This window comes from Staurois parvus, unplaced genomic scaffold (genome assembly GCF_062004578.1).
Source record: "Staurois parvus isolate SC_StPar_1 unplaced genomic scaffold, SC_StPar_1.0 ptg001316l, whole genome shotgun sequence".
Lineage (NCBI taxonomy): Eukaryota > Metazoa > Chordata > Amphibia > Anura > Ranidae > Staurois > Staurois parvus.
The window spans coordinates 4,338,863-4,410,951 of record NW_028319112.1 but is presented as its reverse complement, the minus strand read 5'-3'; positions in this window follow the sequence as shown (position 1 = coordinate 4,410,951).

The following is a 72,089-nucleotide window of genomic DNA, read 5'->3' as shown; positions in this document are numbered from 1 at the left end:
CAGCACCTGGATAATAAAACTTTATATCCTATTTCTCGTAACAAAGTATTCCAACCAAGCATGTTGGATTATAAAGTTGTTATGTCCTCTTTTTCCCCTTTTTTTTTAATGTTCTGGTAGATCGGATGACATGAAATGTGGTGTATAAGGTATTCTCTAGTGGTGCATACTCTGCATGAGGATATAAATGATCTAAATAAATCTACCCAAAATATTAAACATTTTATAAAAGCAGGTCATGAGGATAGAGAAGGGTGGATGGTTAAGGGAGGGGAGGTAAAGGTAGAACACTTAGAATGGGTAAAATAGATGTACAATACCCAGTCTCTCTCTCTGCCCATCCAAAATGTAGTATCACAAAACGAATTAGTATTTCTCCCAATTAGGTGAGAAAGTCACTACTCAGGAGGTATTCTCTTCAGAGGATGAAGAACTCAGGGTTTTGTTGGATCACTTTTAAACTAATCTATTGCTTTTCATCTATAAAATCTATCTATAAAATAATAAAATAAATCTTAATTTTTTTCAGTTGTAACAGATCCTTAATACACCATGACACTGGTTTTGTAAAGAATTCTAGGTTTTGATAAAAAAAAAAAAAAAAAGCACAGCAGTAGTTCTTTCATTTGTGACTATCTCTTTCCATACAACTCCATCTGAACACAGCAGGTAGATGTTCCTCTGATTCAGGAACAAGGCTTTTTCCAGTGAAGTAGACAGGTCTTAGGGTTAAATATTGGCTTTAGTTTGTAGGCGGGTGTCTTTATGTTCTTGATGTATGGTGTATAAAAGGGTTAATGTGTACTGTGGCACGACTTCCCCTTGTGTGTGTCGCTTCCTGTTTTGAAGTGGTATATGAAGGCGGAGGTCAGGACTCACTCTCTTTTGGCCTATGAGAAGTTGGGAGAAGGACCATACATGTCAAATGTAGTTGTTTGATCGAGTTTGGGGCTACCCTGGAGTGGGACCCTGATACAGGACTATGGACTGAATTTATTTGACCATGTTATGGAAAACAATTTTTTAGAATAGTATGGAACACCACAGCACTGCTCAAGCATCACACTTAAAGGAAAAGTATAGCCCAAACTATTTGTATATACTTCTCCTGTAGGTCACAAGAGTGCAGTTTGTTCTGCTCTCCTGTGACCCATTTTCAGCCAACAGCAGACTGAAGTCCACTGTCGGCTGGCGTCACTTTTCAGCTGGTCTAGGCTCTGAAAAGATCCCAACCATATGGCTGGGATCCACTCAGAATCTTGTACCAGCACCTGGCTCAGCTTCTCAGCAATCTGCCGAGAGCCTGAACCAGCCTCTCCTGTACCCTCCACAGCTGAGCGCTCCAATGAGTGCTGGAGGGACAGAGCAGAGAGTCAGAGACTGGCAGTCACGGCTCTCCACTCAGAGCAGAGAGGAGAACTGAGTAATCAGTAGTGTTTTATCACTTAGTTTTCACTGCAGAGGCAGTGGAGGACAGATGCAGCATTGGACCGATGCTGCATCCACCAAGGTGAGCTTATTTTTTTTTTGTTAAGTCCATACTTCTATTTTAAAGGAAAGGAAAGTGGAAAATGTTAACATTGTCTGAACTAGTTCTTTATAAAAGAAGTTGCTGGTTAAGAAAAATCATCTGGTCTAAATTACTGCGAAGATAGAATGAGACTGTACCCCTACAGTGAATGGGAATGGGTAACAGAGAATAAACCTTCATGTTACCTTCTGGGTAATGTAGAGTCAGAAATAAAGGGAGGGTGGAGCAGGAGTCAGTAGTGTCCAGTGATGGAGGTTCTGTCATGGGGCAGACTGGCTGTACGGTTTGCCTTCTAAGCAGCAGGGTGCCTATACAAGGGCCCGCTGCATAACAGACCCCTCCTAGGTAATGGGTCTGGACCACAGTGTGCACAGAATCATGATGAATACAGCAGCTTCCCTCCATGCCTTCAGGCTGAACAAGTAAAGCATGTTGTGTATGTGTGTAAAAGAGCTTGAGGAGAGAATCCAATCTCAACGAGGTATTTCACAAAATGTCTCTGTAGACAGTCCTGGGAAAGGTGTTTCAGGCAATGTTGTCTTTCCAGTGTGGGGCCCAATGAAGTAATTGGGCCTCCAGTCACGAGGGACGCTAACTCACACAAGAAAGTTGTCCTGAATGTAATCATGTAAATTATCCGCATGCAGTTCCCACCTACCTACAGGTTGGTATAGGAACACTATACAGCTTGTTCTTACATTTTTTGCATTTTCAAAGCTTTCTGCAAACTTTAAGCAGCTTTCTTGAAATCTTTGAAGCACCCTTCATCTACAATTTGAGGACGTTAAACCAAGATAAAAACAGGAGTGGTATTAGATTGTTACTAAACCCAGGACCCTGCACTCACTATATCTGGTCTTCCACAGTACACAGAACATGGAAATGCAATTATTTTAGTAAATATAAACTGCTAAATATCTTTTTTCATCAGCAATTAGAGCAGTCTTGTGGCTTCTATCAGTGTTCAGCAGAGCACTGGATAAAGCTTGTAGGAGGAGTTTTCATCTGCTCTAGGAGGATTCAGAAACCCTGACCTTTGTCTGGACAGTGCTGATTGGCCCTGTGCTGATCACATGCACTTTTCCAAGGAAAAAAAAAAAAACCTCTCTGGCAATACACACCAAACTGAGCATGTGCAGAGTGTCTCCACACAATATGTCATATCAGAGGATAAGAGGGGAGCACTGGAAGAAGGGGAGGATCAGAGAAGTCAGGATCAAACAGCATTTTTACACAATGCAGAGGATTTTCCCCTTCCACAGTGAGTATAACAAGCATGCTTTACTGCATATACAGACTGATTTTACTGTTGTGGGTTTAGTAAAACTTTAAACAAGCCACTAGCAGATTGCAGTCGGATTTTAACAAATTTCACATAGTATTGAAGCTTTCCAAAAAAAGTTGACTCAATATAAATCCCGACTCCATTAAATTTTTCCCTTTTTTTTTTAAAAAAAAAAAGAACATACCAGTTCAAAGGACAACCATAGACAATGGTAAAAAATTGCCAAACATTACCAAACTCTACAAAAAGAGTGGTCTCTCTGCCCCTTGTCACCAAGAAAAAATCTGCTAAATGCAGCCACATACAGCAATAGAGAGAAAGGCAGCCTCATGCACACACTTTAAAGAAGAGGGTACAGAATCATGTGTTAGGAGGATGCATGCCCCCAGAAGCAGTGGTAGAAACCTGCTGAATCTGGCTGCATCTGATAACATGACATTTAGGTTAAATTGATTCTAAATGAAGTGGGCTTTCTGATATCTGAACAGATGGAACATTTCCTCGATAGCAATCGCAAATTAGTGATTATTTTGGTTCTGGCTCAGAGCTGAACTTCAAAGAAATGTACAGAGATACTTATTTTGCTCTATTTGGAAGCTCTTCTTACAGTGTGATCTGTGTTTCAGTGTTAATACTCTGATATACAGCCAGCAATGGTGGCATAATAGACAAATTTAACCATTACCCTCCTTGACACTCATGAGATTGCAATAATCTCTGAATGTTCTCTTATCTCCACTCTGCAGACACAACCTCTTCCATCCAAAGATGTCTTGTACAGCTCCATGTCAATATATCTTAGAAAACCATACTCATTCTCAGTTCCTGTGTTTAGTTCACCCAGCTAATAAACATACTTGGGGGGGAAAAAAGCAAATAGTATTACAGAACGCCAGAATAGTCTCAAGAATTGGTGAGAATAAAGGCTGTTCATATACTGTATACTATGTAGGATGAGGGTGTCGCTACCTCTGGGGTACCAAATGGGTTCACAATATTGACTTTTGGAGCCAAAAGACTAATGGACCTTTTGGTTTTCAAATTATTAGGGTCCTTTATCAGTATACTGCACATAAAAACTCACTGCTACATATCAAAAATGCATGTGCATTGATGAGCATTTATTGTGCATTTTCAGGCGTATTGCACTGTGTTACATTGTTTTTTTATGCATCTTGATACGTGTTTTCATGTCCTCCGTTGGGAAGTGACAGGTCACCAAAAGGGTCAAAATTACCAAAAACAATTTATTTTTTGAATCTTTACTTTTTGTTACATTGCATTTACATGCATTCATGTGTGTCTTGCTAAAATGCAGAAAGGTTGTATTGGGTGGCACAGTTGCTTAGTGGTTAGTACATCTGCCTTGCAGTAAATGGGTCATGGGTTCAATTCCCAACCATGGCGTGTCCTGCATGGAGTTTGCATGTTCTCCCTGTGCTTGTGTGGGTTTCCTCCAGGTGCTCCAGTTTCTTCCCACACTCCAAAGACATGCTGGTAGGTTAATTGGATCCTGTCTAAATTGGCCCTAATATATGTATGAATGTGAGTTAGGGACCTTAGATTGTACAAACCTTGAGGGTTAGGGACTGATGGGAATGTTCAATATGTGTAAATTGACAGCGCTATATAAGTACCATAAATAAATATTTTAACGCACATGTACACAACATTGTGGTGTGTGAACGAGGCACATAGAGATGGGCCCTTGTAGTGACCTGCATTGATCCAGTGTGGAAAAGTACAGAGCAGGTCACATGGTGTGAATGAGCCATGAGGATCCATATTTTGCAGGGGCCCCAGAACAATGGTAAAATGAACTAGGGACCCCCTTATTGGGGTAGTATCTCTGGTCTACACCATTAAGTATACTGGGTATGGAAATATTCATTTGGTATCTTGGTGGAAGACTTTGTGCTTTTGGCTCAGATGGTAATCAGAGTCATATACCCAATGAGAGCAAAGCATCAGCTTCACAATTAAAGTAAATTTCCACTCCCCCCCCCCCCATATTTTTTTTAATAACCCCTGCTTACCTGGTGGTGTGTTTAGCCCATTTAAGATACTAATCCCAGTGGATCTAGTGCTGTCCATCTGAGAACCTTTTCTCTTCTGGCAGCGCAATACCATGTTTGACTATGACATCATCAATAGGCTAATGGCTGCTCCAGGTTCAGCTAACACGCCTCTAGATGACACGCCGATAGGCCTGCCCCCTCCTTCTTAATTAAAGGCTCTGCCTCCTGGGATTTATGACGTGCATATCCTAGGGGATAAAGGGAGCACAATGCACATAATTTGCCTAGGACGGGGTCAAACATTTTCTCTAAAAAAGGAAATAAAGGGGGGGAAAAAGCACTATACATGTGGGTAGAGCGGAAGGATCAAGTTATACAAGGTGAAGATCCACTTTAAAGTATGAAGAATTATTGCAGGAGTCTTGATAGTTCACTATGTAGGCAGGTGCCTATTGTATATTGTTTTTTTCATTGTGTTAGATATTGTAATGTGATTTTGGTGTAATATTACTTTAAATAATCTGGCTGATTGCTGCAGGAGGCTAGTAAATGTAAAGAGCAGCCTCAGCCTACACATATCCACCAAACCACTCTAAGGGTATGTGGTATGGTTGAGACATGTAGGCTAAAGTCACTCTATCGTTTATTCACCTAGGCTGGTTAGGAGTAGTGGCTATCCCTTCCTCTTTACATTTACTAGTCCCCTGGATTGGTATTAGGACAAGCCTGCACCCCATGTTCTAGGACACAGGGATACTTTCACCTCTACTTTGAGCGGCACTAAAGCAATCAAACTGATTGCTGCTGGAGTTGGGTCATGTACGACTACTTCCTCTGCAGAGGTGTCATATCCTGTGTCTATATATATATATATATACACTGTATATTTGCAGAGGACAGTGATGGCCAACTTGGTTAGGGACCTGGGGGTTTTGCTGCTGTAATAATGGAATGACATTGGCCGCAAAGATCACAAGGATGCAACACATTTAATTTTTTTGACACAATTTGTTTTAAATAAATGTTGATGCTTATTAACCTCTAGTTTACCCTAATCAGCCCTTATTGACACCTTCTTTCCATTCTCTCCTAACTATTAAGTTCCTGACGATTTTTTTATTTCCATTTTTCTAACCATTATCATTAAACATTTTCTTCACTTGTATTCTATTTGATTAGGTCTGGACTGGCCAGAGGGTGCACCGGGGATTTGCCCCGTGGGCTGGGGCCATCTGGATAGGTTCCTCTATGTGAGCCCAGCTGCCTCTCCTGTCGGCTCCTGTATGCTCCCCCCCGTGGCTGCCCCTTCTCCCTCATCTCCTCCAGTAGCCCCTCCTTCATCTCCTCCAGTGGCCCCCTCCTTCAGCGGCCCCCTCCTTCATCTCCTCCAGCAGCCCCCTCCTTCATCTCCTCCAGCGGCCCCCTCCTTCATCTCCTCCAGTGGCCCCCTCCCTCATCTCCTCCAGCGGCCCTCTCCTTCATCTCCTCTAGCGGCCCCCTCCCTCATCTCCTCCAGCGGCCTCCTCCCTCATCTCCTCCAGAGGCCCCTTCCCTCATCTCCTCCAGTGGCCCCCTCCCTCATCTCCTCCAGCGGCCCCCTCCCTTATCTCCTCCAGCGGCCCCCTCCCTCATCTCCTTCAGCGGCTCCCTCCTTCATCTCCTCCAGAAGCGCCCTCCTTCATCTCCTGATGATTTTTTTATTTCCATTTTTCTAACCATTATCATTACACTTTTTCTTCACTTGTATTCTATTTGATTAGGCCCGGACTGGCCAGAGGGTGCACCGGGCATTTGCCCTGTGGGCTGCGGCCATCTGGATAGGAGAGGCGGCCGGGCAGCACATAGAGGACCGTGCATTTCTCGGTTCCTTTATGTGAGCCCAGCCGCCTCTCCAGTCAATCTCCTGCATGCTGTCGGCTCCTGTATGCTCCCCCCCTGGCCGCTCCTTCTCCCTCATCTCCTCCAGCAGCCCCTCCCTCATCTCCTCCAGTGGCCCCCTCCTTCATCTCCTCCAGAGGCCCCCTCCTTCATCTCCTCCAGTGGCCCCCTCCTTCATCTCCTCCAGAGGTCCCCTCCCTCATCTCCTCCAGCAGACCCCTCCCTCTTCTCCTCCAGCAGCCCCCTCCTTCATTTCCTCCAGCAGCCCCCTCCCTCATCTCATCTCTCTTTATTTTTTCTTTCTTTCTTTTTTATAGTTCTCACTCTCTCTCTCTCTCTCTCTCTCTCTCTCTCTCTCTCTCTGTCTCCTGTTTCTCTCCTTTCTTTCTTCCTTTCTTTCTTTCTTTCTTTCTTTCCTTCTTTCCTTCTTTCCTTCTTTCCTTCTTTCTTTCCTTCTTTCTTTTTCTCTCTCTCTCTCTCCTTCTTTCCCTCCTTCCTTCTTTCTTTCTCTTTCTTTCCCTCCTTCCTTCTTTCCCACTTTCCATCTTTCCTTCTTTCTTGTTATACGCCTCTCTTTCTTTCTTTCTTTCCCTTTTTCTATATGTATCTCTTTCTTTCTCTCTCTCTCTGTCTCCTGATTTCTTTCTTTCTTTCTTTCTTTCTCTTTCTTTCTTTCTTTCTTTCTTTCTTTCTTTCTTTCTTTCTTTCCTTCCTTCCTTCCTTCCTTCCTTCCTTCCTTCCTTCCTTCCTTCCTTCCTTCTTTCCTTCTTTCCTTCTTTCTTTCTCTCTCTCTCTTCTTCTTTCCTTCTTTCCTTCTTTCTTTCTCTCTCTCTCTCTCCTTCTTTCCCTCCTTCCTTCTTTCTTTCTTTCTCTTTCTTTCCCTCCTTCCTTCTTTCCCACTTTCCATCTTTCCTTCTTTCTTGTTATACGCCTCTCTTTCTTTCTTTCCCTTTTTCTATATGTATCTCTTTCTTTCTCTCTCTCTCTGTCTCCTGATTCCCTTCTTTCTTTCTTTCTTTCTTCCTTCTTTTTTTCTTTCCTTCTTTCTTTCTCTCTCTTTCTCTCCTTCTTTCCCTCCTTTCTTCTTTCTTTCTCTTTCTTTCCCTCCTTCCTTCTTTCCCACTTTCCATTTTTCCTTCTTTCTATCTTTCCTTCTTTCTTGTCATACGCCTCTCTTTCTTCTTTCCCTTTTTCTATATGTATCTCTTTCTTTCTCTCTCTCTCTGTCTCCTGATTCCCTTCTTTCTTTCTTTCCTTCTTTCCTTCTTTCTTTTTCTCTCTCTCTCTCCTTCTTTCCCTCCTTCCTTCTTTCTTTCTCTTTCTTTCCCTCCTTCCTTCTTTCCCACTTTCCATCTTTCCTTCTTTCTTGTTATACGTCTCTCTTTCTTTCTTTCCCTTTTTCTATATGTATCTCTTTCTTTCTCTCTCTCTCTGTCTCCTGATTCCCTTCTTTCTTTCTTTCTTTCTTTTCCTCCTTCCTTTCATTCTATACGCTTCTCTTCTATTCTTTATGATGGTTAAGCTATGAGTAGGATCACACTATGATGGGTACAACTGTGGCATCCTGTGGTCCTCAGGTGAGTTTAATGGTGCCCCATAGAAGACAAATAGAGTCAAGGGAGAAACTATAGCCATCATAAATTTTCCTACAAACAAATGTTATAAAATATAAAATTGTGAAAAATTAAATAAAAATAAAAACCTACTGCCACTAGTGGCGGAATTACCAGGATCGCAAAGGTTGTTCTTGCGACCGGGCCCTGGCGTTCTACCACCGGGCTTCGAGGAAAGGGTCCCTGGGCTTTGGGCTGCTCAGTCCAAAGTGCCCAGACCTATTTTTTTCCCAGTTTATGCCTGTATGTGATTGTTAGTTTTTTTTCAGTATCTCATTAAAAAAAAACACATTTTTTTTTTAACATAAAGCCTTTATTTAATTTGTAAATAACTTTCCAATGATTTCTACCAGAATAATAATTTTAAATGGGACAGGTTAAAACTATATTTATACTTTTTACCTACTGTAACACTATTATTTTAAAACAAACACTTCATAGTAGAAAAAGTGTATTTTTTAAGTTGTGTTATTTTTTTTGTATGTGGATTGCATCACCAAAACAAATGTATGTATTACTTTTTTATCTTAAATAACAACACCTTACTGCCAAATCAATAGGCCCACATTGAAATGTAAAATTTTCTCTGGTCCATTGGGGTTGAACAGGTGTAAAAACTGAAGTTGTCTTTTGATGCAGAGTGCAGGGATCAGGAGTAGGTAATATAGAGATCAGTAGCAAGTAGTGTACAGTGCAGGGATCAGGAGTAAGTAAGGCAGAGTTCAGGGGGTCAGTAGCATGTAATGTAGAGTTCAGGGGTCAATAGTAACGCATAGATTAGAGATCAGTAGTATGTAACACACAGTGCAGGTGTCAAGAGTAGAAGGAATTATCCAGCTGTAATGCAGATTCATTAGGCTAATGGTTTAAAGAGAATCTAATAAAGTGAAAAATTGAGCTATGAGTAGGATCACACTATGTTGGGTACAACTGTAGCATCCTGTTGTCCTCAGGTGAGTTTAATGGTGCCCCATAGAAGACGAATAGAGTCGAGTGAGAAACTATAGCCATCATAAACTATGCAACTGCTATTGGGCCCTGAACTATCTGACCACATTGGGATTAAGGCTAGTAACCACAGCATTTAGCAAATGTGTTAAGATACAGTATATTCAGTATACAGCTTGGGGTCCTCAGATTGCTAATAATATCAGTAGAGGTATTGACTTTTAGAGGGACATTAGGGGCCTCTAAAAGTCTGCCTCCAGTTTTGTAAATTAATAAAACATTTCATTATAGGCTATCCATACTGAGAAAACTACAGGGGCTGCCATTGCTGACCTCCTTTTAGAAATACTAATCGCCTTGATAGATTGCAAAAGATAGCAGGACAAACCCCAAAAATTTCTTTAAATATATTAATAGTAAAAAAAAGTCAGGTCCGAGCATGTAGGCCCTTTACAAAATGATCTAGAGTGGGTGACTGGGGACAAAGACAAGGCAAATTTATTAAATACCTTCTTCAGCTCTGTCTATACAAAGGAGCATGGGTGAGCGCTTGTCCATAATGGGCATGGTATTGACAGAGCTCCAGATGATCCACATTGGCTCACAATAGATATGGTCCAGAAATATTTAGACAGAATAAAGGTGACTAAAGCACCTGGACCGGATGGCATACACCCACGGGTCCTTAAAGAATTGAGCTCTGTCATTTCAAAGCCATTGTTTCTAATTTTTAGGGACTCTTTAATGACTGGCATAGTACCACTGGATTGGCATAAGGCCAATGTAGTGCCAATATTTAAAAAGGGATCAAAATCTTTACCAAGTAATTATAGACCTGTTAGTTTAACTTCTATAGTTAGGAAGATACTGGAGAGTTTAATAAAAGACCACATAGATGAGTTCTTGCTGGAAAAAAATATTTTAAGCAACAGACAGCATGGATTCATGAAAGACAGAAGTTGTCAAACAAATCTGATTTCTTTTTTTGAGGAAGTGAGCAAAATCTTGGACAGAGGGGTGCATGTAGATGTGGTATACTTGGATTTTGGAAAAGCATTTGACACAGTTCCCCACACACGGTTAATGTGTAAGGTAAAGTCTACAGGTTTGGAAAAATAAGTATGTAAATGGATAGATAACTGGCTAAAAGACTGCATTCAGAGAGTAGTGGTTAATGATTCATACTCTGAATGGTCTAGGATTGTTAGTGGTGTACCCCAAGGTTCAGTGTTGGGACCCTTACTTTTTAATATATTTATAAACGATATAGGGTCTGGGATTAAAAATCCCATTTCAGTCTTTGCAGATGACACCAAGCTGTGCAGTGGAATAATGTCCTTACAGGATGTCTCCAACTTACAAGCTGACTTCAATGCACTGTTTATTGGGCAACTATGTGGCAAATGAGGTTTAATTTTGGTAAATGTAAGGTTATGCACTTGGGGGCTAAGAATATGCATGCATCATACATACTAGGGGGAGTACAACTGGGGGAATCAATGGTGGAGAAGGATCTGGCAGTTCTGGTAGATCATAAGCTTAATAATGGCATGCAATGCCAAGCTGCAGTTTCTAAAGCGAGCAAAATCCTCTCTTGTATTAAGAGAGGTATAGACTCCAGAGAGAGAGATATCATTTTACCCCGGTACAAATCATTAGTAACACCTAATCTGGAATTTGCAGTTCAGTTTTGGGTACCAATTCGCATAAAGAACATTGGGGAACTGGAGAAAGTACAAAGAAGGGCAACTAAACTGATAAGAGGAATGGAGGAGATCAGATATGAGAAAAGATTAGTGGAACTGAATTTATTCTCTCTTGTGAAGAGGAGATTAAGGGGGGATATGATCAACATGTATAAATACATCAGTGGTTTATATAGTGAACTCAGTGTAGAGGTCATCACAGAGGATAAGGGGGCACTCTTTATGTCTGGAGGAAAAGAGATTTAATCTCCAAACACAGAAAGGTTTAATCACAGTAAGAGCTGTGAAAATGTGGAATAGACTTCCTCAAGAGTTGGTTCTGGACAGCTCAGTGGATTGTTTAATAAAGGCCAGGATTCTTTCTTGGATACACAGAATATAACTGGATATTAAAATTTATAGGTAAAGTTGATCCAGGAAATATCTGATTGCCTCTCGGGGTATCAAGAAGGAATTTATTCCCGTGCAATAGCAAATTGGATCATGCTTTGCTGGGTTTTTTTTACCTTCCCCTGGATCAACTGTGGGTATAAGATTATAACTTGTTTTTTGTTTTTTTATGGTTGAACTAAATGGACTTTCATATTTTTTAAGCCAGACTAACTAAGTAACCTGGCTGTTTCTGGTTGATAAGCCCATCTCCAGGCACATGCAAACCTTCCACCCATTCCTGTCACCATGCTCCCACCTATTCACAAAAAACGAAACCCCTAAAAACCCTGTAAAACCCCCTACCTGGCTCACCTGAATCCTTTGGGTTATGCTCCTTGCCATCTGCTCTTCTGGGAGTGAAGACTGGTGATCCATTGCTGCAGCCTGTGACCACCACCAAAGGATCCCCTCTTCATGATGTCATAATGCCACTAAAATCATCTGGAGTCTGAGAGGATCCTGCTGCTGGGCAGCAAATAGAAAGTGTCCATGTCACCCAGGCAGAGATGTGGTCACCCAAAGAAGAATCCACCCACTCTGCAGTCTAGAAGATAGAAGACTTGCGTCCTGTCATGTCACTTAACAACAGATTTAGGTAATTATGAGGGGTTTTTATATTAGTTTGGAGCAATTAGTTATTTAGGAAGGGGGGGGGGGGTGAAGAGTATTGATTGAGATAGGGAATGTGGGGGGGAGCCCTGGCTGTGGCAGAGCTTTAATTACTTTCTGAGTCAAGAATGTACATTACAGAGTCAGAATGAAGTTGCAACAGCTGATCTGCATGGTTATTCTTGGTCTGTACATGAGAAAGTGTATTTAGGGCAATGGATAAACATGACAGCCAGACAACTAGCATTTTCAGAAGGAGAGGTCAGCAATGGCAGAGTAGATGTAAACTGTGCCTACAATGTTGTGTATGTGCATGCCTGCCCCGTGCTCCTTTTTTCTGCCATCTGTTCAAACACATAATACGCCTGGGCACTGATTCTGCTTGGCAAGCTTTAGCATTATTTGTATATAATGAGATGGCACACAATGATATCTTGATGGGATCAGGCAACAAGAATCCGAAAAGGAGAATCTAACTGATACAATCTATGCTGCGAAGAATATGTTAAATTTGGCAAATCATCCCAATAAAGAAGACCGCTACAGAAATGAAAGTTTAGGCATTTGCTGTTGGTTTGTGGCCAGAAAGTAACTGGTTTGTTTATGTACTGTATGTATTATAATTCACTTTGATTTAATGTGTGATTTATTGAGTCAGGCAGGAGTGTCATTCAGATGTTACTTTAATCTCGTTATGTGCGCTGGAAGGATGGTAGCTGGAATTTGTGGAATTCATGCAGTCAGGGCCTGTGTGATCACTTGTCTTTATAGCAAACCCCATCTAAGCAGGTTTGATATAGGTATCAGGAAGGAACGCTCTTCTCAAAAACAGTTTCTTTCTGTATTATATTTGTCTATCATGATAATGCAATAATAAGAATAAGCACAGAGCATGGCTCTAATGAACTTAATGAACCCTCTACTGCCTTTACTTACTCTTCTTGCTCCTGTTCATGACCCAATCTCTCATGGAAAGATACTATACAGATGTTAACGATATCATATAATCAGAATCTGTGCTTGCCTAAGCGCCTCCAGCCACCCACTACCCGAAGTGACAGGGATATGGATTGGCTGTTTAGGCAGTGATCATGGCACTGAGGCTAGGACATGCATGCAAGTATGCCCTATATCTGATAGCTGCAGAAGGGATTATAATGGAGGACAAGTCTAGTTACAATAAGGGTGCCTTCTACATAGGAGGGGGGACATCTAATACTCAGCTTAATTTGATGACTTGATGATGGAATGTCTTCTGTTTTAAGACGGCTTTACTGTAATTAGAGTTAAGGGCTTTTTTTTTTTATTTTCATCCCTTCTCACAATGTATGCTTTCATTGTCTTTTTGGGTGCCAGGCCCTACTTCACAGAGCTCAAAGTTTCCATATACTGCACAGCCTATCAGTAACAAACTCAGTGTGCTGCTGTTTCTCTTCCCCCACCTCTCTGTGCAGCTGAGTACAGAAGCTATATGGTCACTTATTTTAAAAAATGGAAAAAAGTGTAGCACTACCTCCTTCGGAGTTGCAACAGATTTGGGTCCCCCGATAGTCCTGCACAGCCAGGCAACATGCATTTCCTTCACTCAAACTTGCATCAGGAGGCAGTACGCAGTCCTTGCGCTTTGTTTTGAAGTTTTATTAGGGGATTGAGAACTTGGATGGGGTGAGGGGTGTATGGGATGCCCAAGCGAATGGCAACTGAGGACAAACTCCTTAGCAACTATGTACAAATCTTTACAGCAAAAATTCTCTTCTGGAGAGCTAGCCAGCATCTCCTGTAGTACCACCCCAAACTCCAGATGACTCCTCTCCTCATCCAGCTGTACTGGGTGAATCCCTGGGCAGAGGATCCAGTGCCTGCCACTGCAGTGTTAAACAGTCCCAGGTAAGATAACAAATCCAGTTTCCCACTTGAGTGCTCCTTTCCCCTTACTGGCCAAGGGGGGGGGGGCAGGACTACTCACTTGGTCGCTCTCCTGTGCTGCCAGTGGGTCAGTGGCTGCTACCAGGCCTTCTAGCTGCGCCGCTCCTTCTCTACCACACAGGTGGTCCTCTCAGGATGTCAGTGAAGTCCCTAGTTTTCCTTGTTTCCGAGGTATCTCTGTCTGGAGGTGAGCCCCTTTCCCATCTGGGCCTCCTTCACAGGCTCCTGCATCTCTTTCTCTCTCACATATTCCACCTGCCTCCTCTCTCATTCTCCTGCAGCTAAGCAGGCTCAGATACTCTTAAAGGTTTTCCTGGCCCCTTGCCAAGGGGATTGGCCAGGATCCTCTAAGAGCCAAGCCACTCTTCAGATCCGCCCACTGTTTCTAGACCTTTCTCCAAAGTTCTAGTGCAGGGGGAAATTCCAGAGCGGCTGGTCTGTAGAGCCTCTCAGCCCTGACCATAATTTGACCTCCCTCTGACTGTTGCACCAGGCTGCTACTCAGCCTCTGCCTAACAATTAGGATCTAGCTCCCCCTAGCTACCTAGCAGAGTGCTACAAAAGCATTTATAATGATTTTTATATCCTGTGATATGGATTTTATTTAGCTCAGTGTAGAGCTCACCAGTGAGTAGAGTCCATCCCAGATATTCCATTTAATGGCTTGTATGCCCACTTTTATTAAAGAGAAAGAAAATGTCCAATACAACAAACCATTGCCCACGCAGGGGTTTCCAGCAACAACACAAAACAAAGTAAATCAGATTCAGCCTCCTGGCTTTGAAACACTGCATTCCTGTGTCCCTTTACGAATGTACTGCTGTCAGCTCTTTTCCTCACAGCTTTCCTGATGCTCTGGCCTTCAGGCTTGGGCCCTCTCTCTTTTCCATCACAGACTGCCCTGTGAGGCCATCTGACTTCTCTCTTGCACACCTGGACTCCATGGGAGGGTGGAGCCCAGAACTCTGGTCCTGACTTGAGAAAAGACTCACACATACCTGCACAATTAGTCTCCTGGCTAATCCCCAAACCTGATCACAGGATTAGAGATCTCCTCCCACCCAGATCACTGTGAAATCTTCAGGCTCCAGATACGAAACTGTATTTTGACAACCACTGAGGAAACTGGAAAAACAGTTTCCTCCAAATTAGGCAAGCACCCTGGAGCCCCTCAGCCTGCCTCATTGAGAATCACAAAAAACTGCACTGTCACAATCTATACACAAATGTTTTGCCTTTCATTTCTGTTTTAAACTGAATGGCCACAGCTTAAGCAGAAATGCCTGCCCCCTGCCAGCATGCTGTAAAAGGACGTTTGCTCTATGTGTGGAGGCAGAGGTCTCTCTGTAGAGGAAAATACTGCTAAGTCAGAGCTGGAACTCTGCAATTATCACAAAGTATGAGATTTGCTGATTGGAGAGCTCTAGCTCTGACACAACAGGGTGTGTGTCAAGCCTCTGCAGAGAGACCACAACAAAAAACATGGCATAGCGCACCACCCGAAAGAGCCGCTGGTAAACTTGCTTCCTTTCCCCTTTGTTAAAACACACTCAGCCAGGCACACAGCATTTTCCACTGGCTTGAAGAAACAGTCTAGGGGTGTCTTAGGGTTTTATTTGAGAGATGAACTTGGATGGGGAAAAGGGAGCATGGGATACCCCAAAATGGATAAACTCTTTGAGGGCTCTTCTCTAGTTTGCTGAGCTGCACAAAAATGTCCTACAGAATCTCTAATGCTGATAGGTGACAAGGACTTTTCCCATAAAGACAAAATGCTACACAGTCACTAACTTCCAGCACTGGAGTAATTTACTCACGCGGCTAGAGGATCATCGATGGCCTTTTTCCGATAACCATCATGCACTCTCCAGTGAGGGAGATAAAAACTCACACCACCATAGGACAGCTGGACACCTTTCCCCCAACTTCCTTCTGGTACTCTCCAGTTAGCTTCCCAAGACCCAAACTCCAGAACTAAACTATAGCCTCAGCTGGGACCTTGATGTCTTCTAGATGGCACCTCCAGTATTCCTGCCCAGGATCTGAGCCCCTGCACAGGGGTCTCCTCCAGCAGGACTGGACCCAGGAACTCTGCTCCTCCTGTCTTGTGCTCCAGACAATTTATGGGCTCTCCAACCACCTACTTAGCATACTTCCCAAGGGGTTGGCTGAAGCTCCATAAATATTCAAGCTGCTTACTCTGTTCTTCCTCCCGCTATAATTTTAGGGAAACAAACTGAGCAGCAGCCCATGAAGCACTGGGCAGGCCTGTATAATCCTCTGCTCTACTGATTTGAGTTAACTAAGTTTTCCTAACAGTTTATGCTATTCTAGGAGGGTGCTACAATGGTGATGGCTTCTATGGTGAGATAAGAAAACTCTGTGGACACTGTTTGGAAACAGAGGACCCAAGATATTTTTTAATGGCCCATTTACATCTTTTAGGGGCATTAATGTGCATTATGTCAAATGTCAAAGTCTGCTGCCTTTAAAGCAGCCTATTAAAAAGGAATGCATTTAATATCACACATGAGCATTTTTTTATAATGCAATGCATTACAATGCACTACTGCATTTTGCTGTGTACAACAACCCTGGTGCCTTGCCATAGTGCATTAAGGTGTCATTAAATATGTATGGCACTGCAATTTAGCGTTACATGTGGTATCGTGTCTTGTGATAACATGGAAGTGTAAATCTGGCATTAATATTTATGTAGCTTAAAGCAAAACTACACGGTATTTGAGCACCACAAACCAAAACTGCAATTTAATCTACACAATATTGCCAAAAGTATTGGGACACCCCTCCAAATCATTGGATTCAGGTGTTCCAATCACCTCCATGGCCACAGGTGTATAAAATCAAGCACCAAGGCATGCAGACTGCTTCTACAAACATTTGTGAAAGAATGGGTCGCTCTCAGGAGCTCAGTGAATTCAATCATGGTACAGTGATAGGTTGCCAAATGTGCAATAAGACCATCCCTGAAATTTCCTTCCTACTAAATATTCCACGATCAACTGTTAGTGGTATTATAATGAAGTGGAAGCAACTGGGAACAATAGCACCTCAGCCACAAAGTGGTAGGTCACGTAAAATGACAGAGCGGGGTTAGCGCATGCTGAGCACAGTGCGCAGAAGTAGTCAACTGTCTGCTGAGTCAATAGCTAAAGACCTCCAAACTTCATGTGGCCTTTAGATTAGTACAACAACAGTGACGAAACAAACCTTCTGTCTGGCAACGCGATTGACGTGTCTGGGTTTGGTGGCTTCCAGGAGAACGGTACTTGCCTGACTGCATTGTGCCAGGGGGGATTACAGTGTGGGATTGGTTTTCAGGGGTTGGGCTTGGCCCCTTAATTCTAGTGAAGGGAACTCTTAAGGTGTCAGCATACCAAGACATTTTGGACAATTGCATGCTCCCAACTTTATGGCAACAGTTTTGGCTCCTTCCTGTTCCAATATGAGTGCACACCAGTGCACAAAGCAAGGTCCATAAAGACATGGATGAGCAAGTTTGGGGTGGAGGAACTTGACTGGCCTGCATAGAGCCCTGACCTCAACCCAATAGAACACCTTTGGGATGAATTAGACTGAAAGCCATGTCTTCTCGTCTGACATCAGTGCCTGACCTCACAAATGCGCTTCTGAAAGAATGGTCAAAAATTCACAGACTAAGACTGGGATGCTATTAAAGTTCATGTGCATGTAAAGGCAGGCGTCCTAATACTTTTGGCAATATTGTGTGTTTTTAATATTCAAAGCAAACTCCCTCATCCATCCATGTCTCCATGCTTTATTTTGTTGAGAAATCACTTAGAACACCCTCTGGTATTTATGGCAGTGGCCATCTTGAGTAAGGGCAGATGATTCATGTAGCATTTACTTCCTGCAATCCATCTGCCCTTAGCTCAGACATGTAGGCAGGAGGGTGAACTTAGCTGAGAAACTCCCCCCCCTCCTCCCCTCCTAAAGACTCCTGGGATGTATGACATAATTTGCCTAGGTATGGAAATCAGGAATCTAACTGAAGAAATGTAAACAAAAATAGTTAAAAACAAGTAAATATGATACTTTCCGATCTACAGTGTGCAGGGGCGGACTGACAACTCATGGGGCTCCCGGGCAATAGGGGATCATGGGGCCCCTGTGTCCTTGCCCAAACTCAAAAAAGCCTATGAAAAAGGTACCAGGGGCATCTCAGGGGGCGCCCTACTGACCCCTGGCCCTTGGGCAGTTCCCGAGTTTCCAAATGGTCAGTCCGCCCCTAACAGTGTGTACTAATGCCAGCAGCATAAGGATTCAAAATAGTCCATGTTGATTGAGAGAGTGAAGTTCCACTTTAAATACCACTATCATTTTTAAAAATGCTTCTTTTTATTTTTGTTTACAATTGTTTAAATTATGTTTCAAAGAAATACAAGTAGCACAACGTCTAATGTAGTGGGATAGAGAAATAAACATGAGAAATAGATGTACGTTATGTTTGATGAAGCCGTAAATGGTCGTAAATCCGGAGGCTGAAATACATAGATCAACCTGTAGCCTATACAAATACAATATAACATAATCACTAAGCCATTATGAGATGTATGAAAACTGAGTAGATAATTATGCTTTTTTTTAATTTTCAATTTCACATCCAAGTTCAGCTTTACCAATCACTTTTTTTGGTCAGTCGTGTCCTTTGAGCACATATTTTGGGCCAAATGCTCTTCCTAATTTAAAAAGCTGTGAGGGATACTTTAGGTTCTGCACATACAGTATAACAGTTTACACTAGCATGGAAAGTAGTTTAAAAGGGTGATTAATGAATAGCATCTACATCACTGCTGGGTATCTCTATAACGACACAATTGAGCTGTACATACTTGTGTGTACCTTGGCACTACGATACATAAGTCAGGTTCTAATGCACTTCACAACTTGGAGCGTTCACTCTGAGTATATTTGCTAGTAGCAGGCAAATATTTGATAGCCTGACAAGTCTATTCCACCCGACAGAACACTTTCAAATATTTGTGTTACATTTTGTCTTCTCCCCATTATGTTAGCGGTGTAATGTAAAGGTTATAGTAGCCTGTTTGAATTCTAACATACATACAATTTTGCAGCAGTGTCTTATATATATGTGATTGCAGGTTCTACTTTGAGTTCTGTGGCCCCATCCCCTTAGATTGCTCGTCTACGGGGCATCATCTGCTTGGCACCAAGTTGAGGAAGTATTAAGGGGCCCATAATGATGACAACAGTTTGATAGATGGAAACAAATCAAGCAGATTACAGTGCGAATACAAGGTCTTGTCTGGTTCAGCGAGTGCCATCTGTTACAATACATGATCAGACAAAGTAACCGTCAAATGGGAACATAGTACAAGAGGGCAGGACAGCTGGGGGTCCTATGCACCCCCATGCCACAAGACAGATGACTGTATAGATGATCTAATGAGTGCACAATGCTTAATATTCCACGATAGCCATTTATTATATACAGGCTACCAAATGTGGTTTTTTTTTAGGACAGCTGATCATATGTACAACTTTTGCATCATACATCAGGACCAAACATTGCATGCAGTACAATTAATTGGCTGTTTTATCTACTTTTACAAAACTGTTTTCAGATTACATTCTTAAATTAGATGTGAACTCCACGTTCAGATCGCTGTTCAGAGAGCATTTCACAATTAGCAAACAGGCATTTTGTGGTGCTTTCTCATTTCCTGTTTTAACCCCTTGAACCCTACATTTCTATAAGTAGAAGGTGGTGTCACCGGCGCATGCGCACTGTGCTCTCAAAGGACAGCGTACTGCAGCCAAAACTCCCTTTGCGCATGCGCAGGAGTGACAACATTGTGGCTTGGCCAATCAGAAAGCCGCAGCTCGCAAACCTGGAAGGAAGACTGGGTGAAGATGGAAGCCGCTGGGAGCTGTGTGGCGCTGGAGGGCTTAGTTTTCAGGTAAGTCTTTCATAATGTGCTAATATGCAATACATACTAGCACATTATGCTCTTAACTTGCAGGGAGAAGATTTTTTTTAGAATTTTTCGATCGCTTTAAATATTTTTAAGAATAAAAGTTTCATTCTTTATTGCGTTTCATTACCACTGATCTCTGCAGCCTGTTTTGTCAGCCACTTCCTGCCAACATACATGCACTTCAGGTTCTGCTGGAAATTCAGTGAGCTTCTACCTTCTGTCTCTCCTGGCTCTTTTCCGTTAGCATAGTTCCCAGCTATATCTGTGAACTACAGAACACCTTCTTTCTATGTTATGGAGAAGAAAAGAGGGGGATGTGTTCTGAGGTCCTAGCATACTTCCAGCCCTAGGGTGACAACGCTGCTACTCTATAGATAAAGTACGGTGAAGGTTGTCACTCTAGGACAAGAAGTGTGTTACTGACTGGATCACCAGGTGAAAATAACATAAAAAAAACCTAAAAAAACACAAATAAATGCCATCACCACATATAAGGACTAGTAAGCTGCAATATATCACATTTTCTTTCTTGGGTTTCGATACACTTTGACACAAATGACAATATGATTTAAAACAGTCTGTTTGAATTATAGCTTATTATAAATAGTTGTGTATCTTTGGAACTGCAGGAGGTTAAGTTGAGCAGATGGGGCTATTCCTGACTAGGCCTGGATGACCAGATAACAAGGGGACATAATGTGATCAGCAGATGCGCATGCTTTCGTTCAGGCGCTGCCATCTGGTTCAATATTTTTGATCATGATCAGAGTATAATTGATTTTGAATGAATCGTGTTTTAAAAGGGGGTGACGGGGAAATAATTACCCATTTTGGTGAAATAACCAGACAAAAAGTAAATTCAGAAAGGAATTTAAGTAGAAAGCTTTGAGAAAAAAAACATTAAAAAAATGAATATTGATCATTAAATAACATGTTTTAAATGTGTTAATCAGTTTTTGGTAATGTGGTACTCTAAAGGGCCAATTTACATATAAGCTATGAGGGAATGCATGTGTTACCAAGTGTGCTACCATAACATTACATGCGTTAACGGACAGCAGTGGCATTCATTTTGACTAGCACTCCAACACCCTAAGGCAATGCAAATACAACCCCGTTTCTTCAATGACCATTCTAGGGGTTTTGTTTTTGTTTTTATTTTTGGAGAACTTGGATAGGGATGGGGAATTAGGTGGGATACTCCAAAAACAAGAACTATGTGCAGTTGAGGACTTTAGGTATTCTTTCAGATAAGCTATGACGAAGTCCGTTCTTGAAGCAAACAGCAGACTTCAGCTTCAAGGCAGCAGTAGTAATAGTAGTAGTAGCTTGAGCAAACTCCCTTAAAGTAGGACATTAAGTGGACAAAGCTCTCCGAAAACCATCTGATGTCCCCAGCCTAGACCTGCAGCTGACTTCCTAGCACCAGAGGGTGTTAAGTAGCATTCAGTCTCTAAGATCCTTTAGGGGTGTCTGTACTCAGAAGGCCCAGGAGCAGCTGGATGCCTTCCTTCGTGTTACCAGGCCAGATCTTCAGTAGCCAGCCCCTCAGTTAGCTTCAGTAGAACCTGGGTTTCAGCATTCATGCTCTCAGGTTGCCCACCTAAGGTCTCATGGCAGTAGTTGCCTGGGAGGACAACGTGCCCTCTCCCAGGCTGAAACAATCCTATACAAAGACCCAGAGCCCAGTGTGCTCACTGAATATATACAGTTACCCAGCATACCATCAGAGCCAGTCTCACTGGGATAGGCCAGGGCTGTATCAATATTCATGCTTCCACCTGCATAGCTCCACACCTATCATCCAGGAACCTCTCAAGCTTTCTGGATGCAGAGGAAGCTATCAGGCTGGCAGCCGCTGAGCAAACTGAGCAGACCTGACTAGCAGAACACAGCAACACTGATTACAGTGTGCAAGTTACTAGCAACAATTTCATCCCCACCATCTACAATGTGACAACTAAATTTACCTATCAAAATACAAACTAAATCTAACTATCTAAACCTAGCACCTATCTAGGAGGGTGTTACATCTGCTTTATGTTTCAGTGTGGTAGTGCTCACTAAACAGGGAGTGATATCCAAAAAAAAACACATTAAGTTCAATTTCTTTTTATGATTGTTTTAAATTCAGTAAACGTAAATTACTTTTTGCACAGAAAAAGGTGAGTTGAGGGCACATTCACACTTCATCATTCCATTGTGGTGAGTTAATGCTCATGTATTAATGCTCATTATAGCATGTGCTAACATGCATTGCATTAGGCAGCCCATTCAGTATAAATACTCAGGAAGTTGAAGGTAAGTATAGATTAACAGTGTTAGGTTATGGCTAAACAAACCCAACCCCTTTCACTGCTCACAGGCCAGGCCAGCCTGTATCCTCCTTGATTGCCTGGTATCATGGGCCTGGAGTCTGCTCTTGCTGCACTGTAGTACACCATCCAAATAACGGGCTGCATATGAAAGACATTCAACTCCAGCCAACATTTATTATAGGGGTCTCCAAACTTTCTAAACAAAGGACCATTTTATTGTCCTTCAGACTTTAGGGGGGCTGGACTGATGGGCAATAGGAGTAAAAAATTTCCAGAGGTTACTGGGAGTAAAGACTGCCCCATCTTTGGTATTAGGGGGAGGAATAGTGCCCCATCATTGGTGTCAGTCGGAGAAATATTGCCCCATTGTTGATCTCAGTGGGAGGAATAGTGTCTCATATCAGTGAGAGGAATAATGTCTCCTATCAGTGGAAGGAATAGTGGCTCAAGGACTGGATAAAGGCAAAAAAAGGACTGCATCTGGTCCCTGGGTCACAGTTTGGAGACCACTGGTTTATTAGCAGGACTTCCACCCAAAGTATTGTCTCCAACAGGGCTTAATCATGCAGAACCCATTGAACACCACTGAGTCCCCAAAAATGCCAGGTGTTGTCATCCTACAACAGGAGCTGAGTGTATTTTTGGAAGATCAACAGGTATTTTTCTTTACTTTAAGGATCTTTAAAGAAATAAAACATGAAAAAAGTGTATGTACTGTAGATATGTACTCTGTATGTTTTTTCCCCCCGACATGCACTTTCAATTATTTTCAGTGCAGGACGCCTCTAAGCTTATACTCTTACTGAGAAGAGGAACCCAAGTTAAGAACGACTTTGATGTATTCCAGTCTCAGGTGAGCCGTGCTTCATCTTCCTTGTTTATTGAAATAAAACTTCTTATTCCTACCCACTGGCTATCAGCGAGTTATTTCCATTTCAAAAGCAGATACTGGGCCATGTTTAAACAGTTTTCAGCAAAAACAGATTTCTATTCTTTCCTTCTGTTTCATTGGAATAACCAAAGCAATATGCTGCCATCATCTTCAAAAGGATATTTTACCAGTTATCCAGTTTTCCTGATTGTGATAGGCTGCCCTGATTCCCTTCCCTCCCTTGAGGGTGTAGGGATATCAAAACATGTACAGTTTAGAAAGAGAATATGGGCTAAACAAATATTGTCTAAATCAGAGATCGACAAACATTTCAGTACAAGGGGCACAAAAAATATTTACAAATATTCAGGGGGCAAAAAACTGTTTTGTAAATGAATAAAAAATATTTAAAAAAATGAATAAATACGCTCCACAAAATACCTCCAGAACCGAAGCCCTCATTCAACCTTTAGTTCCCACCTTTAAAGTAGAAGCTCCCTTCACACCAGAATCCTACTTTCACATCAAAATCCTCCCCGACCCCTTTATAAGTGCCCCTTCATCTCATCAGAAGCTCTTTCCATCACATTTAAAATCAGAGTCCCCCTTTTACATCAGAAGCCCCCATCACATCAGAGACCCCCCTTTACATATCAAGGGCCCCCATTACATCAGGGTCCCTATCAGAGTCCACCCTTACATCAGGGTTAGAAGCTGACATCAAGTGATCTGAATCCTCAATCAGTGCACTGTCAGGATACACCACTGGCCCTAGCTAAGGGCCAAATAAAAATCTATATATGGCTCACGGGCCATAGTTTGGATACCCCTGGTACGAACAAAGGGTCCTTCTATTTCTTTCAGATATGTGCTGTAATCCAGCATGAAACAAATTCTGCACTTTGCTATATTTGTAGTTTTTTGCTGCCAGTATTGTAGTGGGTGCACTTGCTAGGTCTCTTCCACAGAAATACTCTCGGCTAGAGATGAGCTTGGGTGTCCTCTGAACACATTTCTAACTTAAATGCCCAACCCTTGCTTTTTGTACCCTAAAGAACTGCAGCCAGGTCATTCCCCACCAAGCAGATAACGTGAACTGTGGGGTGGGGAATGTACCAGTCTGCAGCTCATCGAAAAGTAGGAGTCAGCTCCAAAAAACATAAAAGTGAAAAGAAGGTAACCATGTAGGTTGCAGGAAAGAAAATAGCTTGATTCCCCCATCAATACAATCTCATGAGAAATCCGACAGGCTGGTTGATTGAGTACAATAAGCCTGCTAATAGATGGCTGGAATCTTGGCCGGTCCTTTCTAAACTGGCTGGGATTCGAACCATCACTGGTTGGCTTAAACTCAATTTAGGCTAAAATGTTATTTTCAATAAATGGCCCCAGCTGCTGTTGGAAAAAAAAAATCAGCTCTGCTGCAATACTCACCTTTAAGCTGTAGCTGTTCCTTCAGTACCCTTTCTTAGCCACAAGATGTCCCCAAATTTCTGAAAGAACAAGAACACTGTGAAATAAAGATATCACGTTCCTGGCCAATGAGCAGCGTCACCATAGCACTGTTCATTCACAGTGTACCAGGGCCGTGGATAAGGGGGTACCATCAGTCCTCCTATTCAGGGCCCAGGCAGCTGGGTGAATCGGATATGGGCAGGGAGGGTGATCGGCACGGTGGGAGGGCAATTACTGGAACTGATGCCCTGTATGGCTCTCTCTGCAGCACCTGAAAGCTGCATTCTTCTCCTCTCCCTCTCGCTGCTTTTCAGCTGCTGCAAAGAGAGCAATATATGGGCTCGGTTCCAGTAAATGTCCCCCCCCCACCATGCTGATCACCCTCTCTGCGCACATCTGTTTCACCCAGCTGCCTGGGCCCCCACTGTGCCGGCTTCCCTCCTCTGCTTCCCACTGGCAGCTGCAAGCACACAATAGAATCCTTCAGATTGGAGAGAGGGGGAAGGGTTCGATAAATATGTCACATTAACTAGCCCCTTCTTTTCCCGAATGAACACAGTGAGTGATTGGTAGTGATCACTCACTGTGTTTATTCATAACTGAAGCATAGTAAACTGTATTTTTTTTTTTTATGGGGGCCCTATCAGGTTGGCTGTATGGGGCCCCGTGGTTTCTAACAACAGCCCTGACAGCTACACATAGTGGCATGAAGGTCATCACATCAGCACTGCTATCTGCATCATTAGGGATATCCCAGCCTGGAGAAGAGGCAAAGGTAAAGAGGACCCTATGGCAGGATACGACTGGTCTGGGGAAATGGTTGGTAATGATTGGCACAAAAACATTTTAAAAACATTTGACACACTCAGCGGAGGCCACAAGAGGGGTTGATTATGGTGTGGAAGCACAGAGCTCCGAGCTCAGCTGCATGGACAAAGCACAAGTTTACTTTAAATAAGGGTAGGCAATGAAAACAAATTGTTATGTTAAATATATACTTTCAAAAGCTAATTTACTCATTAGCTGCCCCGCCAGTTTTAGAAAACAAATTGTTCATAGGTAATATTTAGACATTATTCTTTCAATGACAGGTGTTCTTTAGCAAAAAATAATTATTGGAATTGGGAACTGCATATAAATCAGGAAAATCACTCCTCTTGTTGAGATCAAGAAAAACAAAATCTATTTTTCACACACTTCAATAATAGATCCTATAATTACAGTATAAGACCCCTTTCTGTGTCTGTCACATTATTTTACAAACCGCTTTTTACATACAAATGTTCCATAATTTTGCACTGCTAAAGCATCAGAAAAAGACCATTTGTAATGCTATTTTCAGCAGCTTGATAGAGCTGAGAGCATCCGTCTGAAGATGAGAGCAAAAGTCAATAAAGTGCCGAGCTTCCTGGAAGTAGAAAGAGAAAGGAGAGCCGCCAAGGTGACAGTATTAAGTTACATTTTGTTACATTATACAAGATATGCGCTAATGCGTGCATTTTTATGATGAATTTCTGAAGAACACAGTTATAAATATGCACTAAATTCCAGAAAAATGGATTCAAATATATGTATACTGTATGTAACCCAATCACTACAATCTCACATGAGCTTTAACATGCGAATGTAAATGCAAAAGTAATATTCAATCTTTTAACCGCTTCAATATCAGGCACTTTCATCCTCTTCTTGTCCAGGTCAATTTTCAGCTTTCAGTGCTGTCACACTTTGAATAACAATTGTGTGGTCATACTGCACTGTAACAAAATGATATTTTTGTAATTTTTTTCACACAAATAGAGCTTTCTTTTGGTGTTATTTAATCACCACTTGTATTTTTATTTTTTGGTAACTAAACAGAAAATACCGAGGATATTGAAAAAACAAATTTTTCTTCATTTCATTTATAAAATTTTGCAAATAAATAATAGATTTTTTATACATTTAGGCCAAAATGTATTCTGCTACATTTCTTTGGTAAAAATAACCAAATCAGTGTTTATTATTTATTCTGTAGGAAGGTCATAGAGTCCACAAACTATGGTATATACAGTATACACTATATTGTCAAAAGTATTCACAGCACATGAACTTTAATGGCATCCCAGTCTTAGTCTGTAGGGTTCAATATTGAGTTGGCCCACCCTTTGCAGCATCAACTCTTCTGGGAAGGCTGTCCACAAGGTTTAAGAGGGCATTTATGGGAATGTTTGACCAGTCTTCCAGAAGCACATATGTGAGGTCAGGCACTGATGTCGGTCGAGAAGGTCTGGCTTGCAGTCTCCGCTCTAATTCATCCCAAAGGTGTTGTATCGGGTTGAGGTCAGGACTCTATGTGGACCAGTTATGTTCCTTCACACCAAACTTGCTCAAGGTCTTTATGGACCTTGCTTCGTGCTCTGGTGCGCAGCCATGTTGGAACAGGAAGGGACCATCGCCAAACTGTTCCCACAAAGAAGCATGAAATTGTCCAAAATGTCTTGGTATGCTGACATCTTAAGAGTTCCCTTCACTGGAACTAAGGGGCCAAGCCCAACCGCTGAAAAACAACCCCACATCATAATCCCCCCTCCACCAAACTTTACACTTGGCACAATGCAGTCAGGCAAGTACCATTCTCCTGGCAACCACCAAACCCAGACACGTCCTTCAGATTGCCAGACAGAGAAGCATGATTTGTCACACATCTCCACTGCTCTAGAGTCCAGTGGTGACGTGCTTTACACCACTGCATCCAACACTTTGCATCGCACTTGTTGGTGTAAGGCTTGGATGCAGCTGCTCGGCCATGGAAACCCATTCCATGAAGCTCTCTACGCACTGTTGTTGTGCTAATCTGAATGCCACATGAAGTTTGGAGGTCTTTAGCTATTGACTCTGCAGACAGTTGGCGACTGTGCGCTTCAGCATGTGCTGACCCCGCTTTGTCATTTTACATAGCCTACCACTTTGTGGCTGAGTTGCTGTTGTTCCCAGTTGCTTCCACTTTGTTATAATACCACTAACAGTTGACTGTGGAATATTCAGTAGCAAGGAAATTTCACGGATGGACTTATTGCACAGTCGGCAACCTATCACGGTACCATGCTTGAATTGACTGAGCTCCTGAGAGCGACCCATTCTTTCACAAATGTTTGTAGAAGCAGTCTGCATGCCTAGGTGCTTGGTTTTATACACCTGTGGCCGTGGAGGCTATTGGAATAACTGAATCCAATGATTTGGAGGGCTGGCCCAATACTTGTGACAATATAGTATATACATTTACTGTGACCAGAGCAATATAATGTTACCATAGTGTAGCACTACCCCCTTAAGGGTTGCTTAGTAATTTTCAGGTTTCCTGTCAATCTGGACCTCTTTCTGAAAGCCTAACCTCTGCTTACACCACCATACCCTTGTGACCAGAATACGTCACCACTGTAAAATGGACTCACACACAAGTTAGTGTAAATTAATATGAAGTTTATATTGAATGTGAACGTAGCTTGATCAAAAAGCACAAAATAACACTGGCATATGCAACAAATATAATCACTTTTGTGAACTTTAAATAAAAGTAACAGCATCCACAGTAAAGTACCAATAACTGTTAGCAGGCCTGCTTTCAGACATAATTCTTTGCCTACAAGCTGAGGTGACTGTTGAATCCCCAGCGAGCAAGAACAACTATCAAAAACAGGTAAGCTCACTGCGGGTCCACAGAACATGATGGCAAGGATTAGATTTGAAAAGAGAGAGCTCTTGTCTATAATTAACCAATGTCCTTTTAAGAACCAATGTCTATAATTAACCAATGTCCCTAGTCTTCTGCACACTAGTTGGGGCCCAATTGATGTGAAGATGATCTAAGGTGTAGATAATAGCTAATTAGTACTTGTCCTCTTAATGGTAGTGAACTGATGTAGGGTCCCCTTTTAGGCACTAAACAAGGACAGATTTGAAGTAGTGAAGTGTAGCAGTTGGCAAAAGTGTATGTGGGCAAGAACAACTCTCTCTGGATGACAAGGGTCAAAGGCAGCAGTAGTAGAAATCCCGTTCAGCTGGGAAGGGTAAATTGATGTTTCAATTGGCACTGCTGTATTCTGGCCTGCAGCTGTTTGTCCTACGGTCAGCTTGGATGATGAGACTGTAATGCAAACGTTTTCCAATGATGACAGCTAGAAAAACTAGGCCGAAAACTGGGGTAACTATGTGAAATAACACAAAAAACAGCGCAAAAATTAAATAAATAAAAATAAACACAAGTAAATAAATGTCCGTGCAAAAAAAAAAAAAAAAAAAAAAAATATATATATATATATAATATTTCAAACATAAGTCCTTATTTTCCCAAAAGGCTTTTCAAGACAATGTTCCAAAATGTGCTTCCACCTAATCACCACGTGAAAAATAATATTGACCGCACTCACCAGATGGAGGTGAGTAATAAGCCTCATAGGATATAAGGGATCCTATAGCCCCTCAGGAGGAACTCAAATCGCCTTCTTCCCCCTGCTTAGATACAGCAATCGACTCCACTCTACTTCTCCATGGAATCCTCAATAATGTGCAAAGAAAGAAAGGCTACATAGTGTAATACTGCCACTCAATACCATATAAATCCATAGAATAAGGACACTCACATGTTTCAATAAAATAACAGGCCTTGTTTAATAGCCTCAAAGGCTTCAAAGGAACAAGTTTCCAAATTGTAAATATAGGGATCTCACGCTTTAAGAATCACTGTAGAAGATGACCAGCTTTCCACCTCTAAAATGGCCGCTTGAACCGCAAAAGTCGGCATGCGTTCCAAATACCGGAAGTGACGTAGGCCAAGATGACGGCAGACCGGAAGTGCGTCAAGGCATTTCGCCCCACCCACAGGGCGTTCTCAAGACCTTGACACTAGTAATGGCAGTGATCAGTGATTTATAGTGGGACTGCAATAGTGCGCAGGGCAATCTGACACTAATGGACACTGGGTGGGAACTGACTGACAATGCACCAGTGACACTAATACAGTGATTAGTGATAATACTATACACTGTCACTGTATTAGTGTCTCTGGCTGGGAAGGGGTTAATATCTCGGCATAATCAAGGGGTTAAGTGTGTGCCTAACAAGTCTTAATGTGTGTATTGTGTGCTATTTTTTACTAAACATCTAACTGCTATTTCTCACTTCTTTGTGCAGGGAGAAGAAACCAAGAGGTTGTTCCCTCTGTATAGAGCCCTCTGTTGTTTGTCAGCACAGGGCTCTGGGCTGTGATTAGACAAAGCCAATCAGCAGGTCGCAGCCATGAATCATTGCCTAGGACTTGTTGACAAAAGCCTGCTGTGTCTAATCAAAGCAGGAGTCAGTGTGGTGGTGGTGATGGGGGGGGGGGGGGGATACGCACATGCACCCAGAGCCAGGTAGCAGCAAGCATCAATGTACAGGTACATTGCTGTGCCTGTAGGAGCACCTATCTGCAGTACAATGCAGGCGGGCAGATGGTCCTGAAGTGGTTAAAGTGGAACTACACTGCATCTGAGCAGCACAAACCAACAACATTATTTAATTCATTTTTAATATTCAGAGCAAATTCCCTTATCTATTCATGTCTCCATGCTTTATTTTGCTAAGAGATCACTTTTAAAAACCATTTCTGGCCGTGGCCATCTTAAGTAAGCAGATGAATTTACTTCCTGGAATCTGGAATTCATCTGCTCTTAGCTCAGGCATGCGGGCAGGAGGGTGTGCTTAGCTGAGAAATCCCCTACTTCCCTCCTGAAGACTGCTGGGATTATTATTATTATACAGTATTTATATAGCGCCAACAGTTCACTCAGCGCTGTACATTACATTGGGGGGACAATACATGAGACAGTACAATAACAATACAGTGTGAAACACGAGGGGTTCGAGGGCCCTGCTCCTTGGAGCTTACAATCTAGGAGGGAGGGTATAGTGGTACGGGAGGAGATAGCTGTGGGGGATGGAGTGGTAGGCAGAGTGGAGGAGATTGGCAGTTAGCAGAGGGTGGGGTAGGCTTTCCTGAAGAGGTGGGTTTTTAGGGTGCGCCTAAAGGAGAGGAGAGTGGGTGATAGTCTGATGGATTGGGGTAGGGAGTTCCAGACGATGGGTGATGCTCTGGAGAAGTCCTGGAGGCGGGCATGGGAGTAGGAGATCAGGGAACTAGAGAGGAGGTCTTGTGATGAGCGGAGAGTGCGTTTTGGGTGGTATTTAGATATTAGGTCGGTGATGTAGTTTGGGGCAGAATTATGGACAGCTTAGTACGTCAGTGTTAGCAGTTTGAATTTGATTCGTTGGGCAATCGGAAGCCAGTGGAGGAATTGGCAGAGGGGGGTTGCGGAAACGGAGCGGTTGGTAAGGTGGATGAGTCTGGCCGCCGTGTTCAAGATTGACTGAAGTGGGGATAGCCTGTGGTGAGGCAGGCCAGTGAGGAGGGAGTTGCAGTAATCGAGTCGTGATATGATGAGGGAGTGGATGAGCTGCTTAGTAGTTTCTGGGGTTAGGAATGGGTGTATTTTGGCGATGTTGCGGAGGTGGAGTCTGCATGAGTTTGTTAGCGATTGGACTTGGGGCTGGAAGGATAGATTGGAGTCTAGTATGACACAAAGTACTCTGGCTTGCGGGGTCGGCTTGATGGTGGCATGGTTGGACGTGATGGAGAAGTCAGTGTGGGGGGGGGTATACGGGCAGGGGGGAAGACTAGGAGCTCGGTTTTGGAGAGGTTCAGTTTAAGGAAGTGGAGCGACATCCAATCTGATATGTCGTTCAGTAGGCTGGTGATTCGGGCGGAGACTGAAGGGGTGAGACGAGGGGTCGAATGATAGATTTGCGTGTCGTCGGCATAGAGGTGATAGTTGAAGCTGTTAGAGTGTATCAGTTGGCCAAGGGAGGAGGTGTAGATGGAGAAGAGAAGGGGCCCAAGGACAGAGCCTTGAGGGACCCCAACAGAGAGGGGGAGTGGGGGGGAGGTGGTAGTGCCTTAAGTAACGCTGAATGAGCATTGTGATAGGTAGGATGAGAGCCAGGATAGAGCGGAGTCTCTGAGGCCAAGGGAGTGTAGTTTCTTGAGAAGGAGGGGGTGGTCGACTGTGTCGAACGCCATGGAGAGGTCGAGTAGTAGGAGCACTGAATAGTGGCCATTGGCTTTGGCGGTTAGCAGGTCGTTTGCGAGTTTGAGTAAGGCGGTTTCGGTGGAGTGTAGGGGACGGAAGCCGGACTGTAGGGGGTCGAGGAGGTTGTTGTCATTGAGGTGGGAGCTTAGGCGAGTATAGACTAAGCGCTCAAGGAGTTTGGATGTAAATGGCAGCAGGGTGATGGGTCTAAGGTTGTTCGAGGCGGTGGGGTCCAGGGAGGGCTTTTTAAGTATGGGAGTGATGTGTGCATGCTTCAGAGGGGAGGGGAATGCGCCAGAAGAGAGGGAGAGATTAAAGATGTGGGTGAGGGATGTATGACATCATTTGCCTAGACATGGAAACCAGGAAGTAAGTGAAGAAATGTAAAAAAAAAGTTTAAAACAAGTAAATATACTTTCCTTTTTATTTACTAGTTAGCAGTATAAGGATTAAAATAGTCAATGTTGGTTGAGAGAGTGAAGTTCTGCTTTATTATAGCACTGTGTATTATAATTAATTGCAATCTTTGTCTTTATACATGGTTTTAAATGGAGAGGGGTGTCAAAAAATTTGTCAAAATAGCCTAATAAGCATGGTAGAGGAATCAGCTGCAAATCAGCGAGCAACAATGAGGATAGTTCCCACTTTACTCCCCTGTAAAGGTGATATTTGGGACATTCTGAATTTGATCCTAAAGCAGCTTTGAAACATTTTACTGGGGTTGGGTAAATCCTGTAGATTGAAAAAAATTAGGTAAATCTTTAAGAGTGATTTATAGAGGTCCTTGTGACCTCTAAATGTATAATGGGCCAATGGTCTCCAAACACTGTACCAATAGAGGGGTATGAGAGATAGTTATGTTAATAGCACATGCTTGAGCTCTTAGTACCTGTAAACACTCTTGCAGGAATGTCAGTTTCAGTTTGTAGCATTGGTAAGGATTTAGGAGTATAGCTCTCATAATGAGGGAAAACTTGTTTAATCCATAAGATTGCCTTATGCTACATCTCTTTAGAGAAGACAGCTTGGGACGGTCTGCGTTGTCTTGTAATAGATTGAACATAGTGATTGTTCCACGGATAGAGTATGCTTACATGTTTGTCAAAGTGTGGGTAGACAAATTGTAGGGTATCTTATTAATTGATCCAAGAATGTCAATAAATATAAATGGATACCAACATTTATAGCTAATAACTACAGTGGTAGTTGATCCAGGATTTATTTGATAGCCTCCTGGTGGATCAGGAAGGATTTTTTCCCAGCTTGAGCAAATTAGATCATGCTTAATTGCTTTTTTTGCATTCCTTTGAATCAACCCTGGGTATGGGATTGTTGTATGGAGGTTTTCTATTGATTTGATAGATAACCTTCCAGCCAACATCGGATGTGTAGATACCGCTTGTTCTCTACTGCCTCCTGGGAGCCCAGACCGCGATGGTGATATGCTCTTTCCTTTTTCACTTCCTGTGAGTTGCTAATTGGCGTTTTACCAATAAATTGTAAATTTTAATGCTGAACTTAGTCCGACACCCCTCTTCCTTCTCTTTTTCCACATACAGAGTTCGGCTTTGCTCTGAGGGTGCAGCCACTGATGCTGCTTTTGCTAATATACTCTGATTGTGAATACTAATGGTCCCCCACATGGACTTTTTATGGACTCTATGAACTTTTATGTAGCTACATTATACCCCTCCAGTGCCAAATTTGTATATATTGTATATCACATTATCCTAAGCAATGCAAGCTTTAAACAGTAATATCATCAGTACATCTAACTGTACATCTAATGAACAGCTAGCAGCTAATAGCAACCTAATTAAACAGTGATCAGTGATGACAGTAAGCTAAGCAAAAGCCAGGCACCCAGACTCACTTTGATTAGTCAGGCAGTCCACCCTAGACAGTCTGTCAACAAGTCCACAACCCTGGATACACAAAGAACATTACACATGCTGTATTTCAGGTGTTTGGCTTTCACTTGTGTAATCTGTCCACTAGAAAAGTAATCATAATACAAAACTCATGCATTATTCCAGCAGTCTAAAAAGTGGAACTAATTTATCTTCATACATTCCTTGAGGTAGGTTGTTGATAAATAATTCTGTCCCAAGTGTAGCAGCTTCTCCAACCCAGTCTGCAGTAGGGCCACCATATTTCCTCTGACCATTAACCTGTACAATATTAATATTACACCTTTCCATCCACTGCAGAAGGAGCTTTATTGTCTTTATTCAGAGAATTATTTCAAGCCTTGCTCTTAGCATTCATCATGGTGTTGTCCATCATTAGAGAATATCTGCTCTCTGCATGGGATCAGAAGCTGAAATGAGTTCTTTTCCATGCTCTAACCAGGAGAAGCAGACAAAATCCCAAGACTATTCCATGGGCCAAAATCAGTGGGCAGGCTGGCCTCTAGCCCCCTCCAAAAGCCTCTTTCCCAGCTGGGTCTGTCACAATAAACATATAGATTCTGCAGATTTTACCTCATTGATTAACAACTTTTTCTCTCTAGCAAAGTATTTCTTTATAGCAGTAATAAGGATTTAAAATATCTCTAAGCGCTGCCTCCACTGTGTCCCAAACTTAACTGGAGGAAGATGAAGCAGCAATGTCTTGAAAAATGTATTTTAAAAAGGATCATGTTAGCTCCACAAATGGAAACAGTGTCAACCAGAGAGGACTTTTCTTCCACAGCACAAGTTGGTAAAGTCATGTTTTTTAATTTTTTTTTGCATAGTTACTTTGGTCCAGTGTGGCACAATGTAAGTGTAAATATTTCATACCTGTCTGATCCCTGTGGAAGTGGAAAACTTTGGCTACCCAACTGCATAGTAACCATGGAGCGTCGCCCACTCAGCAGGGGCACCATTAAGAGAAGGCCTTGAATTTTTCTCAATGAATGCCAAACATTCTGTGCTTGGATAAGCTTGAGACTGTGAAGCCACCACCCAGGCTCTCTACTTTGTCTATTCATAGAGTTTTTTGCATTCATTGAGAAAAATGCTTGGTGTTCTCTGAAAAGTGCCCATGCTGATTGAGCAATCCCCTGGATACTATGCAGCGTCCTTAGTATAGCGGGGATCACTATAAAACTAGTATCAGTCAAGTATAGAATGTGTACACTTACATTGGTCGAAGATGAACCAATGTGACTATGCAAAAACATAACTGGAGTTCATCTTTAAAGGCGTTATATGGTCACTTCCATTTTCTAAAATGAGCATTGCAATAGCAATATAAACAATAGTTATTTTTGGCAACACGATATACTGTAAGCCTACCTGTGTGGCCTCTTTTAGGGGTTATAATAACAATACCTTCAGGTGAATGTTGCAGAAGTTCAGTTGCAGGGGGCCCTGGATTCAGTTACAGGGGCCACATGGATTCAGTTACACACTAAAAATGTTATGGGCAGCTGCAATTAAACTATTAAAACATGGAATACTTGCATAATAGTCCCTTCTAGCCTGGATTTAGCAGCATGCACAGGACACGTAGCTGAGATTTTGCCTCTCTCACACCACTACCTCCTTCTAGGTTTCATGTACCTGGTTGGGGAACCTGATGTGGAGAGGAGGCGTCCTCTTACTACTCCCGCTCGGAACCCTTGATAGTGTGAGATGGGGAAACAGCTCTCATGGTTTGAACACTGATTGTGTGGAAGTAAATTAATGTTTTGACTGACATTCTGCAGTTTAGCCAGAAGATGTCACTGTTTTTCTAACACAGCCTCAGACTGCATAGATATTTGTATATTCATGAAGAGGTGGAGTTTTCACACAGAGTTGGAGTGAACAGGAAGAGGAGACTGCAGCCATGTTTTGAACGGTGCTGAATGAAGGGGCCGTGTGAGCTGAGAATCCGATGACATCCAGGTGTGGGAGCTTCCCTTGGTAACCAGAACTGCGGCTAAGTGAAGCTGATCGTGTCCAAGACCCTGATCCTGTTCAGAGAAAGGAAGATTGCTGCCAGTAATGCTGATGAGAGCAGAGGAACAACGCAGCATACACTGCAATATTGCAAGCTTATAATATGTAATAAAGTGAGCGCTACTAATAGAATAATCAAGTAAGCAGCTAATAGCACTGAAGATGATCACAACCACCTTCGGTATAAATAAAATAAACAAAGTGCAGCGCTTTAAAACAGGTTTAAAAAGTTCGACCTCAAAAGTTCGACCAAGGATCGATCTAAAGACACACGTTTAAATGTTCATATGATCAAAATAGGCAATATGTGAACACAGCTGGAAATCTGGTCCGGGAAATGGCAAGAATGCGCACTCACCGACTGCACATAGGAAATGCGCGTTTACATGTATCCAATCAAAACGAATGTAGATATCCCACAGAGAGAGATGTCCTCAATCGATCTGCTGGGCTGATGGATCAATCACAGGCACATGTTCCTTCCAGGTACAGGTGTTCCTCCTCTGGATGATATGTAGCTGTGTCAGTGCAGTTGATGTCTCCAACGGATACACGGAAGGTAAAGTTGGGTTGATGTGCTTGTCCCTCAGCTTTGAGCAGGTCATACACGGGGGTCTTTCCTACCCGAGTCCCATACTCTTGAAGTAAGCTGATAGGGGTCTTCCCTGGACTAGACGCCAGCATCTGTTCTACACTGGTGAGCCGGAGGACTGTGACAGCCAGACGTACTCCGGGTGTCCCAGTGTAGAACAGATGCTGGCGTCTAGTCCAGGGAAGACCCCTATCAGCTTACTTCAAGAGTATGGGACTCGGGTAGGAAAGACCCCCGTGTATGACCTGCTCAAAGCTGAGGGACAAGCACATCAACCCAACTTTACCTTCCGTGTATCCGTTGGAGACATCAACTGCACTGACACAGCTACATATCATCCAGAGGAGGAACACCTGTACCTGGAAGGAACATGTGCCTGTGATTGATCCATCAGCCCAGCAGATCGATTGAGGACATCTCTCTCTGTGGGATATCTACATTCGTTTTGATTGGATACACGTAAACGCGCATTTCCTATGTGTGGTCGGTGACTGCGCATTCTTGCCATTTCCCGGACCAGATTTCCAGCTGTGTTCACATATTGCCTATTTTGATCATATGAACATTTAAACGTGTGTCTTTAGATCGATCCTTGGTCGAACTTTTGAGGTCGAACTTTTTAAACCTGTTTTAAAGCGCTGCACTTTGTTTATAATATTGCAAGCTTGTTGGAAAGACATTTGTTCTGTTCAGAGTCACCAGCAAATACAAAGCAGACCCGGGTCGGTAAGATCATGCACACACCTCATTTCAGTGTTGGCGCCTATAGACTGAGTCCAGGCCTATAGTTAGTTAGGGTCTCTGTTTGCGTCAGGCCAGAAGTGTTGTTACTGATTATTGGAAGGACTCCACAACTTAAAGTGACATTTCACATTGGAGAGCTGATAAAATCCTACAAACTCAAGCCAGACTGGAAATATGCTCAGAAGGAATACTCAGGCACGTGCTACAGGACCAGTTATGGGAGGGGGAATACTGTAGATTTGTGTAAGATTGTAAGCTGTTGTGCTGCACCTCAGGCTAGCCCATACCGTACACCCATACACTGATTCCTCTCTCTTAGGGTAATAACAGGTAAGGTGTGGCAGCTTAGTTGTGCACACCAGTAGGTAAATTACTACACTTTCTACCTTCATCCATCAGGAGGCGCCATGCTGTGCAGCACAAGGGTGTCAGCCTTTGGGCTGGGTGTATGTAAATTTATTGTATATTCCAGCATTTGTGGTTGTGTTTACTTGCCGCATCTAAGTAAAATTCTGTTCTGGCAAAAGCTGGTGTTGGGGTTGCTTTCCTCGTTCATGACTTCCCTGTATCCTGGGGAGCCCACCCTGGTACACGGCTTACAACTGTGGGAACAGAGGGCGCAAAGCTAAGAGTGGCATGAGTGCCAGGTAGGTCTGGAGCTGGCGGCAGGTAGGTGGAGACCCAGGAGATCCGGATGCAGGCCCAGTGCTGATGCAGGAATGTAGGTGCAGCAGCAGGCAGGTATGGCGACAATCAGGATGCAGACTGGGACTGGACACAGGAGTGTGGATGCGGCAGTAGGCAGGTATGGCAGTGAACAGGATGCAGACCAGGTGCAGGACCGTGGGTGCAGCAGCAGGTAAGTATGGCAGCAATCAGGATACAAGCCAAGTGCAGATACAGGTAAGTAGGTGCAGCAGAGTCAGACAAACTGGGTCAGGATCAAACGAGCAAATCAAGTACAAGGGAGCAGGCAAGCGGATAGTCAGGGATAGCCGGGGTCGGTGCAGGTGGAGTTCTTTCTTAGTCAGGGTCAGATCAGATACAGGCAATAGAATCAGGTTTTGGAGTACAGGAAGTTATAGACCAGAAGGCATTGATTACACTGTATTGCAGGTTTAAATAGCCCGCCTTCGGTCCAAGGGGATCTGTCGCACGGCTGCATGGCAGCAGGATCCTTGACACTAGGGTTTTAAAGCCAACCTCCCAGAGACAGGAAGTGTTAATATATAGGTGTGCATAACACTGTGATATTAGCAACTAACAGTAGAGGGCAACAGATTCCTACATATGAATCTCCTTTTATGTGGTAATTGTTGCCTAACTGCTGGCTATATCTTTCAATGTCCCAGATTCCCTGCATGCTTTGTGGTGTCTTCTTGGCTGCTTCAAGTGGTTTAATTTTGTGTAACTTCTTGTGTTTATTCTTAACCTCATTGGCACACCCTTGCCCTAAAAACAAAAACAAACTTTTAAAAAAAGTTTGCTAAGGACTGATATTTCTAGTTCTTTCCTAGTTACACATTTTAAAGTATATTACTGATCCTCTTGTAAGGTTATGATAATATAGTTACATAGTGATTCTGGCTGAAAAAAACAAAAGTCCATCCAGTTCAACCATTAAAAAAAAAAAAAAAAAAGTTATAATCCTATACCCACAGTTGATCCAGAGGAAGGTAAAAAAAACCCAGCAAAGCATGATCCAATTTGCTCCTGCAGGAAAAAAATTCTTTCCTGATCCCCCAAGCGGCAATCGGATATTCCCTGAATCAACTTTACCTATAAATGTTAGTATCCAGTTATATTCTGTGTATCTAAGAAAGGATCCAGGCCTTTTTTAAAGTAATCCACGGAGCTGGCCAGAACCAACTCTTGAGATATGGGCTTAGATGTCCACATTTGTATATCAGTGATATCAGCATTTAGTTTGCACATTTGGAGAAAGAAAGAGTGAAACACCTGATGGATCAGATTGTAAAGCTACTATTAATGTTTACAAGTTTGAAGAAAGGTATCCTCATTAACAATCAGAATGAACATATAAATGCTTCTACTCTATCTGAGCCTTGCATAGTTGGATCAGTTCAAACATGAATATCACCAGCATAAAATTTACAGTGATCGTTATACAGAATTTCTGAAAACTTGCCAGATTTCAATGGCGTCATCATTAGTAAAACAGCAAAAAACAGGAAAAACAACTTTATCTGGATAGAATTTTATTTAACGTTTGATAAAAGTATACATTTGAATTATATAGGGTCTACAGCCTTCAGTACGAAAGAGGATAGAAATATACATTAACGAGAGCATTTTTCAAGGACAAGTACAAACTGCTTTTCTGTCTGCTCAGACTATTACAAGTGAACTTTTCTGCAACTTCAGGTGTTCTGACCCTAACTCCATTTTATTTTTGACCCACCATTTTTTATCACTTTACAGTCACGGAAGCACACACGGCCTTGCATTAAAAAAACAGTGTACAAGTTTAACAGTGCATGGACAGTTCAATTCATCAATTTCTCTGTGCAGTGGAAGGGGATATCTAAAGAATACTAAGCAAAATATAAAGAAATCTGCATTTGTCTTTGAACGAAGTGCCGTGAAAAGATATACCTTAGGTTTCTATGCCTGTAGCAGACCATGAAGTTGGCTTCACATACCATGCTGCTTACAAGGGATGCATAACTCCCAAATGTCCCTCATTTTGAGGGACTTTCCCTCTTTCCAGTCTGACGTGTTGATTTCTATAAAAATGTACTATTTACTGTAACTATTGAAAGTGTTGTACAAAGTTACATACTGTAGTTAGGTGGAAAAAAAGTAATTAGACATCTAGTTTCAATCAAAAATTAAAACAAAAAATAGATATAAAACCACCCTTTACAGAACCTATTCCCACAGTTGATCAAGAGGAAGGCAAAACAACCTATATAGCATGGTTCAATTAGCTCCAGTAAGGAAAAATACTTTTCTTCCCTATGCCCTAAAAGGCATTAAACTACACTAAATCTTTCATGAAAACTCAATAATATTGCATCTGCTATCTTAACCTCCCTGGTGGTATTCCCGAGTGTAGCTCGGGGTTAACTTTCAGTACCAGAAGCGGTAACCCTGAGCTACACTCGGAAATACGCTGCAGCACTTCTCCAGCGATCCCTGTTTCACTTACCTTGTCCTGCGCTCCTGCAATGTCCCCCCTGCAGCGTCCATCTCCTCTGGCCGATGCTGACATCCATCTTCTGGGTTCCGTTCCCTGCGAGCGTCGGGACGTATGGGGGAAGGAACTGGCGGGAAATTCGAAAATGTCAAAATTGTACATTCACTCAATACACTAAAATCTGATAGTATTACATTACTGTATCAAACCATTTCACATACATTTTGTCCCTAGTGCTTTGTCCTGTGCCCTGCTTGCATTTTTACTGTGCTTTCTGCCTGGAAACTGAGAAATGCCCATGGCGTCCAAAAAGCGTCCCTTTAGGTCAAAAGCGGTTTTAGACCGGCTAGAGAACAGCGATAGTAAATTAGAACTACTTGCAGAATTGAGTGATAATGATTCGTGGGAAAATTCGTCATCAGCCACTGAAAACAATTTTGCGACTTTGCTCAGTGATGTGCGAACTTGGCACTCTATTTCAAATTTCAGTGTTTTTGGTTTGATTACATTATTGAATTAAATTTATTATTATTTTTTATGATTATTTATTATATTATAATTTATGATTTCATGTTTCAAATTTTATCCTACCCGGGATGTTTACTAGACTCTTGTTCGGAAAGATTTCAGTGAGTTATTCCTAAGAATTACAGGCCTACAATAAAAAAACAACAAATTTCCATTGAAATTAATGTACCACTTTGAGCACAGAAATACTGACATAATCAGACTGCTAGGGAGGCTACAGTGGCTCTAAAGGCTCAAGGTTTTTTACCTTCATGCATTCTATGAATGAAGGTAAAAAAACCCTCTCTGTGCATTATCCCCCCAGCCCCCCCAATACTCACCTAAGCCCCCTCTCGATCCAGCGATGAGCACTGGAGTCTGTACTATCTTGGGACTCTCTCTCCTCATTGGCTGAGACAGACGCGGGAGCCATTGGCTCTCACTGCTGTCAATCACAGCCAGTGAGCCAATGAGGGGGCCGAGCCATGGTTTAGTGTGTGACTGGACACGCAGAGCATTGAGTGCTGCAATAGCAAGCTGCTTGCTGTGGGGGCATCCAACAGAAGGAAGGGGCCAGGAGCACCGGCTGGCAACCCAAGAAGAGGAGGATCCGGGTTGCTGTGTGCAAAACCACTGCACACAGAGCAGGTAAGTATAGACTGTGACGGGCACGGCGTCAGACCCCCAGCCCTTCTCACCAACTTGTGACCGAAGGACTAGCCAATCTAAAACCGCGCTGTCACGTGCGTAACAATGCCATACTCAGCTACACCCTGCACAAAGACTTTCCAGCTCACTGGACCACAATCTATGTGCCACAGCCTGAGAGCGATTGTTACTGGGTCAGGTTAATTACGCAATTAACCCTTCACACTGCCACCACAGCCTTTTTGTACGGAGAAGGAGGAAACTCGCCAAATCTTAGCAGGAACACTGTGATGTTTGAATAAGCGTCTGTATACATACTGTCACCTCAGGCAGATGTATGCAGAAGTTTAAAACACACAGTAGCGCTCTTCAGAGACAGGGATTCTTAGTTTTCATTAAAGAGCTTTAGAAACAGTTCAACACTTTTCAGAAAATAGGATTTATTACTAAAAACGTCAAAATGGTGTAATAAAAATATTTACAGAAAAAGATGCAGCCAATATATATATATATATAAATAGAGAAAGCAATAGCACAACAGTGAGATAAAGGAAGAAGTTTAAGAAGGTAGAATACTTGCAGAAGTCCTGGTTTAAGCAGTGTTCAAGTGTCCGAACAAAAGGGTGCCTTTTCTACCAAAGTTGGTTCCTGATGTTACAAGGGAGAATCTCTTCATCTTACTTCTCTTGGGCCTGACAGCCTCTTTTCTAGCCCCCCAGCAGGGGGTGTCTCTGAAGCCAAGGGCCAATCGCCTCATGTGGGGAGGGGGTTTAGGCGGAGATCCAGGCTAGTACCAAAAATCCCTCCCAAGTTATACCATGGTCAATCACCTTCCATAGGTACATGTAGCATCCTATGCACTGGTAGGATAATATGCAGAATGATATTCTGAATGTCCAGACACCAAATATGACATATCTGCTTGGGACGGTTAAAGAGATATCGCTTTCTGCTCTCGAGTAGACGTAACTTAGGGATGTAAGGTATCAGGTGACTCGCATTAAACTGACCTATCTGAATATATATTTGTTCTATTGTACGTTTTTCCTGCAGGAAATTATGAAAGTGTATGAAAAAGTGGTTTCAAATGGGATGTAAGGTTTTACTGCTATTCCGGAATGCTTTCAAGTCCAGTGACTAACAGGTTTATAGCTTTACGAGCAGCTCAGAGCAAGAGTCTGCCAGACACACTGGAATCAGCTAATTGGGTTTACAACCATGAAGTGTATCCAGCTGTGCCAATGCACTCCTGAACTCAGCCACACCAGACCACATGCCATTCAACAGGAAGGGAGGGGGGGATTGATTTGGAGTCATAATGACACAAGATGGAGGATCTTTAGCAACATGGACGTCCGCGTCCATATTTGTACGTACAATTGCTACATAGACATGTTTGCTATTTTTTTCTTTTAAAAAAATAAGCCTTTAGAATCACTTTAAAATAGAAAAAAAATGTACATATAAATTCTTCGTGGTCCTCATAACTGGGGAAGTGGAAGGGATGTGTCCTTTGCTTACATACTTTGTACTGAAAAGGTTTCCCCTTCTTTTATGAGGATGTGAAACTGGAAGTTTTTCCAAAGGATTTAGGCCACACTTATGCAGCACATGAATATGTGTTCTGGCATTCTTAATGACCCTCAAACTTTTCAGTCAGTGCAGGTACCCAAAATCACACCAAAACTTGGTAACTTATTGCCTTGTGTTGTAGTGTGATGAGAGTTTTTAAAAACGGTGCCTTGTTTTTTTGTGCGATTGTTGCTCATAGGGCAGCCCAGTGAAATTAATGTGCTGCCCTAAATTAAATGCACCTAAATGCACAAAATTACAGGCACATTTGTTGCACCTGCATAGGTGTGAGCGGAACCTTATTGAGTTTTATACGGAACAAAACAAGTACAAACATTGTACAGCACATACAATGGAATTTGAAATAAGTGTTGTAGACTCTTTAGATTTCTGTTGCTCCTCCATGCGACATGTCAGTGCCGGTGACGGGTTCTTGTACCTATTAGGAACAGGCACAGGCACAGGTGGGGGAACTGAAACTAGACTGTCCTTACCACATCCTCAGTATAGTAGATGGCACATTGTCAGCAGCATCCTAGCAACCGATGACTGATCTCCAGCCCCATCAGCTGGCTGACATGATTGTCCAAACATGGCCATTTGGATATTGACATCAGCCAGCATCCCCACCCCTTTGTTTACTTGTACATGTCGGTTGGGAATCTCTCATCCGACACCTAAATGGGGTCGGGGTGAGTCACTGGTTGCTATGGTGCTGGTGGCTGCCAGCTTCATAGCAACCAAGGAGTCCTGTGCAGGAAGCTGTTATATTTTTGACAGTTTCCCAGCACAAAATACTCCACTCTGAGCACTGCTGTCTCTCTGTATGCCAACTCAGGGTTGGCCTTCATTGCTACCAGTCTGTTTATCTGTGAACTTGTGTTAATTCGTCTTGAAACTGATGCAACCAAAGTGGTCAGATGTGTAGCTTGAAGCTTGCGGCCCTGATGCAAGAGTTGCCTCATAGTGACAGGGAGACAGCACAGACCCCCCCCCCCCCCCCCGGAGCATGAGCAGGGTCACAACTGTGACCCCTGAGACCCCTGATGCTACACCCATGAAAGTGATAGATTCTTCTAATATGAATAAATAATAATAGGAAGTACCTGAATCTGGCACTTGCGTCGAAAAGCTTTACGAGAAGGTTGCAAGGCTTTCTTGAATTAGATTTTTTAAAGTAGCCATTCCTCCAACAAAGTGTTAGAATTGTTTTATTGAATTGTCTCTATATTATTTTATATGTAACGGGACCCCCGAAGAGGCCAGCAGTTTGTAGGTCTCAAGGTCTTTTCCAACTCTCACCCCACAGCCAGGCACATGCAAGTTCTTTCTCGTTGCTCAAGAAACAGTCTAGGGTGTTGAGTTTTTTTTTTTGTTTTTATTTTAGGCTTGAACTTGGATGGGGATTGGGGGAAAGTAGGATGCTTCTGAAGGAAGACCGAGGGCTGGGCCCACAGATTCAGAGGGTACACGATGCCACACAGACAGCGGTTCTTTTAAAACAATTACGTTTACTGAACAGTTATAGTGATCATGTAGTTGAGCATACGTAAACAGAATGATAACAGCGCATAACCATACAGTAAGAATAATACTGTCTAACACTAACCCCGTACTTGCAGACTTTTCCCCAATGTCCAGAAAGCAGCCTGGCTGCGCCTGAATGTTCCTGAGCAAGATATAATGTTGGGGTGCACCCTAAGTATTGCGCAATACTATTTGTAATCCAAAGGAAAGTGGAGTGTGTCTCTTGTAACTTTCTGGTATATCCAAAATGTCACTGAACACGTGTGGTGTGATGTGCTGCGGCAAAGCCACACTTACAGTTCCCTGGCAGGCTCTTGGTGCTTTTTCCTGATCCACTCCAGAACCGGACCATACAGTCACTTGTTTCCTGGTCTCGTTGTGAATCTTCCCTAGGTGCCGTCGCCATATGCCACTGTGAGCCGTAAATCCTCTTCCAGGCCTCACACAGATTCTCCAGATGTCCTCAGCATCCATCAGCCAGACCCAGACTTCACTTCCTCCTCAGCACAGGAACTCCTCCCCTTCCCAGAGGGTTTGTGATGCAGTAAATAATTTCCTAATTGCAGCCTCAAACCTGTATTTACAGTTCACTATGACCCTTCTGAGGGTCCTACTCAACCCCTAAATTAGCATTCATTAAACTTTATAAGGTAAATAAGTATTGGTTCTGTCTTAGCAAACGTCTCTGCAAACTTGATTCTTGTACTTTGCTGCCATCTACTGACCAAAGAGCATATTACAGGCACCTTATAGTTTAACATTGGACATCAGTATTTATCCATGCGTCACACCCTTACACTTCAATAACTTGTTACTAATACATTTTAAGGACACTGAGCTCATTTCTTGAAATTTAAACACTTGGAACTTTGAACACTGTTCCTATGTAGTAGAAAACAGACAGGTTCTGCAAAGCAGTATTGAGGAGATTAACCGCTTCCCGACTGCCCTATAGCAGAAATACTGCTATGGGGCTGCATGGGTGCGCAAAATCATGTACATATATGTGATTTTGCATTTCCGGGTAGGGGGCGTGTGCGAGTCGCCAATTGTGGCCATGGCTGTCAATCCCTGGGTCCCGGCCGGTGATTACTCGCTGGCACCCAGTGATTTCCGAGGTTCTCCAAAGGGGAGGAGAACAGTTTTGTTTACTAACAGCTCTCCTTCCTTTCAGCACGGGCACACTGCTTTGTGCTTACAGTGAAGCACACTGACACCTCCCCCTAGTAAAACACTCCCAGCACACAGTTAACCCTTTGATCGCCCCTCATGGTAACCCCTTCCTGCCAAGTGCCCTTAGTACAGTGTCAGTGCTTTTTTTTAACCGCTGATCACTGTATTGATGTCACTGGGGATGTTAGTTCCCCCCAGTGTCAGAATGTCCACCGCAGTCCCGCTATAAGTCGCAGATTGCTGCCATTACTAGTAAAAATACAATTAAAAAAAAAAAATCCCAGTATATATTCTGCCATTTGTAAACGCTATAACTTTCACGTAATCCAATTAATTTACACGTATTGGGATTTTTTTTTAGCAAAGACATGTAGCAGAATACATTTTGGTGTAAATTTATGACAAAATTAAATTTTTAAAAATTTTTTACTGGACATGTTTAATAGCAAAAAGTCAAAAATATAGTTTTGTTTCTAAAAATTGTTGGTCTTTTTTTTGTAGTGCAAAAAATAAAAACCGCACAGGTGATCAAATACCACCGTAAGAAAGCTCAATGTGTGTGAAAAAAAGGATGTCAATTTAATTTGGGTTCAGCATTGCATGACAGTGCAATTGTCAGTTAAAGTAACGCAGCACTGTATCGTAAAAAACGGCCTGGTCAGGAAGGGGGTAAATCCTCTGAAGGGCAAGTGGTTAAACCTTCCTAGGTGAACTGTCCAAGCAACAGCCCTCTTCCTGCGGAATGGATCAGCTATGCTCTTCAGGATAACCACATGGCTGACTTTCTAGCACATAAGAGGGGTGGTAGCAGAGTCTCTAGGATCTCTCCCAGCCTGTCCTATGGACACAGCTGATCACGTGATGAGGTAAAAGGCCAATCACAGCGGCCTTTTACCATGTGATCAGCTGTGTCCAATGACACAGCAGATCACAATGTAAATACAGTTGCCGGTTATCGGCAGCACTTTCCTCATGCTGTCACAGCGTGAAGAAAGTACTGCCGATAACGGGCAAATGACACAGAGGACATCTGCATTGATCATCAGGGCACTGATGATCAGTGCCCAGCAGTGCCACCCAGCAGTTCCTCCCACCAATGCCCATCGGTGCTCAGCAGTTGCGCCCATTAGTGCTGCCAGTCAGTGCCGCCAGTCAGCGCCGCCCATCAGTGTCGCCCATCAATGCCGCCTATCAGTGCCCATTATTGTTGCATATCAGTGCAGCATCATTAGTGCCGTCTCATCAGTGCCACCTCAGCAATGTAGCCTATCAGTGCCCATCAGTGCTGCCTATCCATGCCACCTCATCAGTGCCCATCAGTGCTGCCTATCAGTGCCCATCAGTGCTGCCTATCAGTGCAGCCTCATCAACGCACATCACTGAAGGAGAAAAATTACCTGTCTGCAAAATTTTATAATAGCAACAATTTTTTTGCTATTTATTGTTTATAGTGCAAAAAAATAAAACACCCAGTGTCGATTATATACCACCAAAAGAAAGCTCTATGTGTGTGAAAAACATTATAAAAATTTCATATGGGTACAATGTTGCATGACCACGCAATTGTCATTCAAAGTGTGACAGCGCTGAAAGCTGAAAATTGGCCTGGGCAGGATGGGGGTAAAAGTGTCCAGTAGGCAAATGGTTAAACTCAAAAGCATACATTTATTATAATACAGCTAACCAATTTTAAGATGTACTGTAATGGCTGCATTAGTTTTCTTTTTTATCTTTCTTTCTTTTATTTTTTTTTACCTGTTGATTCTGCCAGTACATCTGTTGCTTTTCAATAGAACAAGCTGTCCTGCACATGTAACAGTTAGAGAGTTGAGACACGTCATTTACTACTGACAGGGGGTACTTAGCCTTCCTGTCAGTGTTATATGACTTGTCCCAACCCCCTAAATGCCACTTTTGTTGGACAGCTTGATCTGATAAAGGATGTTGAAAAAGAACAGACTTACTGGCTGGAATAACCGGTGAAAGTAAAGCCTAAAAAGAAAACTAAAGAAGCCGCAATGTTTAAGAATTGGCAAACTGGAATATAATACATTTTTGTTTTTGGACTTAGTATTGCTTTAAAATTTCCTGGCCATGGCCTAGAGCAATATTCTAGCACAAATCCAGACTGGCTGGAGAGATGATATAAATGGCTAACCTGGACTCTAGTAAAATCCAGGCCTTGAAGTGGGAGCATCCAGCCTTTAATTTTCACTTACAGCAGATTTTCTGTTCAGTTGGCTGTCTTTGATATGACATCTTTAAATCTTGCACGCTTGGAATTGCCAAGCATAAGAGACGGGATTTGTACATAAAATTGTTCTGTCCCCGTACTAGGATTTATTATATCTGCAATAAGAAAGCTCTATTGACTTCCCTTTCTAGGTGACCTTAGACAGCTGAGTCTGCTGTATGGATTGAATTTCTATTAAACACATGCACACAAATATGACCGAGATTGCCTGGCCCTGTATTTCAATTGAAGGCAGAGCCTGCAAGATTGGCCATACACTTAACTAAATCAATTCAACAATCACATTTACACAATTTACACATTTACAGGAAACACAAATAATTATTTTACTTGTTTCAGTAAGAGAAACACAAGGGAATAAGACCCTTACCCAGAGCAAGTCTAAAGGGAAAACTTTGACAGTTTATTGGCCCGTGTTATGGGGGTGTTCTCTTTCATGCCCCCATGCTTTTTCATGCCTTTTTTTTTTTTGCATCATTTATATGTGTGGAAGGGGAAGGGGGATAATACCAGGCGACTGGACACTCTAGTAACTCAGGGCTGTACACATGCCTCTTCTGGGGCAAAAATGAAGCAATATGCTGAATGGCTGCCAAATGCAAACAATTCATCTCTGTAGGGCTGCCTCCTTACCGCCTGTAAAACTTCCTTTGACACTCTGGATCACTCTTCAGAGGTCACTGCACCTGTGAACGAGCCTTTAAGACTGGGGGGGGGGGGGTTAACCTGTGGCCACATGTGGCCCATGGAGCTGTTTAATGTGGCCCACAAACTCAAGCCAGGATCAACCTTGATTGTGATCTGGGCTTGCTAACCTGCCATCCCATAGCATCAAAGTGCATGGAGTTTGTTCTGGCAGTTGAGGAAGCAGGAGCCTCATAAGCCGATGCTTCCTCTGTAGTTCTGGCTCCTGTCCTATGCAGAGTGATACCAAGTGCACTACACCTGGGACCTTTCTAGCAGCCTGGAGAGTGATGCCAGCAGAGGCTGGAAGAGGAAAAGGCCATTGTATTAAACAACACATACACTGCACTTTCGCAATGGGCATATTAGCACCTACAGTAAAAAAAGGGTTATTAGGCTGCTTTCACACTGATCCACGGGTGCAGCACAGTCCTACGGGTTAATTGTACTGAGCTATAGATTTCTATTACATCCTCTGGGTTTGGCGTGCTTTCTGAAAATGCACCACACCTTCAAACTATAATAGAAGTCTATGGCAAAGCACAGCTAACCTGCAGGAAAGCTGCAGAGACACTGTACTGCATCCGCGGTGCTGGTAAACTACAGCGCATCAGTGTGAAATCAGCCTTATAGGGGGCTCAAGACAATAAAGACTAATTTCCATTTTTGGTTTGTGGGGGCGGTAAAGCACCATAGTTGAGATGTGTTTTTACCATATCCCCCAAACCACTGGTGTAGTGTCAGGGGTCAAAATGGTGATCCTGTCCCATGCTCCAGGGGCCTGTGTGGCCTTCCTGTCACATTCTGTTTTACACTTAAACAGGAGAGGCGGCAGGGGATGCATGTACAAGAATATATCCTCTCCATTTTCCTCCTGCAACCCCTGAAAACTGGATTCTCCTTTTCTCCCTCCCTCTGGCATTCAGCAGCTACAGGAGGAAAATGTTCATTAAGCTATTCAAAATGAAAAATGTGAAATTCTGAACCATTTCATCTCACTGTGGCTCGTGACGCCTTACCAAATAGTTTTAGTGACCCTCACTCTTAAAAAAGTTGAGTTTTAGACCTTTCTGCATCCATCCTTCAATCTTTTTCATACTTCTGGTTGGGAGCGGCCACATGCACAGATGTTCCTGGCCGGTGTATGGACAGTAGGGGTCACAGGTGCTGTTTCTCGATGCATGTGCAGCAGTGGAGCCTTGTACAACCAATGTATGCACACTACTGAGTTTAAAAATCGAAGTACTACGTATGTGCCAGCTGAACATAGCACCAGTGGCCCTTACAGCATATGCCCTGAGTTCTGGAAAGACAGCACCCTCACTGCACATGCATGCCATTTACTGTACCAGAGGTCCCTTCTGCACATACCTCCCAGGAAAAAAGAAAAAAAAAAACAAGGCCATCATGTATTGGAACAGTCCTGGGCAGGAACTCACACATCAGAGTGACACCAGGGAGATATTACATGGTAAAGGAGGCGCTCTATAGGCGGAAACTACTCAGAGGATGCTTTCAGAAGCAGCTTAGACTGCAAACAATGGGCAGGAAACAATGGTAACATAAGGTATGCAGCTACTTTTTATTATTTTATATTTTCATGGAGAGTCTAATATCGCATTAAGTTAGGTTACCTCTGTGCCCTACTTTCACTTTCAAATAATGCCGCTTAGTGGATGGGTAACTCAACAAAAATAGTGTAGCGCAACCAAATAAGTAATAAAGTATAATACATAAATACGTAAGTGAATGTCCATATGTCGAATGCAACAAAGGATTTATGTGTTCCAAGATCCAATCACTGACAAATGTTTAGTAATGGTCTTCATAAATAACACTCATGTATGAACTCTGAGCTAACAGTAGGTTCCCTTTAAGGGCTTAAGTTCTCATTCACATGCTGCTCTTCTCCGCTCCCAAAAAGCTCAAATGTGTAGAAACATTCATGCAAAATAAAGAGGCAGCCAATAGTGCTCTCCGTTTAATAGATTTTTAATACTGATAAAATAGAATGCCACTTACAAATAAAGCAGCCGACCATGCTGGGATAAAAAGCGCTCGATAACATTACTACTCATTAGGTTGACCATGAGATGATGTCATATGCGTGGCTTCATCCACCTATAGTTGCATTCTATTATTCTATAGGGAGCAATATTGGTTGTCTTTTTATTTTGCATGAATGTTTCTACACATTTGGGAGCGGAGAAGAGCAGCATGTGAATGAGAACTTAAGCCCTTAACGGGAAAGCGCATATGACCTACTGTTAGCTCAGAGGTCATGCTCTCGAAGTGAGCAGCCAACCCCCTTTTTTAAGTGGAGGTTGTTGACACATGGGTATTATTATTATTATACAGTATTTATATAGCGCCAATAGTTCGCTCAGCGCTGTACATTACAATGGGGGGCCTGCTCAAAGGAGGGCCCTGCTCCTTGGAGCTTACAATCTAGGAGGGAGGGGATAGTGGTACGGGAGGAATAGCTGTGGGGGATGGAGTGGTAGGAAGAGTGGAGGAGATCGGCAATTAGCAGAGGGCGGGATAGGCTTGCCTGAAGAGGTGGGTTTTCAGGGTGCGCCTAAAGGAGAGGAGAGTAGGTGATAGTCTGATGGATTGGGGTAGGGAGTTCCAGAGGATGGGTGATGCCCTGGAGAAGTCCTGGAGGCGGGCATGGGATGAGGAGACCAGGGAACTACAGAGAAGGAGGTCTTGTGAGGAGCGGAGAGTGCGTTTTGGGTGGTATTTGGATATTAGGTCCGTGATGTAGTTTGGGGCAGAGTTATGGACAGCTTTGTACGTCAGTGTTAGCATTTTGAATTTGATCCGTTGGGCAATCGGAAGCCAGTGGAGGGATTGGCATAGGGGGGTGGGTATTATTTTATGAAGACCATTACCGAACACTTGTTGACTTGTTGGTGATTGGATCTTGGGATACATAAATCCTTTGTTGAATTGGACTAATGTTCCTTTGTGCTTTATCACTTATTTGGTAGCGCAACTCTATTTTTGCTTATATTTGTGCATAGGCTTATATGAAATGACCTTGAGTGTTTAGCTGTGTATCCAATATTGTACATATTGTACAGGACACCAAGGGTGGGTCCTGGATGGATGTTATCTGGCACCGATATGTGGGTTGTGTTCCCTTTAAGGGGGAAAGGTGGATGTACTCAGGGGTCTCACCCATACAGGGTGAGGGATTCCAGGACAGTTGTACAAAGAAGAGGACTGACTTGCAGTCCTCTCAGCTTTAGTAGTAGCTGATTTGGGATCCAGGATTTTGGAGGACTGGAGTGACATCTGGGTGAGAAAAGGACCTCTACTCCTGACTACGGGGACTCCGGGCCCTACAAGGTAAAGCAGTCTCTAGGAAGCAGCACCCAAGACAGGAAGTTCCCAGTGCTAAGATGTGGGGAGTAGGAGAAAGAGACCTGTGTGAGTGCTGCACATGTGCTGGAAGCTGCCTAATGACCAGTTATTCTGACTCAGATTGTTGTGATTTATCCCTTGTGAGACCTCTCTGCCTAGCAGAATGAATGGTTTCCAGTATTATGCGGTCAAAAGATGATACTTTCTGTAGCGTACTATGCAGAATACATGTGTCCCTGTTACATGTGGTCTGTTAGCTGCATCCATGACACAGGAAGTGATATACTCAAGAAGAAGGGAGGAGCTTCATATGCACAGGAATTGTGTCATAGATCTCAGGGAGGTAATATGAAAAACAAATAAGGCCACTGGATGGCAGCATATAACTAACTATAGAAACATCCATAGGAAATGGTACAAAGAATAAACTATATGAATTCTCATGTGCATTAACATAAATATTAACTGTGTAACAGCATACCAGTGTTGCATGGTGCTTACCTTGGGGTGAATCACGTAAATATGAACTTTACATTTCTTTATGTTTCCTTTATGATGTTTATGCTGAAGAGGAGTGGACTTTTATGTTTTCTACAATTAAGTCAACTCCGTGTTGCTGCTGAAAGTACTGTTTGGTTTCTATTGAAAGAAAAAGAAACACCTTTATGTTGAAGATAAATGGCTTTGTATGTGGTCCCGAGGAGCTATACCCCTGAACTTTACAAGATATATATTTTTTTCACTTTATTTTATTGTGTTTTAGTGACTGCACAGTTTGATTTATGGTGTTTTGAGTTGGTATGCATTGATTCTAATTTTTATTCAAATTTTTTTGCTGAAAACTATTGCCACTGACATACAGTAAATCGATGAGTAGTTAGGCAGTTTTGGCCTTCTGTTTCTGGAGCTCATAGCAGTCACAGGGTCTGCTATGGTCATAGTTACACTCTTGTCAGCAAGAACTGTACTTCTTTAAGGCACTTATACTATATAGTCAATGTTTGTGGGCATCCAACCATCACTCCTACCTATATGGATGTAGGGATGTGGGCATGCATACACCATAGAATTCAGATGTCCCCAGTGAAGGATGCTGTTAATGCTACAGCATATGGTACTAAGATGTTATAGACAACTGTGCATGTCCAACTAGTGAAGGCCCTTTGTTTTTCCAGCATGACTGTGCCCGGTGTATAAAATCAGGAGGTGCCTAAACTTTCCCTTCTCATCAGAAACCTGTCCCTAATGCTAAACCTATCTTTCACTCACAAAATGTCTATGTCCCTACCTGAAAGTTCCCACACAGCAGGCTCAGAATGACAAGGCAGGGGTTATATATAACTGTAGCACCCTCCTAGGCAGCTAGGGGGAGCTAGATCGTAAATTGTTAGACAGGGGCTGAGTAGCAGCCCAGGTGCAACAGTCAGAGCGGAGTCAAATTGTGGCCAGAGCTGAGAGGCTCTGCAGATCATTTCTCTGAGTCTTCCCCATGCACTACAACTTTGGAGAAAGTTCTAGAGGCAGTGGATGGAGGTAAGGAGTAGTTGATCTGCACTTTTGAGGGATCCTGGCCAATCCCCAACAGGACGCTTGGCATGGGGCCAGGACAGCCCTTAAAAGTGACAGAGCCTGCTCAGCAGGAGGAGAGTTTGGATGGAAGAGGCTGGAGAGCAGGAGCCTGGGAGGGAGCCCAGATGGTAGGGGCTCACCTACAGGCAGGGAATCTTAAGTGAGTAGATCTGCACCCCCTGGGCCAGTAAGGGGAAGGAGCACTCATGTGGGAAATTGAATTATCTTACTACCTGGGACTGTCTTCTTTAAAGTGTCAGATACTGGATCCCCTGCCCAGGGATTAACCCACAACAGCTGGATTAGCTCTCCAGAAGATAACCTTTTGCTGTAAAGACATATATATATTTCTAGGAAAGTTTGTCTTCAGTTGCCACTACCCTTGGCCATCCCATACACCCCTTACCCTGTCCAAGTTTAAATTCCCCTAATAAAATCCAAAAAACAATTAAGTAACAAGAACTGGTTACTGTCTCCTGGATACAAGTCGGAGTGGAAAATGCCTGTTGCCTGGATGTGCAGAATTATAGGGGGAACCCAAAACTCAGCAACTCCTAAGGGAGTAGTGCTACATAACCCATCTGTTTTAAAGATGGCCACTATGATTTTGTGAGAAATTTGTTTTTCCAACATAACTGTACCCCTGTGCACAAAGTCAGCTCCAAAAAACACATTGTTTAGCGAGTGTGGAGTGGAGGAACCCCATATTAAAGGATAAGTTTCCCTTTTTACGAAAAATAATCAATGCACACTCTTTTGCAGGTAAAAAAATGTCCATTTATCATTTTTTGTTTGTAGAGCCTCTAAAGCATTGCACCAGCGATCAGCAGGTCACTGGTGCCATGCAGGTCTCCCCCTGACCTGTCAGTATATCTGCCCATACAGGCAAGCAGCTACTTACTGACAGCACTGTGGTAGTACATCAAAAACTAGAATTCGACAGCCACAAAGGCTGTCGGAATTTGTAGTTTTCCCATTCACAGAATACTGTGAATGAGTGACACAGCCGGGCAGGTGGGCGGGGCTCAGTACGGCCAAATTTTCTTTAAATATTGTGATGAAGGAGAAGATCCCCCCCCTAGCTGTCACAACAGGGATTGGGGGGGCCAATCCGATTGTAACATATTACGTGTTACACCCTGAATATGGCTGTAACATGTAACCTGTTCTGAAAGGCGAACTAATCCTTTAATGACCATGGTTTTGAAATAGGATTTCAAGGTGTGATGGTTAGGTGTTTCATCTAATGCTATCAAACATTAACAAACACACAATATTAATAGACAGCTAGACAAGCGAGATAAGCTTCACAATTTATATTTTTCTGTAGTATTGCTTTTAAATGTTCAACTTTTCTTCTTAACAAATGAAAGCTAAAAATAAACTGATAATAGTAAGCACCAATATTGATTTTTGTTTCCAGAAAAATCAATGAGCCTGGTTTAAACCTCACCCCGAAGCCATTTCTTATGGTTCAATTGCAACTATAAAACAATTGGATGCTGAGGTCAGCTAGTTATTCGGAACTAAACATTCAGCAGCAGAAACACAGTCTAGCGGCAGCCACAGGGTACAATAATGTTAGAGGAACACTGTGGAATGGTTATTGCTGTAACTCACTCAAGTAAATATCTCACTGGTATCTGAGTACAAAGGGCCTTCCTGGCAGGTTGTGTCAGGACTTTATATATAAAAGCAACAGCACTCATGTTTAGAAAACATCCAGCTTGGCATAATGTAGTACTGTATGCACAATATATTTCATACCTGATGGCTACTGGAAATTACTGTAGTAGTCAGCACTACTATAGTGATGGTCATGATCTTTCATATCCTGATCAAGTTCTATGCAAGTAGCTTCCCCTCTACAAACTGACCACAGGCAGCCGCTTGATCAGCATCACCACCATTCATAGAATGCCCTCTATTTTTTCGGTGAATATGTGAGATGGGGAAACAGCTCTCATTGTTTGAATACTGCATGTGTGGAGTAAATTAAATGTTTTGACTGACATTCTGCAGTTTAGCCACGAGATGTCACTGTTTTTCTAACACAGCCTCAGACTGCATAGATATTTCTATATTCATGAAGAGGTGTAGTTTTCACACAGATTTGAGAGAGAACAGGAAGAAGAGAGAGAAGCCATGTTCTGGAGAATGGTGAATGAGGGGGGCCGTGTGAGCTGAGAATCTGATGACATCCAGGTGTGAGAGCATCCCTCCGTAACCAGAGCTGCAGCTAAGTGAAGCTGATGAGATTGCTGCCAGGAAGCTGATGAGATTGCTGCCAGGAAGCTGATGACATTGCTGCCAGGAATGCTGATGAGATTGCTGCCAGGAATGCTGATGAGAGCAGAGGAACTAAGCAACATATACGGCGAGACTGCATGCTTGTTGGAGAGACATTTATTCTGTTCAGAGTCAGGAGCGGATGCAAAGCAGACCCGGGTCGGTAAGATCGTGCATGCACCTCATTTCAGTGTTGGCGCCTAGAGACTGAGTCCAGGCCTATAGTTAGTTAGTTAGGGTCTCTGTTGGTGTCAGGCCAAAAGTGTTGTTACTGATCATTGGAAGGACTCCACAACTTAAAGTGACATTTCACATTGGAGAGCTGATAAAATCCTAAAAACTCAAGCCAGACTGGCGTTTTGCTCAGAAGGAATACTCAGGCACGTGCTACAGGACCAGTTATGGGAGAGGGAATACTGTAGATTTGTGTAAGATTGTAAGCTGTTGTGCTGCACCGCAGGCTAGCCCATACCATACACCCATTGTCAGGAATGGAGATTTTTTATTATGTATTGATGTCATACATATCCATCAGACTTATGCATAAAAGTATAAATATAAATAAATAAATAAATAAATACAAAACTCAACAGAAAGGAAACTAAAATGTCCCAACAGTCCCTGGGGAAAAAAAACAAAAAAAACAAAAAAACAAAAAAAAACCAAAAACAAAACTCAAACATAGCCTGAACGGCTCATAAATAAAAGTCCATAACCTGAAAGGAAAAAAACGGAAACTATATACAATATTTACAGTACAAGCCCTTTATGGCCGAGACCACATGACTAAGAGCCTTTATGGCTCAGACAAAAACATAAACCATATGCAATTTCCATATTCAAACCTGCTGCTTACGGCCTATATGGCCTAAACTATATACAAAGGACCTAACCATACTATTATATACACCACAGGGGAGGGCTAAGGAACCCGCAAATCTTCCACGTCTGACCCCTACAACCTACCATGCAAAAGGCTACCAAAAAGATCCGAACGCAAAAATCTAGGGAGTGCTGAAGGCAGAAACTAGGGACAGATCCCACCACCCGAGATCAACAGACCGCAGCAACAGGCTTGATGTTCCTCCACGCCTCCATCCAAGCTCTGCGTCGCAGCCTGTCTTTCTCAAGACCCCGAATTTTCCCCACCTCACCAAGGATGTCACTCGCCACCACCTGAACAGGGAGGACCTTCTGCCGAATGGAGACCTGACACCGTGCCATCCAAGTGTAATAACGGACAACTAAGCTGACTAAAAACAGGGTGTCCAAATTAAAACCCATGCGACTCTCGAATGCTCCGTACACCCACTCCGCATACGACATGCGATGGAGGAAAGGAACACCCAGAGCCCCTCCCACCTGTTTATACACCTCTACGTTAAAGGGGCACTGAAGCAAGAAGTGGTCCATAGTCTCCACTTCACCCCCACACTCCGACCTCGGACAACCACGGTCATCCGCAGGACGGTACTTCAGGTTACCCCTCACGTAGAGCCTGCCATGGAAGGCGAGCCAGGCCTGGTCCCGCAACTTCAGGGGGATCCGCTCCAGATTTATCAACCGCAAACCCTCCCTCATAACATGGCCCAGGCAATCTCTCAAGGCCAGCGGCGCATGGAAAGCAGATGCCACAATCCTCTCACCCAGGAGCCTCCTGGGGAGGGACCGGACCTCCTCCGCAGTCACATGCCACCGCCGGAGTAACTTCAGGCACGGGGCCACATAAGCCGGGAGCTTACCATGCTTGACCCGCAGGCTTCTCACTGGCCCGCCACTCTCCCAACTGTGCAGAAAGGGTCTAAACCAGATCCGGAACAGTCCTACCCATGCAAGCGGTCTCTCTGCCAGCATATTACCAAAGTTATGTTTCAAGAACATCAGAGAGAAAAAGACCACCGGGTTGACCATACCTAGGCCACCCTCCCGCCTGGATGAGTAAGTCACGTCCCTCTTGACGAGGTTCAGCCGATTCCCCCATAACATCTGGAAGAAACAGCTATAGATCCTCGTATAGAGCGATTCTGGCAAGAGGCAAACGAAGCTGACGTACAAAAAGACTGGGAGCAGGAAAGTCTTGATCAAATCAACCCTTTCCCTCAAGGAGAGCCGCCACCCCTTCCAACATCTCACTTTGACCTCGGCATCCGACAGCTTGGATTCCCAATTTTGCTTGCTGTAATCAGCAGAGCCAATATTGATGCCCAACACTTTGATGTTCGGCTGAGGCACCGGGAAGGCGTCCGGGAGTGAGAAGCTCTCACCCTCCCTACCCATCCAGAGAACTTCACATTTGTCCTGATTGACCTTGGAACCTGATGCCTCGGCATACTGATCCATTACTGAAACCACCTCCTGCGCCTCCTCCGGTCCAGAAATGAAAACAGAAACGTCATCAGCATAAGCCACAACTCTCAAAGGCGGATCTCCAGTGGCACCCACCAGCACCCCACTCACCGCCCCGCCATCTAGCCTCCTGACGAAGGGGTCAATGGCAAAGGCATAGAGCAAGGGACTCAGCGGGCACCCCTGGCGCACCCCAGATCCAACCTCAAAGGGCTGCCCAACCCAACCATTCACCAACATGAAGCTCTCCGCCCCTTGGTACAATGTCTTCAACCAGCCGATGAACCTCCCCTCCAAACCATACTGGTCCAGGAGATGCCAGAGGTACTTGTGATCAACTCGATCAAAGGCCTTTGCCTGATCCACCGCCAGCAAGTACTTTCCCCATCCTTCAGCCTTACATCGCTCCAGAGCCTCCCGGACAGCTAACACCGCTGTGAAGGTACTCCTGCCCTGGACCGAGCAATGCTGCTGACGAGAAAGCAAACTGTCTGCCACTGACGACAAGCGCCAGAACAAGATCTTCGCCAGAACCTTTCTATCGACATTGAGGAGGCTGATGGGGCGCCAGTTCTCAATAGCCGAAGGATCTTTACCCTTTGACAGGAGAATAACTGCAGACTGTCTCATGGAAGGAGGGAGAGATCCCTCATCCAGACAGCTGTTATACACTTCCGCGAGACGAGGTGCCAGGCGGGATTTAAAAGCCTTAAAAAATTCGGCAGTCAGACCGTCTGGCCCAGGAGTCTTTTTAATGGCCAGACTATCAATCGCTCTGGACACCTCTTCTGCAGTAATCTCCCCAGTCAAACTCGCCAGAGGGACATCACTGTCCAGACCAGGCGTGGATTCCAAAAAGCTCGACATCCCTGTCCGGTCAAGGTGTTTCTCACTCAGTAAATCCGCATAAAAGGACCTGGAGACCTCCAGAATCCCTGACCTGGATTTAGCCAGGGACCCTGTACTATCCCTCAGAGCAGAGATCGTCTTAACTGCTGCACTCTGTTTGCAATTCTGGAAAGGGTCAGGCGAGTGGTATTTCCCATAATCCCTCTCCAGAACCAAAGAGGCACGCCGATCATACTGGAGTTCCCTAAGGAGAAGCTTCACCTCCGAGATTGCCCCCGAATCTCCACCGCTAGAAACAAGGCGGTCGAGCTTCCTCCGCAACCGCTGGTAGGCGTTATACTGTTTAAACTGCCGTCTCTTACCAATAGCCTTGAAAAACCTGCTGATCCGCACTTTGGTGAGCTCCCACCACTCAGACTTACTGCCGCAGAAATCCAGCACCGTCTCCTGCGCCTGAAAGAACTCCTCGAAAGATCGTCTCACCTCCTCGTCCTCCAGCAGAGACGAATTCATCCTCCAGATGCCCTTTCCTCTCAGCGGCGTGTCTGAAATATTCAAGGTGACAGATAGCATAAGGTGATCGGAAAACTCCACCGCCTGACACTCAGGTGCCGAGAAGGCAGAGTTCTCCTTCAAAAAAAACCTGTCTATCCTACTCTGGCTATTACCTCTCCTAAAGGTGAAACCCGTGCTGTCTGGGACACTTTGAATCCAAGCGTCAACCAGACCTGCCTCCCTGACTATAGCATTTAGAAAATTGCTATCATATCCCAGCCCGTCAGTGAAGCCTCTCCTGTCCTTGGGCCTAGTAATGGTGTTAAAATCACCTCCAAAGACTACCAGCCGGGATGTAAAGAGGTAAGGTTTAATCCTCGCAAAGAGGTTCTTCCTGTCCCACTTGGACTGTGGGCCATAGATATTAATGAGACGGAGCTCATGCCCCCTTACGAGAACATCCAGAATCAGACATCTTCCGATCTCTACCTCAATTATCCGCCGACACGTTACCATGCCGGTAAAAAGCACCGCAACTCCGCTGTAAAGCTCAGCCGCAAGAGACCAGTAGGAGGGCCCACGCCTCCACTCACGCTTGGCCAGATGGACATCAGCCAAGGTGGGCAACCTGGTCTCCTGCAAAAAGAAAATATCAGCTTCCATCCCACTGATCAAAAATAAGGCTGTTTCTCTAGCACTTACAGACTTTATGCTGGCAACATTAATGGTTGCCACCTTTATCGGAGCGGGAACTGCCATTAAGATAATTGAGAGGGATGTTTCTTAATCCTCCTCTTGACTTTCTTGGCAGGGTCCCTCACTCTCTTAAGAGACCCCCCAGCATCCTCGTCCTCCATCGGGGAAGCGGGATCACTTGACCCCTCCTCCTCCCCCGACAAAGCCCCAAACCTATTCCCCAGGGCCACCTCCCCCGCCTCTAAAGAGGACACCGACCCTGCTGAGGACAAAACTGGCTTACTCCGCCTACCCACCAGGGACCACCCCTCCTCCACCCGAGCCCCTACCGGAGCAGAACCTTGGGACTCACGGGACTCCCTACCGGGCCTCCTACTCCGCCGCAGCGGCAAGAGCAAGGGGGGAGCAGACACTGAGGGACTAGACCTAGCCTCAACCATCCCGGCCCCTTTAGCAGCCTCCCTCAGCTGTTTCTTAGTCCTGGGAGGAGGAACCGGCACACAAGGGGGAACAACAGGGGACTCCAAAGGGGTAGACGAAACAGGGGGGACAGAGACAGGAGGGGCCACAGAAACCTCCCCTTCCCTCACAAGGGCCGCCACAGCAACCGAAGCCGCTCTCTCCAATGCCGCCTCCGCCTCTTCAGCATCTACCCGATCCAACTCTGCTTCAAGCTCCCCCACCGGAAGGTTGTGGAGGGCCTCCGGGCACTGGTTGTATGAATGCCCAAGCTCCCCGCAGAGATTGCATCGGACAACATTGCAGTCCCTGGCCAGGTGTCCTATTTCCTGACACAGGGAACATCTAATGATGGGGCAGGTGGCCGCAAAATGCCCCTTGCCCCCACACCGGTGGCAGACCCTCGGCTGACCCGCATAAAAAATTATCAGGCGGTCCTTCCCTAGAAAAGCGGAAGAGGGAATGTGCTGGAGCACATTTCCAACCACCTTTAAGCGGACGGTGGTCGTCCACCCACCTGTCCATATTCCCCTCTCATCCTTGATCTTCCCAAGGGGCCCCATCACATCCCCATATCTGCTGAGCCAGACCACAATATCTGATGCAGGGATGGATTCATTTCTCACCAGCACCGTTATTTTTTTAATCAGGGACTGGCGAGAGACGAGCCTCGGGGTTAGGCCCACCCACCTAGGGCTGGTGACAAAGGTGGCCTCATACCTCTGCCAAAAGAGGTCCAACAATTCTGGCCGCATGAAGGACACGTCATATTCTCCAGTACCAACTGGAGCAATAAACGCAAAAATATCTGCGGCATGGAAGCCCATTTCTAATATGCGGTCTATGACCTCTCTCCTGCTAAGGGGGGGGCCCTCCCCTGACCATTTCAGCTGAACAACATTTCGCATTGCGGCGGAAGTGGGTAGGTTACCTGCCCTTGCCCGGGCCGATCCCACTGACCCCTGACCTCCCCTAACTGCAGCAGAGTAACTGAGCCCCGATCCAGCCCCAGGGGCACTCAACATCAAGGGGGCATGACCAGGGGAAGCCGCCACACCAGCAGCAGCAACTGAAGGGGCAGATGCTGATGAGCCATGACCTGGGGGAGCCCGGGGCTGGGGACCACCCATACCAGCAGGAGAACCCACCTGAGCCGGACCCGCAGGAGCCTGGACCTGAGAACCTGGAGCCCCCTGAGGAGAAACCGGGGGACCTGCTGGTTGCACACCAGAGGCCACCATGCCCCCCAAAGGGGCGGGGCCCAGTGGGACCACCACCGGAGGGGAAACACCCTTAGCCAGGACTGTAGGGCTAACCTGCAGCTCAGACAATTTTGCAGGCATTATACCCGCTACCCCAGTGTCCAGAACCATCTCACCAACACAATCAGCAGAGTCCTTCTCCCCTTCCAGTGGCTCCCCTGCCTTTGCCAACACGTCCTTGGGGATGCGTTGCAGCATGACAAAGGCAGCATGCTCTTTCACCACCGGCTTAGCCGGCTTGCGGGGGATGACATCACTTTCAGCTTCTTCCTCTGAGTCCTCGGACGTAAACCTGAAGTCGGCTCCACGCAGCTCTGCAACCGCCTCTGCCAGGAACTGCAATCCGCCCACTATCTCCTCCTCCTCCACCTGGGTCCCCCAATCCACAGGCAGCTGCCCAGGGGGGAGGGACTCTGATGATCCTGCCACCACGCTGTCTTCCATGATAGACGCCATTTCCTCTGAGGGTGCTGTGGGCTCAACCTGCCCCTGCTCGCCTTCCACCAGCAACTCCCCCGACAATTCCTCCACCGAAGAGGCCTCCTCCACTGGACCCCGCATCGCCGCAACACTGCGGCTTCTTGCAGCCTTAAATCTCGCTTCATTCAGATACTTCTCGCTTAGGACGCCGCTCTGGCGCTGCAGCGCCGCCACATACCTCCCCTGCTGTGACACACGAAGTTCCAGCGCCTCCAGGTCCGGTTTCATGGCCTGCCGCTTAGTAGACCATACACGGTCGTAGGATGACCGGAGCTTCTTTAGCTCCAGAGTCAGCTTCTGGAGCTTGGCTTCCTCCTTCTCTATTAACATGGCCCGAGCGGCCACACGGTCCCGGTAGGCAGAATAAACTTCCCCCTTCCTAGGGGCCATTCCCAGGTCCTCTACTGGTGGAAAAGAGAGGCCGGTACTAGGCCCCTCCAGGGCCTTCTCCCCGCTGGACCCAGGCCCAGGATCCGCCATCCTGCCTGGGCTGGGCAGGGCACTTTAGCCCCAGGCTTCTCGGGCCTTTCTGGAGCTCAGCAGACAAGTGCAACACACCCTCTCTCAGGAATGAATTCACCAATAATGGTGGGACTCAGCTGCCTTGTGATCTGCAGTACCAGGGCTTGCCAGCGGATGCTCACAGCAATCAGAGACTCAACTTTGCAGCCAGCTAACACCTGGAACTGATTATGCTGGGGTATTTAAGGGATGGCCAGACTTGCATACTCTGCCTTGGTGTTGTGTTCTCTTGGGCCCTGTATCCTGTTCCTGCTCTCTGTTCCTGTCTGATTCTCTGCTGACCCTGCTCTGATCCCTGGCTTGTCTGACCATCCCTCTGCCTGACCCTCTGTACTACGCTGCTTGCTACCTGTTCTGATCCCTGGCTTGTGACCCTGACCATCCCTCTGCCTTACCCTCTGTACTACGCTGCTTGCTACCTGCTGAACCTGGCCTGTGACCCCGACCAATCTCCGCTTGCTCCCCCTGTACCTACCTGCCCTATTGATATTGACCTGGCCTGCCTGACGACGCTTGCTTGTATGTACTGTTATCTGTGGGTGGTTGGTTTGGTTTGTTTGCACTGTGTTATGTTTTAGTATTGCACTGCGTTTATGTTTGTATTGTTAGTGTTAATAAATTATATTGTTTATAACATATCTGAGGTCTGCGTTTCCCTGCGTCAGCCACACACCTCTGGTCACACCTGGGAGCCCTGACATTACACCAAGGCCAATCCTGACCAGAAGTGGCTGCGCAGGGAAGCCATCTTGGCTTGTTGCTGGGAAGGATGGATCTGGATGAGGTTGAGTATTTATCTCTGCTAGTGCTTGATGACAGAGAGTATGCTTATCAGACTCTGAAGGAGTATACCCGGGATGAACTGCTAGAATGTATACGGCTCGCTCATGTTCTAGTAGATCAGGGCACAGTTTTCTCTATGGTGCAGCCATTGATTCAGGTTTGTGTTGAGTTGGTTTCATCTGGTTTCCCCGAATGCAGGGATGAATTTTTGCCACCATTTAGTGCAGACCAGGTAGAGTCCCTGGTGTGGTTATTAGAGGATGATGTGGGTTACTTTCTGGAGCGTTATTCCACATGTTCACCACAGACACTGAGAGATTGTATAAACGCAGTGCAGTCATTGACCAGACAGGCTTTGTGTAAGCTCAGCTTTGTTCAACCCATACTGCAGACATGGACAGACTTGTTGCACCCAGCCTCAGTCAGCTTACAAAGACCCAGTCCTGCTTCTAACTCTACTCCTGTATTCCCACCAGCTCCTCCAGTTACAGCCCAGTATACTTGGCTATCTACCGCATGTCAGTACCCTGTTCCCACTCGCTGCACCTATCCTGCCTTTAACCCTGTAAAAAAGCCCTCTGTAGCAACTGCTCCCTCTCCTGTTCCATCCTCCAGTTCTTCTCTGTCTCCAGCTGCTCCATTCGTTTGCAGACCTGCGTTTACTTGCAGTGCTCCAGTAGTTAAAACCAGAAAAAAGCGAAAATTCTTTCCAACCAATACCATCCTGCCAGTATCCAAACCGGTGAACCTGCCTTCCGTGACTCAGCCTGAAGCCTCTACTCCGCCTGAAGCCTCTACTCAGCCTGAAGCCTCTCTTCAGCCGGATGCCTCTCTTCAGCCGGATGCCTCTCTTCAGCCGGATGCCTCTCTTCAGCCTGAAGCCTCTACTCAGCCTGAAGCCTCTACTCAGCCTGAAGCCTCTACTCAGCCTGATGCCGCTACTCAGCATGATGAACTGATCCAGCCCGACGATCCTATTAGGCCAGTTGACTCGATGCCCGCTGTTGATCCAGATGATCCGGTACCTGATCCAGTGCCCGCTGTCGTGCCAATTGACTCAGAGCCCGCTGTCATACCTGGTGACCCAGTGCCCACTGCCTTGCCAGATGACGCGGTGCCCGCTGGCAAGCCAAATGACCTGATGCCTGGTGACCCAGTGCCCGCTGTCATACCTGGTGACCCGATGCCCGCTGTCGAGCCAGACAATCCGATACCTGATGACCCGGTGCCCACTGTCGTGCCTGTTGACTCGGAGCCCACTGTCTTGCCAGACGACTCGGTGCCCGCTGTTCCGCCAGTTGACTCGGTGCCCGCAGTCTTGCCAGACGACTCGGTGCCCGCAGTCTTGCCAGACGACTCGGTGCCCGCAGTCTTGCCAGACGACTCGGTGCCCGCAGTCTTGCCAGACGACTCGGTGCCCGCTGTTCCGCCAGTTGACTCGGTGCCCGCAGTCTTGCCAGACGACTCGGTGCCCGCAGTCTTGCCAGACGACTTGGTGCCCGCTGTTCCGCCAGTTGACTCGATGCCCGCAGTCTTGCCAGACGACTCGGTGCCCGCAGTTCCGCCAGTTGACTCGATGCCTGCTGTTCCGCCAGTTGACTCGATGCCCGCTGTTCCGCCAGACGACTCGGTGCCCGCAGTCTTGCCAGACGACTCGGTGCCCGCAGTCTTGCCAGACGACTCGGTGCCCGCAGTCTTGCCAGACGACTCGATGCCCGCAGTCTTGCCAGACGACTCGGTGCCCGCAGTTCCGCCAGTTGACTCGATGCCCGCAGTCTTGCCAGACGACTCGGTGCCCGCAGTTCCGCCAGTTGACTCGATGCCCGCAGTCTTGCCAGACGACTCGGTGCCCGCAGTTCCGCCAGTTGACTCGATGCCCGCAGTCTTGCCAGATGACTCTGTGCCCGCAGTCTTGCCAGACGACTCGGTGCCCGCAGTCTTGCCAGACGACTCGGTGCCCGCAGTCTTGCCAGACGACTCGGTGCCCGCAGTCTTGCCAGACGACTCTGTGCCTGCTGTTTCGCCAGTTGACTCGGTGCCCGCAGTCTTGCCAGACGACTCGGTGCCCGCAGTTCCGCCGGTTGACTCGATGCCCGCTGTTCCGCCAGTTGACTCGGTGCCCGCAGTCTTGCCAGACGACTCGGTGCCCACTGTCGTGCCTGGTGACTCGGTGCCCGCCGCTTCGCCTGGGGGCCCGAGACCTGTTGCTCCGCCTGAGGGCTTGAGACCTGTCGCTCCATCTGGGGGTCCGGCGCCCGCCGCTCCGCCTGAGGGCCCGAGACCTGTCGCTCCACCTGGGGGTCCGGCGCCCGCCGCTCCGCCTGAGGGCCCGAGACCTGTCGCTCCACCTGGGGGTCCGGCGCCCGCCGCTCCGCCTGAGGGCTCGAGACCTGTCGCTCCACCTGGGGGTCCGGCGCCCGCCGCTCCGCCTGAGGGCCCGAGACCTGTCGCTCCACCTGGGGGTCCGGCGCCCGCCGCCCCGCCTGAGGGCCCGAGACCTGTCGCTCCATCTGGGGGTCCGGCGCCCGCCGCTCCGCCTGAGGGCCCGAGACCTGTCGCTCCGCCTGGGGGCCCGATGCCCGTCGCCCCGCCTGGGGGCCCGATGCCTGTCGCCCCGCCTGAGGGCCCGATGCCTGTTGCCCCGCCTGGGGGCCCGATGCCTGTCGCCCCGCCTGGGGGCCCGATGCCTGTCGCCCCTCCTGGGGGCCCGGCGCCCGCCCCGCCCGGGGGCCCGCTGCCTGCCGCCCCACCCGGGGGCCCGCTGCCTGCCGCCCCGCCCGGGGGCCCGGTGCCTGCCGCCCCGCCCGGGGGCCCGGTGCCTGCCGCCCCGCCCGGTGGCCCGCTGCCTGCCGCTTCGCCTGGTAATCCGATGTGCCTCTGCCCGGAGTCCTGCCCGATGTGCCTCTGCCCGGAGTCCTGCCCGATGTGCCTCTGCCCGGAGTCCAGCCCGGTGTGCCTCTGCCCGGAGTCCAGCCCGGTGTGCCTCTGCCCGGAGTCCAGCCCGGTGTGCCTCTGCCCGGAGTCCTGCCCGATGTGCCTCTGCCCGGAGTCCTGCCCGATGTGCCTCTGCCCGGAGTCCTGCCCGGAGTCCTGCCCGGTGTGCCTCTGCCCGGTGTGCCTCTGCCCGGTGTGCCCCTGCCCGGTGTGCCCCTGCCCGGTGTGCCTCTGCCCGGTGTGCCCCTGCCCGGTGTGCCGCTGCCCGGAGTCCTGCCCGGTGTGCCAGTCTTTGATATCCCGCCAGTTACCAGACCCGGGCGGTGGAACATTTTGCCCAGCTAGGACTGTTTGGAGCGTCCTGAGGCCGCTCCTTGAGGGGGGGGGGGTACTGTCAGGAATGGACTAGCCAGCAATGGTGGGACTCACCTGCCTTTTGATCTGCAGTACCAGGGCTGGCCAGCGGATGCTCCCAGCAATCAGAGACTCAACTTTGCAGCCAGCTAACACCTGGAACTGATTATGCTGGGGTATTTAAGGGATGGCCAGACTTGCAGACTCTGCCTTGGTGTTGTGTTCTCTTGGGCCCTGTATCCTGTTCCTGCTCTCTGTTCCTGTCTGATTCTCTGCTGACCCTGCTCTGATCCCTGGCTTGTCTGACCATCCCTCTGCCTGACCCTCTGTACTACGCTGCTTGCTACCTGTTCTGATCCCTGGCTTGTGACCCTGACCATCCCTCTGCCTTACCCTCTGTACTACGCTGCTTGCTACCTGCTGAACCTGGCCTGTGACCCCGACCAATCTCTGCTTGCTCCCCCTGTACCTACCTGCCCTATTGATATTGACCTGGCCTGCCTGACGACGCTTGCTTGTATGTACTGTTATCTGTGGGTGGTTGGTTTGGTTTGGTTGCACTGTATTATGTTTTAGTATTGCACTGCGTTTATGTTTGTATTGTTAGTGTTAATAAATTATATTGTTTATAATATATCTGAGGTCTGCGTTTCCCTGCGTCAGCCACACACCTCTGGTCACACCTGGGAGCCCTGACACCCATACACTGATTCCTGCTCTTTTAGGGTAATAACGGGTAAGGTGTGGCAGCTTAGTTGTGGCCGGCAGTAGGTAAATTATTACTCTTTCTACCTTCATCATCAGAAGGTACCGTGCTGTGCAGCACAAGGGTGTCAGCCTTTGGGCTGGGTGTATGTAAATTTATTGTATGTTCCCAGCATTTGTGGTTGTGTTTATTTGCCACATGTAAGTAAAGTTCTGTTGTGGCAAAAGCTGGTGTTGGGGTTGCTTTCCTCGTTCGTGACTTCATTGTATCCTGGGGAGCCCACCCCGGTACATGGCCTACAACTACAAGATGTTCTCTGACCGGATAGGGTGGAGAGGAGGGACAGTGACATCCCAATCTCCAGATAATGTAGAGCAGCATGCAGATAAGCATCAAATCAGTTAGCTGGAACACTGGTAAGCGCACTTTCCCCAGACTTCAGGAGGTCCCTAAACTATCCCTTTTCAATCAGACACAATCCCTTCCAAGATGGTGACCAGAGTTCATGGTAGAGGACAGTCTGGTGCCATGCTAAAACAAAAGGCAAACATTTCCTCAGAAAAACTATTCCAGTAAAGGAACTGAAGGCAGATGGGGGCATTTAGTGGTAAAAAGTGAGAACAGGCTCCTCACAGGATAGTGGGGTGTGTTTCTGGACTGAAAGGCCACTACTGGTGTGAAGGTTTTTGCAGAAAATAGTAAATATCAATTGAGCATGTTCTGTTAGTTTGGTATGACTGATGACACAAATGAAAGGTTTTATGAATAATTTCCTTGCACTTGCTCCTTCTGCACAACTGTTGATACAATAAACTCTCAGGCGTGTACAAGCTCTAACAATGGATTACCAAGGTATCATTTTATAAACAAAATCCAAACAAAACAAAAACAGGTACTTTTAATGATCATTGTATGTTAGGTTGATCACATACACTATATGATCAAAAGTTTGTGGACACCTGATGACCTCACATACTACAGTATATGGCAGAACTTATGTCACACCCCTTCCTAATTACTGAGTACAGGTGTTTCCAATGACATTTCTTGTTAATGTTACAGCATACAAAGAAATATTAAACAACCGTGTTCTTCCAACCTTGTGATGATAGTTTTAGGACGTTACTGTGCCCAAAAGACAGGTCCAAAATGATATGGTTTGATGGGCTTGGTGTGGAGGAACCTGAGTTTCCTTTAGAGTGCCTTGACCTCAACCCTATCGAAAATCTTTAGGATATACTCAAATGCCTATTACGTGCCAGACCTTCTCGGTCAACATCAGTATTAGACCTCACAAGTGCTCTGTTTACTAAATAGGCCAAATTCCCACAGATACTTTCCAGTGGAACCTGTTATAGCCCCAAAGTGTTGTTCAGTCGTCTGTCAATGCTCATGGTTTTGGAATGGCATATTTAACAAGCTCGTATATTGTAGGTGTGATGGTCAGGTGTCCACAAACTTTTGATCATATAGTGTACTTATCTAAAAAGTAAACATAAGTCACTATAGTAGACTACAAAATACCATAGATTCATTTTCATTTAGCCTTGGGAACCATTTAATTGTTATAATTTTCATATAAAGACCATTATTACCGCAGTAATTATTTGTAACAGGTGGCAAGCTGAGCATGCAGCCCTGCTGGGAAGCATCTGGTTGGTTACAGTGCGCTAGCGTTACTCAGACTTGATTGTCTTTCTAGAGGCCAGCAAAGAACACCTACCAAGTTTTATTTGTAGAGCTTGAGGCAGCAAGAGAGACACAAATTTTAAGGGGTTGATTTAAAACTGGAGAGTCCAAAACCCGGTGCAGCTCTGCATAGAAACCAATCAGCTTCACGTTTTTTTTGTCACAACTTAATTGAACAAGCTGAAGTTAGAAGCTGATTGGCTACCATGCACAGCTGCACCAGATTTTGCGCACCCCTAAGGCTGTATTTAAATTATTGTGTTGCAGCAATGTGTGGTGGAAAGCACGTTTTACAGCAAAGCATGGGAATAGGTTTGTTGCGGTACACTGACATTATTATGAAAAGGACCCCAAACATTCAATCACCGGCCACTTTATTAGTTACACCTGTTCAATTGCTTGGTAACACAAATTGCTAATTAGCCAATCACATGGCAGCAACTCAATGCATTTAGGCATCTAGATGTGGTGAAGATGACTTGCTGAAGTTAAAACCTAGCATCAGAATGGGCAAGAAAGGGGATTTAAGTGATTTTGAACCTGACATGGTTGTTGGTGCCAGACGAGCTGGACTGAGTATTTCAAAAACTGCTAATCTACTGAGATTTTCACACACAACCATCTCTAAGGTTTACAGTGAATGGTCCGAAAAAGAGAAAATATCTAGTGAGCAGCAGTTATGTAGATGAAAATGCTTGTTGATGTCAGAGGTCAGAGGAGAATGGGCAGACTGGTTGCTGCGACATACAGATGTCGGGTCAGAATTTGGTGTAAACTACATGAAAGCATGGATCCATCCTGCTTTGTATCAACAGTTCAGGCTGGTGGTGTAATGGTGTGGGGGATATTTTCTTTGCACTAGAAAGGCGTACCAAATAAAGTGGCCAGTGAGTGTATGTACAGTATGAAAAATGCCATTTCTCACCCCAGCACACAGGTGTGAATATTGTATGCATTGTGGTGTGCTGCATTGCCAAAAATAGTGCATATTTTCATATGCTGAGGAGTTTTGACAGTCTATTAGCACACTACAAGAATATGAATGAGCCATAAGGAAGACATTTTTAGTACCTGTGTTGAAGGGCTTTAGGCTTCATGCACACTGTGATTTTGGCCCCAATGCATGGGGTTCTAGCTTTTAGCTTCAGGCAGAAGGCACAGGTGCCCCTTTCAGTCCCGCTGTCGGCAGCCTGTCAAGCACTATGAGAGGTGTGACACCTACTGTGATGGAGTGTGAAAGTTGAAGAACCATTTTTTAGGGTCTAAAATAAGGTTTTATTTCAGAGCTCACTCTTACGTTTCAAGTGTAGCCTCGGATAGAGGAGGTCTGTTACATACCACTGCCAAAATAGCGAAGCGTTTTTGTACTTTTTACAAGGATCTCTATAAATCTTCCCCCACAACACACACTGCTGCCTTGCAAGACCGAGGAGTACAGATAGCCCAGTTTCTGGGGGAGACAGGACTCCCCCATCTCTCAATGATGATAGGTTGCCTTTAGGCAGTCCAATTACGGTTGAGGAATGGCAAATGGCTCAAAAAGACACCAAACCCCACAAAGCCTCTGGCCCAGATTGGTTTCCCTCACATATTATAGGGAATTTTCGCACCTGCTCACCAAACCATTCACAGGTGGCTTTCACTCTCTCTTAGAAGTGGGATCATTACCAGTTGACACCCTTCAGGCTAACATTACTGTAATCCCTAAGGAGGGAAAAAAAAACCCCACACATTGTAGCAGCTTCCGTCCAATCTCTTTATTAAATGTGGACTTTAAGTTGTTCACTAAAATCGTAGCTACGCGCTTATTACCCCTAAAGCATAAATGTGTTCATCAGGACCAAGTGGGCATTGTCCCGCATAGGGAGCTAAAGTTAACACTACATGGGTCATCAATGCTGCCTACTGGGAGCATCAGAAGGCTGTACCGACTATGTTACTCTCGACTGACGCCAAAAAGGTGTTTGACCTACTTGACTGGACCTTTATGACAGTGGGAGACTGTCATATGACAGTGGGGGAGTGATGAGACCTTTATGACAGTGTGAGAATGATGAGACACCTTATCTTGAGGTGGGAGATAAATTCCTTAAACGGATAACCGCAAATTATTGGAGTCTGACCGCTACAATTAAAATAAATGGTTTCTTGTCAAAATCTTTTGAACTTCAAAATGGTACGAGTTCCCTATGACTGCTAATTTTCATCCTAGTTCTAGAACCCCTGTTATGTTGTATTAGAGATTAGAGGTATCCCCATAACACAGGGTAAACATAAAGTTTCATGTTTTGCCGACGACTTATTATTTTTCATTACCCAGCCCACTACTTCTCTTCTCAATTTTCTGTCTGAATTCAAGGAATATGGCATCCTTTCGAACTTTAAAAACATCTGCCAAAAATGGAAGGCCATAAATCTCACTATGCCTCTCTCAACATGTACCACACTCCAAGCCCACTTTCCTTTTTAAGTGGACCCCATCCTGCCTTAAATATTTAGGAATCTTACTTACTCCTAAGACTGAGGATATTTTAATAGCGAGCCTTCCTCCATTTTTAGCCCAGCTAAAGAGAGACCTTGCTAAGTGGGCAACGAAACTCCTGTCCACCAACCCAACCATAGGGGCTACCCTTATGCTCATACAGAAGGACAAAAACTCAACTCTATTGGTGATGTCTCCTTCTAACTTGACCATGATGGTTCATTTCTCCACCTTCACCAGTGTCCTCTGTGTGGGAGGACACTGGTGCTCCCTACTTGAAATTCAAGCCATATCTGAGCCTCCTCTCCTAGTGTGGAAGATTCTGTATCACATACCTG